Consider the following 72,089-nt stretch of genomic DNA (forward strand, 5'->3'; position numbering starts at 1 on the left):
ATGCGGTAATATTGTATGCAATCAATCCTTAACCGTGTGTGGTAATTTCATGATTTAATAGCATCTTTGTGTTGTGATCTACATCCACAATTCAGTTTTAGTGAAATGATTGTAAACAAATTTCAGGTATGGAATTCAACCCACATATGCTGTAATACTGGGCATTTAGCAGCTTCGACACAAGGTGAATTTTCACTCCATAGCCTGGAAGATTCGATGTATGTGCCAGCTAGAAGCAGACTAAAAAAATCCCCTCTACCTTTTCATAATTCTACCCAGTAAACCATATGGTATGTTTTGTGTTGCCTTCAAACCTATCTTCAAGATAAAGAATGGAGACAGCACTTTGTGTCGTAGTTATCTTTAATAGTTCCATCTAATAAAATAGCTTCTCCAGCTTCTACATCTGTGAAGCGAGAAAATGGTTTAATCTGGTGACTATTTAAAGCATTTTCCTTTCCCAGTTCTGAATTTCTGCATCTGCAGTTTTTTTCTTCTCCATTTTCATATCAATTTATAGAGTGTCGCAAAGCCAGGAGAAAGAGCTCTTTGACTTGATCATCTGAGCTGAATTTGAACCAAGGGTCCAGAGGCGAAAGCACACTGTTCAATTACAGGTCTTTTGACTGCACAATCTGTTTTGCAGCATTAGAAGGAACAACATTTGGAAATTATTTCAGACGTTGACTCAGACAAATTAATTGATCTAAAATAACAATGTAGTGCAGAGGAACATTAACGTTCTTGCAACAAATTTGAAAATATTCATCCAAAAAAAATCAGGCTTTTGGAATCAGAATTGGTTGTATGATTTTTTAAATGCAGGATATTACTCTTGAGGAAACATCATCTAACTTCCCTGGAAGTTTGATAACAGTCTGGATAGTGCACTAATGAGGACATGTAGAATGTCTTGCATGAGGTCAGCACACAGGATGTGCTATGTTCTCAAATGATACAAAGCAAACTGGTTTTATGACAGGGCAGAGATTAGAGCAAATGTCAAAACAACTGTGCATATAAGCTGCAGTAAAATTGGGGGCTCCTACGCTTGCCAACCTACCACATCAGTCAGGGCACGTCACGATTAATGCTATCAGCTCCAAGGAATGAGCACAAAAGTGCTATACATCTCTCTTGTAATGCTATTAGCAATGGCTTTTAAGCAGTAATAATTTAGAGGATACATCTGTTATGATTAATGGAAGCTGGAACACACTTGGAAGCAAGGTAATTCTACGTATCTAGCCTAACCTTGAAGTCCATTAATCATACATAATATTAAACAAATTCAGTATTGTTACTATGCAACACTTCAGACAATGTTATTTCAATGATGCAAAGCAACGGCATCATCTTTCTGATGAGGTATGGCATGTTGTCCATTATCATTGCTTAATCGAATTGAAGGAAATTATCAGTGGCATCACATAATAGATCATAGTCTTGGTTAACTGCATGCTTATTCCAGAACATTATGAAGTATACTAATCTTTCAGTTACCCTCTCTCAATAAGTTTTCAAATAATCCTATGATGTATTACCTTAGGTAGCAAATGTAAATAAATCAAGAGGCATTTTTGTTTCACTGCTAAATCATGTGTACATATTGTGGATAAGCAGATATTTTCTTAAGAGACTTTAATGGTTGCAGGGTAATTAACATATTGCTCCTAATCCAAGTTCCCATGTAATGTGGATGAATTATTACGATTTTTACAACATCCTCCTTCATTTCACCTTGAACTATTTAAGGATGATTATCAGCTCAGCTTCTTCCGCCTACTCATACACATGCATTCCATCGGTTAGATGAGTTGAGGAATCACGTGGCATTAGCTTTCTTTATATTATTAATCAAAGCATGAGGTTAAAAAAAAGTTTAATGATCTAAAGTTAAAGCGCACTAATGACACATTACCACGGAATAATTATTTATAGAGTCAGAGTCACACAGTGTAGAAACAGGCCCTTTGGCGCAACGTCCACACCAACCAACATGTCCCAGCTACACTAGTCCCACCTGCCTGCGCTTGGTCCATATCCCTCTTAATTTGTCCTATCCATGTATCCGTCTAACTGTTTCTTAAATGTTGGGATATTCAGTGTTATGCTTAACTTTGGCATTTTCTACCCTTAATTCGTTTATACTCTCCAACTTTATTTGATTCACCGCCAGTGCCTTAAGAGATGGAAAATAACTCTGGTGGCATCTTAGTTGGATCTGTCTTAGTCATCCGCATACTATCCTCATCCTGCAACATATCCAGATTACTTCACCACTTGAACTGCGCAGTGAGAACGAATAAAGGAACTGATGAAGAATAGATAGGACTCAGAAATGTTAACCCTTGGAGAATTGTACCCCAGGTATTCATGAAGATAAAGACTTGGATGACTTCAGAAAAAAAATGGGCAAGTAATATTCGGACCCTCTGCATTGTGCACTTCTACCTTATTCTTATTCAGGTTTAACAACACCCACACAAACATCACATATAAAATTTGTTTTTGCAAATCAATTGAATGCGTAGACGTATCTTGGAATCTGAATAATAACTTTTATTCCTAATCAGTTCCAGCCAGCCTGTACCACTGATAGCAAAGACCTAGAAAGTAGCCCAGGTGATTCTATTTTTCCAAAGTCTTCAGATTCAGGAAGTGGCACTCTTTGCTGAGGTGAGGAGATGCAAGAAGGGTCAGGAGAACTTGCAGACGTTTACTGGTTGTGATCAGTTACTCCTGTGCTTTGAGATATACACCAGTGTAATTCTGCCCTGTTCCCGTTGTCCTCCAGTGAGAAGATTTATGAAGCCGTGCTGACAGGTTCGTTAGTCATCTGCTTAATACCTCGATGAGTAGCTGGTTGACTGGTTCAGTAAATTATCCCTATATTAGTCAAGAAGCAGCAAAGATGTATTGGTGACTAGAGTGCCACTTGGAGCATTGTATCTGCGCTGCAGAATGAACACCACAGCTCTGCATGCAACTGGTTTATGGCTGACCTCAAACTGCCGAGGCACTTGTTTTCAGATATTGCCTGGATAAGTAGATATACTTGAAGGTGGTACAATGATAAGAGCATTTAACCTCGCACCAGTGCCTACTTATCTCCCTGACATGCCCTTCCTCACCTTGTATTACTTCAATTCCTTGAATTATTGCATTTGGAGAGCTTTGAAATCAATCACTGTTATTGATTTTAATGAGTTAGCATTTGCTGTGGCTGACAATTTATAGATGGTCTCATTTCCAGATCCCTTGTGAAAGTGGGTTTGGAAGAATCTTTTGCCATGTTATCTCTTTCAGAACTTTTACTGCTTAAATTTTGTAAGTGCACAACATGCAGTCTGCGTTAGGGGATACCTTTAAAGTGTAAACATAAATATTGGCTGTGATACAAAAATAAATTACAAATAGAAAATAGAAAAAGTTACAATATTTTACCAATGCAAGTAACCTGCACATCTTTGGAATGTGGGAGGAAACCGAAGATCTCAAAGAAAACCCACGCAGGTCATGGGGAGAACACCCAAACTCCGTACAGACAGCACCCGTAGTCAGGATCGAAACCATTTCTCCTGCCCTGCATTCGATGCAACTCTACCACTGTGCCTCACCCGAGACTGCGAGCCCTTGATGGTGATTCCGCAGTGGTTGCAGTGGGAGCGATCCCAGGCAAGGGATCAGCTCCGATGTTAAGTCTGCGCCCCGCGATAGGGCTCAAAGTCAATCCGAGGAGGCTTCCAGCTCCATCGATGGTAGGCCGCAGAGCCCGGAGAACGTGATCCGAAAAATGATCACATCCCGATCACCCCCACCCCCCCCTCCCCCCTCCCCCCACATAAAACAAACCGAAGAACATTAAAACAAAACTTTTAACAAACTAAAAAATAACAAAAAGAGTGAAAAGCCGAAAAGACTGCCGGAAGGGCAGCCATTGCCCCGGCGCCCCTGGTGGTCTATAGAGTCCTTTGAGTGAAATATTTGGAGGAATATGATTCTGGAGAAGCATTAAGAACTGGGAAAGGGAGTGGAATGGCAATCTGGAGTCATGACTATAAAGGCCTTTGAAACCTCTGACAGCTAAGTGAAGGGGTGTGGTAAGCTCACATGAGGGATACTGGTGATGAGGGGCTCAAGGCAGTTGAGGTTATCATGAGAGAGATAGTGGTGTGAATCGTAAGGTCATAAGTGATAGGAGCAGAATGAGGCAATTCGGTCCATCAAGTCTACTCCGCCATTCAATCATGGCTGATCTATCACTCCCCCCAACACCATTTTCCTGCCTTCTCCCCTTAACCCTTGACACCCGTACTAAGCAAGAACCTATCTATCTCTGCCTAAAAATATCCATTGAATCCATTGACTTGGTCTCCACAGCCCTCTGTGGCAAAGAATTCCACAGATTCACCACGAGAGAAAGGTATTGATGGAGTTTGGGAATTACTATCAAAAAGGGTCTGGATTATCTCTTATATACAGTATCACCATCAAGAGTGGAGAACTAATGGCAGCAATGGAGCTTGGAGTTTGGTGCTACTGGAGAGCAGTGATGTAGAGTATGGTACAACTGGAGATCAGACAGTATGATAGATACTGTGTCATACAGTATGATATGACTGTATCAGACTATATGATAGAGTCATAAGTCTGGCTCTATGACTCAGTCAAAAAACTTACTGAATTTCTTCTGAAGGATGGTTTTGATATCACAGAGACGGTGAGAAGTGAAGATGTACTTCGCTGCTGACTGATGTGATGTTTAGGAAACCACATGCAAAACATACACATGCACATGCAAAAAAAATAATCAATTTTACACCAGAAGTCACAAACCAGGAATCAGCAGCAGGAATTATTTTCTTTTACTCCCTTTGAATTCAAAAATAACATAACATCTCTGTGTTGTTCAGTTCCATTAATTGGAAAATACTTTTAGCAAGATACATATTTTACATATTTTAAGACATATTTGTTGAAGAATATTTGCATTTTAGTTAAAAGACAAGACACAGAATGCTGGAGTAACTCAGCGGGACAGGCAGCATCTCTGGAGAGAAGCAATGGGTGACGTTTCAGGTCGAGACCCTTCTTCAGACTGATGTCAGGGGAGGAGGCAGGACAAAGATCGAATGTAGTCAGAGACAACGGTAAGACTAGTGGGAGAACTGGGAAGAGGAAGGGGATGGAGAGAGAAAGCAAGGACTATCTGAAGTTAAGTTAAAAAACTTTAGTGAAAAGACTTGAAAATGGAAACTGAAACTTTCTCTCATATCCTGCACAGTTTCACAATTTCTCTAATGGGTTGCACAGAACAAACCTCTGTACCGCCGACTCCGTGTGTGTGCCTATCTTTAGTTTTTGTTGACTGGATCCAATGGTAATTTGCATTACAATGTCAAATCTGAATGGTGATACTCAGCACAAATAAGATCGTACATTGCGATGATCTAGATTGCGTTTATGGTTTGTTATTATAGGGTGACCATGAACTGTCAGCAGACATAAATCAAATGGCAAATTAGTTTGACTTCATCTGACTCAGCACCAATTTCATAACGCTTAAAACAAGGTTTCCTATTGACATTTACAGGTACAAAATCCGATCTAAAAACACAATCAAGAGTAAAAGTGGATTTTTTTTGTTCAGAAACTGAAAGCAGTTTAGTGGCACAAAGGCCAAACAAGGAAATAGTCAAACAAGTCCAACCATACAAATATTTCAGGGCTGCAAACTGGAATACAAGTTTAGGAATTGGATACTTCTTGGGTAGGACTGATGTCACATGTTTAAACTGTAATGTTTCATTCTTAATGTTTTAATATGTTAATTTTTATTCTTAATTGTTACTGTATGTCGTGTTGTTACTTGCGAGCGGAGCACCGAGGCAAATTCCTTGTATGTGTAAATACATGGCCAATAAACGTATTCATTCATGTCAAGAACAGCATGTATTTTCAAAGATACGTTGTCCTTCCAGTGCTCTTCCGCCCACCTTATTTTTCACTGGTCCATGTTGTAATATATTAATATAAATGAAAATGATTTGAAAGCAGAGGAAAAGTCCCTTCAGTCAAATAGCCTGGTGCATATATATAACGTATAATTCTCTTCCCACCCATCTATGTGGAGTTCTCAGGTAACTCATGAGGCCAATGTAAAAACTGCTGACCTTTCCACAAATGGCAGGAGCTATCTAATGGGGAGAGTATTTATAGAACATAGAACAGTACTGCACAGGAACTTTTGGCCCCCTTGGCCCACAATATCCAAGCCAAACATGATGTCAAGTTTTGCTGTCCGCACATGATCCATATCCACCCATTTCCTGCATATTCATGCACCTATCCTAAAGCCTCTTAAATGCCAGTATCATGTCTGCCTTTGGCAGCTCTTTTCAGGCACCCACCATTCTCTGTGTCGGCACATCGCTATATAACTAAAAGTCTTCATCTTGTTTGTGCCCACGATGTGTCTCTGTGTCAATCTAGTTTTCCTATCTTCTTCCAAACGCTGGGCCGCAGTCTTCCCATTTTCACACATCCTACTGACCCGTGGTGGTGATAAACATCTTCCCATCGCATTTCCACCTATATTTTCGAAGTTATTAACCATTGAAATTTTAAAAACAGCCAAAATTGCCTTCTCACAGACAGCTTCCAGCCTCACAGTGATGATGTCACAAGGCCTCTCACTGTGCACCAATCACAATGGGCTCTCAAGCTGGCTGCCGACTGCTACAATGACATCCCTGTCTATTGCCCCTGGATAACTGAAATTTAGGTGAGAGTATAAGATTAGTCAGTATTCTGGCAGTTGGCTTGTCATATAGCAATTTTATCCATGAAATAAGATTTTCTCCCAATTGGAATGTTTGCAATACTGTAAAAAGATATTTCCATTCTACTTGGTCAAATGCTTTTTCTGCGTCTAATGAAATAATTGATAAGTCTTCTTTTATCGTTCTATGTGGGTACATTATATTAAACAGGCGTCTCAAATTGTTGAACGAGTGTCTCTTGGGTATAAACCCAGTTTGATCAGAATGTATTAATTTATTAACATATTTAGTTAATCTTCTTGCCAGGGTTTTAGCTAATATTTTCTGATCTGTATTTAACAGGGCAATTGCTCAGTATGATCCCGGGTCTTCCAGATCTTTATCTTTTTTGGGTATAAGTGTGATAGTTGATTCGGCTAAGGTTTGTGGTAATGTCTGTCCTTTAAATGCGTGTATATAAAGGTTATGTAAACGCGGGGAGATTACTCCTCCAGTTTTCTTCAGAGGGTCATCTTGCATTATAGCTTACATGGATTCCCTTGTTTCAGATGGGGCAACACAATAAATCAACCTTCTGGATGTTTGGTGGGTGATCTCAATTTCAAAACCCCGCTGGCATATCACAAGAAAAATTGCCATATGAAGAAAAAGCGAAAAGAGTGCAGGTTCAGTGAAAGTTCAGTAGGGCATAGCCCTGATAATCAAACAGAGCTATGTCAATTATTTCTTATCTACTTACCCCTTAAGTCCGTTTTTAGCTCTTGCGCATATTTAAATGCATATTCTGGGTCGATAAAGAAACGCTCCGATCCTCCGTATGTGACCCTTAATTTGGCAGGATACATTATTCCATATCTCAGGCTTGGGATGTCTCTGAGAATAACACGTGTCTTGGTGAAAAGAGCTCGCTTCTTGACAACCTCTGCTGGATAGTCTCTAAAGATTCTTATATTTTCTCCTTCAAACATCAGGGTAGGGCGTTGCCAATGGTAATGAGGTTGCTGTACTAATATCTGAAGGGGCTGCTCCTCAACTTCTGATTCCTCTCCACACAATAATCAGGTTCACTTCAGATTTCATGCTATATTACAAAAGTTATTCACGATTAATGTTTTTTAAAAAGCCAAAACTAGGAGCTTCCAGTGATGATGTCGCAATGCCACTCACACTACACCGCTCACAATGGGCTCTCAAGCTGCCGACTGCCACAATGACATCTCATTGGGATGTTGCCAATGGTAACGAGGTTGCTGCCCCACGATCCTGGTGATTGGCCACAAGGCAGGTAGTGAGGAGGACCGATCGGAGAGGGGGGGAACTCTCATCACACCCCCGCAAATGAACCTGAACGGACACCACGCCGCTAAGACAAGACGCAGAACGGACATGATGTCAAAAAGCCACCGAACGGACATGACGTCTCCGGGGATGGGATTTGTCCTAGACCTTGTCAGCGATTGATCCAGATCCCCGCATCCATCACATCACTGGTCGGGGGGAGACGGGATGGTGGTGTGAGCTTTCTTACAGTCGTCTTTCTTACAGTTTTTCATACCTATAATCATTTCGGCTTCATGTGCGTTCGGCGTCAGATTGCTTTTCGGCTTAAAATCTGATGAGGAACAAACATGACGTTGAAAAATGTCTGTGGCAATTTCAGCAGCTTGGAGTCACTGCCACCATTTTACAAATGCAAGCTCAAACTCTCCCTCACTCTCCCGTCTCCCCCTGGCCAATGATGTGATGGATGCAGGTGTCTGGACCAATCGCTGACCTTTGTCGGTGACTCACAAGGTGTCAGACCAATCTCGTCTCCTAAGACGCCATATTCGTTTGACGGCTTTTCAACGTCATGTCTGTTCAGTGTCTTGTCTTTGTGGCGTGGGATCCGTTCGGGTTCGTATCCTTTCAGTGTGATGCAATTTTGGCTTTGTGTCCTTTCGGCGTGATGTACTTTCGGTATCTTTGCTTTTTGGCGTGATGTATTTTCGGTATCTTGACTTCCAGTTCTTGGCTTCGGCATCTCATCCTTCGACGTCCCATCTGGGTACCGTGTAGGATAGTATTAATGTGTGGGGATCGCTGGTCGGTGCGAACTCAGTGGGCCGAAGGGCCTGTTACCGCGCTGTATCTCTAAACTAAACTAAACTAAACTAAACTAAACTAAACTAAACTAAACTAAACTAAACTAAACTAAACTAAACTAAACTAAACTAAACTAAACTAAACTAAACTAAACTAAACTAAACTAAACTAAACTAAACTAAACAAAACAATGTGCTGGATTTACTCAAATAGTCAGGCATCATCTCTGGGGGGAATGGATGGGTGACGGTTAGGATCTGGAGCCTTTTGCAGACCAAAGAAAATCCCAACCCAAAATGTTGTTGTCCATTCCCTCCAATTGCCTGACCCACTGAGTTCCTCCAGCATTTTGAGTTTTACTCAATATTCTAACATCGGCATACTCTTGTGTCTTCATGATTCTAGCAAACCTTGTTGCAAGAACTATACCTTGATGGACGTGGCTACGTGAACATAAAGGCCACAGGAGCAGGACTGTCTTCACTGTATTTATTTACCTTTCCTGGACATCAGTGGAGCTGCACACTAAATCTCGTTGCACTGACGTGCAATGACAATAAAAGATATATTATTATTATTATTATTACATGTTACATTGTAAAACTAGATTACAAAATGGATTCATTTCAGCATCACCACTTATCGAGCTAAAATCAACAAAGTAACAGTGACTTCCAGACATAAAGCGTTTCCGATATCAATGTAAATTTCAAAAAACGTTATAAAACCTAATAGATTCAAAGCTAAAAAAGGAGACAATGGACATATCTGTTGTATTTAACATTACTTTACGTACACTATTTACTCTGTTAGCTTCATGTGAGATAGGAGTTTCATTGCACCCTGGTTTATATGAAAATAAATTAATTTGACATTGAATGTAAAGAAGTGTGTCAACGGAGGAAATTTAGCAACTTAGAACTGAGACAGCTGAAACCAATCCAACCTCTCCCCACTCACTATGATTGCTGGGCCAACTGGGAACTGACGTTCAGACTTTGGTGATGGTCCAAGAGTAAAGCTGAAGCACGGAGGAAGCAGACAATCGCAGACATATTGCTTTTACGCATCCTGGTAGTGCAGGCATTTAATATTAGTCTACTTCCCATTGTTCAGTTCCCAGTGGACACAAACAAAATACTAACAGTGCAAAGTCATATCTTTCATCTTTTTTAATCAATGACATTTAGGGGGAGAAACAAAAGAACAATTAAGGAGGAAATAGGATGAACTGGATTCAAAGAAGTTGCAAAAGTAAAAAGAGGAAATCAAAAATGTGGATTAAAAAAGAGAAAATTATAAGAATTGGGAAGTCAGAAAAAGAATCATAATGATCTAGCGGAAAAGGTGAATATTGTAATTTGACTATGCTTAAGGGCATTTCCATTGCCTTTAATTAATTAATGTTAGACTGTTTTACAAAGTGTATAAATATTCTCCACACAAGGGTTATAGAGTTCATGGCCACATCCATCAAGGTCATGAATAGTGGCTTTGCTCTCCTGGGAAGCTCGGAGAAAAAAGATCTACCTGGTTTGGTTTGATGAAAGACACAAAAAGCTGGAGTTACTCAGCGAGCCAGACAGCATCTCTGGAGGAGAGGAATAGGTGAAGGTTTACTTAAGAAGGGGCTTCAGTCTGAAGAAGGGTCTCGACCCAAAACGTCACCTATTCCTTTTCTCCAGAGAGGCTGTCTAACCCGCTGAGTTACTCCAGCTTTTTGTGTCTATTTTCGGTTTAAGCCAACATCTTCAGTTCCTTTCTACACATACCTGGTTTGGTCGCTAGCATAGTTGAATGCTGCTATGTTGTTCAATAAATGTAGAAATTAATCTCTATTGATCACGTTGGAATAAGAAATCAGCAACGTTCTAGAGGTGGTGATCATTGGGAATCATATGTTCTAAATTTTGCTCCTGAGCAATGTGCATTATGAAACTATTTAATGAGATTCCCATCGTTTATGTTGGCTGAGATTTTGTGAACATGATTTCCCTACTGTGTGCGATGGAAGATAAGACCACAGTGGCAGAAGCTGGCCAAGTCCTTTGAGCCTGTTTCAGTAATCAGTGAAATCATGGCTGACCTGTAACCTCCATCCACTTCTAACTCCATCCACAAACTTAATTATTTAATACTCTCTGGCAAGTAATTAATACTCTCTGGCAAGTATTTAATACTCTCTGGCAAGTAATTAATAATCTCTGGCAAGTAATTAATACCCTCTGGCAAGTAATAACCTGTGGACCTCCATTTAAAATAGTTAACTGAGCCAGAATCTACCAAATTTTGAAGAAAAGACCCTCATTTTTATAATCCTTTCAATAATGAAATGTTTCCACATGGACCCTCTGAACAGCCTTACTCTGATTTGAAAGTTTACGAGAGACCCCACTAGCAGATAAGGTTTCTCTCCATCCACTCTATCAACTAATTTCCAAATTATAAAACCTCAATAAAATCATCCTTTACTATTTCAAGATCATGTAACAATATAGCATGGAAACAGGTCCTTTGGCCAACTAAGTTGCCAATATCCCATCCAATATTGCTTATCCATGTACCTGTCATACTTGTACTTGCCTTGAGGATTCTCTTGAACTTCTACAGGTGCACAGTAGAGAGCATATTGACTGGTTGCATTGTGGCCTGGATTGACAACCTGAACGCCCAGGAGCGGAAAAGACTGCAAAAAGTTATGAACACTGCCCAGTCCATCACTGGTTCTGACCTCCCCACCATCGAAGGGGTTTATCGGAATCGCTGCCTATGAGAGTCAGCCAGCATCATCAGAGACCTATACCATCCTGGCCACACACTCATCTCATCACTTCTAACGGGAAGAAGGTACAGGAGCCTGAAAACTGTAACGTCCAGGTTCAGGAACAGCTTCTTCCCGACAGCCATAAGGCTGTTAAACACTACAACCTCATATAAACTCTGAAGTACAATTGACTATTATTATTATTATTATTCCACTATTATTGTTTGTTTTTTGAGTATGTGTGTATGTGTATTTATATATGTAAACATATGTGAGAATGTGTATATCCGCACACTGAATTTTTTTTTCTCTCTCTCGTTTATCATATTATTTACAGCGTAGTATGTTTACATATTCTGCTGTGCTGCAGCAAGTAAGAATGTCATTGTTCTATCTGGGACATATGACAATAAAACACTCTTGACTTGATTCTTGGCCACTTCCACTGGCAGCTCATTCCATAAACATTCTACCCTCTTCGGGTCTTTCTTAAATCTTTCTTCTCTCACCTTACATCAATGTTCTCCATTTCTGGACCTCCCTATCATGGGAAACGGATTGTAGTTGTTCATTTACCTATGCCCCTCGTGAGTTTATAAACCTCTAATAATGTCACCCGGCAGCCTCCTACATTCCAGGGTATTAAAGGCCCAGCCTATCCAGCCTCTCCTTGTAAATTAAACCTCCCAGATACACCCCCGTAAATCCTCTTTGCACTGTTTCCACTTTGATAACATCCTTCCTACAGTAGGGATCCCAAAAATATACATATTACTCCAAACATGACCTACTGGAAGCAATGTTTTGTACACCTGTAAGATGATGTCCCAACTCCTGTACTCAATGCACTGACCAATGAAGGCAAACATGCCAAACGCCTTTCCTGACAACAGGCCTGGTTCGCTGCCATGGCAACAAGACAACCGTGATGCCATGATCGTGGAATTATGCACCTGCACCCTCACACCTCTGTTCTACAATAACTAGAATGGGTTTACATAACCTTTCTACATAAGTTGACCTTCTAAGCATTATCAACGTTCTGCAGAAGCTGGACTGAACCCTCTTCTAGGCAGGTGATATGTGGTGATCATTTTATACACGACATTTTGCAAAGGACCACATGATCTTTGACTACCATATTTTAACACCAACATTTAAATAGTGAGATTGTTGTATTGAAACATCTGAGGAGAGCTATCAGATAAGAAGTTAAAGATAAATACAAAATGCTGGAGTAACAGCGGATGAGGCAGCATCTCTGGAGAGAAGGAATGGGTGACCTTTCGAGTTGAGACCCTTCTTCAGACTGAAGTATCGACCCGAAACGTCCCCCATTCCCTCTCTCCAGAGATGCTGCCTCACCCGCTGAGTTACTCCAGAATTTTGTGTCTACCTTCGATTTAAACCAGCATCTGCAGTTCTTTCTTACACAGCTAAGAAGTTAACTAGCACAAAGAAAGTGATAATAGGAAAGATGACCAAAAGGTTGGTTAAATAATTGGTTTTAAGAGTATCCTAAAGCAGGAAAGGGAAGAATAGAGGAACGGGAAGGTAGAACGGGGAAATCCTACAGTGAAGTGATAACACAGTCTAGAGTAGGCGCAAAGAGCTGCAGATGTTGGTTTACCAAAAAGACACACATTGTTACAGTAACTCAGCAGGTCTAGCAGCATTTCTGGAGGACATGGATTGGTGACGCTTCGGGTCGGGAAGAAGGATACCAACCCAAAACATCACCTTTCCACGTCCCCTCAGAGGTGCTTCCTGACTCAAAACCGGAGTGACCAAGGCCCGTCAATAGTGGAAATATTGCAAACTGATCTATAAGCTTATTTGGGGTGGCAGAGGTTGCAGAGATGGTGTTGGGGCAGGTGGAAGGTTCCAAACTTGAAACTTGGCTGCCAATGTGACTTTGGTTTGATGAATGTAGGAGTTCTGCACTGAGTTTATGTGCAGCAGATGGTGGGAAGTTGGCCAGCAGTTAAGTCTAGACTGTGCAAAGATATGGGCAAGTTTAGTTTAGTTTACTTTAGTTTAGAGATACAGCGCAGAAACAGGCCCTTCGGCCCACAGGGTCTGCGCCGACCAGCAACCCCTGCACATTAACACAATTCCATAAACACTAGGGACAATTTACATTTATACCAAGCCAATTTTCCTATGTACCTGGACGTCTTTGGAGTGTGGGAGGAAACAGAAGATCTCAGAGAAAACCCACGCAGTTCACGGGGAGAATGTACAAACTCCGTACAGACAGCACCCATAGTCTGGATTGAACCCGGGTCTCTGGCACTGCAAGCAGTGTAAGGCAGCAACTCTTCCGCTGCACCACCATGCCTGCCCTTTCCCCAGCAAATGAGATGAGGCTACGGCGCAACTGGTGGATGTTACAGAATTAGTAGGCAAGTTATTGGTGGAGCTAATATGTGCTGGAAAAATCAGCACTGTTTCAACTCCAAATTTATATCTGGATCCAGTCTCTTCATTTCCACAGGATGGTTTAATTGGCAGTCCACATTCTGAAAGAGATATACCTTTTCTGAACACCTCCACTCAGTCCGCCTAAACCTACCTGATCTCCCAGTTGCTATACACTTTAACTCCCCCTCCCATTCCCACACTGACCTTTCTGTCCTGGGCCTCCTCCACTGCCAGAGTGAGGCCCAATGCAAATTGGAGGAACAGCACCTCATATTTCACTTGAGTACCTTACACCCCAGCTGTATGACCATTGACTTCTCTAACTTCAAGTTAACCCTTGCTTTCCCTCTCTCTCCATCTCTCCCCCTTCCTAGTTCTCCAACCAGCCTGACAGTCCCCCTGATTAAATTGTATTTCTGTATGCCTCGTGGTCACCTTCTCCTAGCCAACAATGATCTATTCTACATTTTCCTTGATATTCATCTCCTTTTTAGTGTCTCGTTTTCACATCTTACCCTTTAATATCTCTGTATCTCCCTCTTCCCTGACTCTCAGCCTAGTGGGTGTAGGATAGTGTTAATGTGCGGGGATCGCTGGTCGGCGCGGACCCAGTGGGCCGAAGGGCCTGTTTCCACGCTGTATCTCTAAACTAAACTAAACTAGATGTGAAACTTTTGTTAATCTGGTTCTCTTAAAATAAATTTGCATGAACAACAAATATTTCTGCTTGAAGTAAACCAAGTATTTAGGATGCTAAAACTAGCAACAGTGGCTGACGGGAGACCTGCAGGGGTTGAAGGGAGATCTTACGGAAGGCATATAACATTATGAGAGCCTATAGATCGGGTGGACAGTCTGAACCTTTTATCCCAGACTGGAAATGTCAAAGATCTGAGATCAAGGCTATCAGGTGAGAGAGGAAAAGTTTGAAGGAGATTTTTGGATGTTTGCGCTGAGGGTGGTGGGAGCCTGGAACGTGCTGCCAAGATGTGATGGTGGGGGCAGCTGTGACTGTGGCATTTAAGATTCTTTGGATAGGGCACATGAATATGCAAGTAAAGGAGGGATATGAATCATGTACAGAGTTTAACTTGTTCGGCATGGACATTGTGGGCTAAAGGCCATGTTCCTGTATTGTACTGTTCTATGTTCCATGTTTTAGCAACTTTAAAAGTGATGTTATTGCAAGAAGCTAATCATTGTCATTCTTTGACTGATGTTGTATCAATATCTATTTCCACCCATGGCATAAACTGGAGGAGTCTATACACTATAGCAATGCAGTTTCAGAAAGAACTCCCTCTTATTAGATTGCTGAGTTCCAAAAAAAAAATCTTCGCTTCCTTAGAATTGCTTTTGAGACTCACAGGAGTGTGGCTTGTGTCAATACAGATTAAAAGTAAAACAAACATTGCAGGTGGAAAACGTCCATAGAAACTGGTCCTTCAGCCCATAATGCCCACCTGAAATGAGACCCCACGGTTTCTTCAGCTGCCTCTCTGATTCTACCAGTTTGAGCATTTAATTAGAATCATAACTTATTTCATTAACATGGTCGTTATAGCATGATTAACGGCCCTGAACGCTTGTGGTAAGATTAATTTGCATTCATGCTGCAAATCCAGGAATTTCATGACAAACAATTAATTTCATTCTGCTCATGCCAACAGCAATGGTAGTAAATTTTGTTTATTTTGTCATAGCTAGAGGCAGAATGGGAAGAGCAAGAACTCATGCTCAGTCTCTACTTCACTTGGTAACCCGTTGCATTTTTGCAAAATGTAAAGATGACATTGCTAATTTTTAATTACGCATCCAGCAATTTTTTCGCCTTTTGCATCCAGCAGGGCTCTAGAAATCGTGGATGCATTGGTGATAATTTTCTAATGTTCTATAGACTCAGGATCAGTTCCTGAGGTTTGGAGGGTAGCTAATGTCATCCCACATTTTAAGAAAGGCAGGAATTATAGACCAGTTAGCCTGACATCGGTGGTGGGGAAGATGCTGGAGTCAATTATAAAATATGAGATAGCCGAACATTTGGATAGCAGTAACAGGATCGGTCCGAGTCAGCATGGAATTACGAAGGGGAAATCATGCTTGACTAATCTTCAAGAGTTTTTTGAAGATGTAACTAGAAAAATGGACAAGGGAGAGCCAGTGTATGTAGTGTACCTGGACTTTCAGAAAGCATTTGATAAGGTCCCACATAGGAGATTATTGGGCAAAATTAGGGCACATGGTATTGGGGTTAGAGTGCTGACATGGATAGCGAAGTGGTTGGCAGACAGGAAACAAAGAGTAGGGATTAGCGGGTCCCTTTCAGAATGGAAGGCAGTGACTAGTGGGGTACCGCAAGGCTTGGTGCTAGGACCGCAGCTATTTACAATATATTTCACTGATTTGGATGAAAGGATTCTAAGTTACATTAGCAAATTTGCAGATGACAAAAAGCTGGGTGGCCGTGTGAACTGTGAGGAGGATGCTATGAGAATGCGGGATGACTTGGACAGGTTGGGGGAGTGGGCAGATGCATGGCGGATGAAGTTTAATGCGGATAAATGTGAGGTTATCCACTTTGGTAGCAAAAACAGGAAGGCAGATTACTATCGAAATGGCGTCAAGTTGGGAAAAGGGGAAGTACAACGGCGCGACTCATCCGTTGCAGTGGCCCCTACAGCCTGTCTGTCTTTTTTTAAATTTTTTATCTAGTTAAATGTAGTTGTTTGTGTTTTTTAATACTGGTTTTAAATGTGTATATGTGGGGGACGGGGGGGGGGGGGGGGGGGGGGGGGGAGGGGGAAACTGTTTAAAATCTCTTCCCTGTCCGGGAGACCCGACCTTTTCCCTGTCGGGTCTCCGTTGTCGTTGGGGCCTAGCACCATGGAGCGGCCTCCAACCGGAATGACCCGGGGGCTCGGGAGACTGCGGAGCTGCGGACTACTCACCATCGTGGGGCTGGCCGGCATCAGAGCGTGGGGAGCGGTGGTGACTCGCTGCTGCAACTCGACTCCTGGGGCTCGGAGGCTCCAGCAACGCAGCCGCAGGTCCGGTGGACTGGGACATCGGGAGCTCGCGGGTCCGGGTGGAGAGACCGCTTCCCGGAGCTCCCGCAATGCGACTCCTCCAGCCCGTGTCGCGGGGTTGGAACGACCCGGAGCGGGGCCGTACATCGCCCGGCGCGGCTTCATGGCCGTGGGAGATTACAGCGCCCGCCGGGGGCTCCAACACTGTGACTTTTAGGCCGGGAGCGGGGCCGTAAATCGCCCGGCACGGCCTAAAATGACCATGGGACTTATCATCGCCCGCCTGGGGCTTGGACATCGGAAGAGAAATGGAGAACAGGGGAGAGAAAAGACTTTGCCTTCCATCACAGTGGGTTCACTGTGATGGATGTTTGTGTGAATTAAATTGTGTGTATGTCTGTAGGAAATTGTCTTTGTTTGTATGTCTGTGGAAACGGAATTTCCTTTGAGCCTCACTGAGGCTCAAATTACAATAAATATTGTATTGTATTGGATCTGGGGGTCCTTGTACATCAGTCTATGAAAGTAAGCATGCAGGTACAGCAGGCAGTAAATAAAGCGAATGGCATTTTGGCCTATATAACAAGAGGAATCGAATGTAGGAGCAAAGAGGTCCTTCTGCAGTTGTACAGAGCACTAGTGAGACCACACCTGGAGTATTGTGTGCAGTTTTTGTCCCCTAATTTGAGGAAGGACATTCTTGGGATGGCGGGACTATCATATGCTGAGAGAATGGAGCAGCTGGGCTTGTACACTCTGGAGTTTAGAAGGATGAGAGGAGATCTCATTGAAACATATAAGATTGTTAAGGGCTTGGACACACTAGAGGCAGGAAACATGTTCCCGATGTTGGGGGAGTTCAGAACCAGGGGCCACGGTTTAAGAATAAGGAGTAAGCCATTTAGAGATGAGGAAACACTTTTTCTCACAGAGAGTGATGAATGTGGAATTCTCTGCCTCAGAGTTCTCTGGATGCTTTCAAGAGAGAGCTAGATAGGGCTCTTTAAATAACAGAGTCAGGGGATATGGCAGGAACGGGGTACTGATTGGGGATGATCAGCCATGATCACATTGAATGGCGGTGCTGGCTCGAAGGGCCGAATTGCCTACTCCTGCACCCATTGTCTATTGTCTATTGTCTATACTATCATCCCCTCCAAGCTGGTTACCAAACTCTCAGAACGGAGTCTCTGCGCATCCCTCTGCAATTGGATCCTCGACTTCCTCATTCACAGACCACAGTCTGTCCGTATTGGTGGAAATGTGTCAGCCTCAATAACAATCACCACGGGAGCACCTCAAGGCTGCGTGCTCAGCCCCCTGCTGTAATCATTCTATCCTCATGACTGTGTAGCCGGACATAGTGCGAACTCCATCATCAAGTTCGCCGACGACACCACTGATGGGGACGAGTCAGAGTATAGAAGTGAGATTGACCGACTGACCAAATGGTGCCAGCACAATAACCTGGCTTGCAACACCAGCAAAACCAAGGAACTGATTGTGGACTTCGGAAGGGGTAGGATAGGGACCCACAGTTGCATTTATATCAACGGGTCAATTGTGGAAAGGGTCAAAACGTCAAATTTCTGGGCGTGCATATTTCCTAGGATCTCTCCTGGTCCCAGAACACTGATGCATTCATAAAGAAAGCACATCAGCGCCTCTATTTCCTGAGAAGATTATGGAGAGTCGGTATGTCAAGGAGGACTCTCTCAAACTTCTACAGGTGCACAGTAGAGAGCATGCTGACCGGTTGCATCTTGGCTTGGTTCGACAACTTGAGCGTCCAGGAGCAGAAAAGGCTGCAAAATGTCGTAACCACTGCCCAGTCCATCATCGGTTCTGACCTCCCTACCATTGAGGGGATCTGTCGCAGTCACTGCCTCAAAATGGCTGCCAGCATCATCAAGGTCCCACACCATCCTGGCCACTCACTCATCTCTCCACTGCCATCGGGTAGAAGGTACAGGAGCCATAAATCTGCAACATCCAGATGCAGGAACAGCTTCTTCCCCACAGCCATCAGACTATTAAACAAAACTTCAAACAAACTATGAACTATAACAACCCATGTGCGGACGTGGCGCCGACAGACAAGAGGCCGAAGCAAAGAAGTCGAAGCCAAAGATCCAAATGGAAACGAGGCCAAAATGCCAATAAACCGAAAGAGTCCGAAGACGAAATGCCTACTAACTGAAAGGATGGGACGCCAAAATGCAAACTAACCGAAAGGGCGGGACCCCTAAAAGCCAACGAACCGATAAGCTGCGTCGCATAAAGCAAACTTACCGAATGGCCGCTCTGTCGAATCGCCACCTACCCGAAAGGCGGCGTCGCCTACAGGCCAAAGGACCGACTGCCACTCAACAGAAAAGTCCAATAACGGACATGACGTTGCCGGGGGGTGGGACTTGTCAGCGATTGGTCCAGACCCCCGCGTCCATCACATCACTGTGAAGGCATGAACATTGTCCCAAACCTCCGCACCACCCGACCCGCAGCCCACGGAGGATGGCCGTGGGAGAGTGGGGGCTGCACGCCTTCAGCCGCTTTCAACTTGGTGCTTGGGTTTAGATTGCCCAGTCACCTATGGCTTGTGTGGGAAAATGAACCCCACGCTCCCATCTCCCCCTTCTCTCTCCCCTCTTCTCTCTCTCCCCCTCTCTTGCTCCCTTATCTCTCTCCCTTCTCTCCCCTCTTCTCTCTCCTCCTCTCTCTACCCTCTTCTCCCCCTCCTCCTCTCTCTCCACTCTTTTCTCTCTCCTCCTCTCTCTTCCCCTCCTCTCTCTTCCCCTCCTCTCCCCCCTCTCTCTCCCTGCTCTCTCCCTCCTTTCTCTCTCTCCCCCATTCTCTCCCCCCCCCTCCCTTCTCTCTCTCCACTTCTCTCTCCCTTCTCTCTCTCCTGCGTCTCCACCCGCGGGTGCGTCCCACAGTCACTGACCGCGATGCACCGCCATTGGACCCCAACCTCCACACCAGGGTGATTGCGCCCCACCTCCCTCCGACCCCCAGACTTTGATACCCACACCGGGTGATTCACCGTGGCTGTGTTTTATTTATTACCTTCTCGGTGCTTGCAGAATGCATCCAAGCTCCATTGCACAAAACAGGCAGCATCTCTAGAGAGAAGGAATGGGTGACGTTTCGTGCCGAGACCATTCTTCTGAGTGCGTCTGAAAGATTTCATCGGCTTCTTGTATTGCACGCCCAGAAGAGATACTTAACTTTCGGGAACTGTTAATTAACCATGTTCCCAAATGTAAGAACGATTTATACATATAATACATGATATACATTTGTACATGGTTAATTAACTGGTGTATATCATGTATTACATGTATAAATCGTTCTTACATTCGGGAACATGGTTAATTAACTGGTGGCATTATTTCCCTGTCCTAACGGCCTTTGTTTTAGCCGGTGACTACATCCATTCCATCCCTCCCTCGCAAAGATGCGGGATTTCAATGTGAGCGAACTTGTTTGAATAGATGCAAGCGGCATGTACAGCGTCTCTTCTGGGCGCACAATACACAAAGCCGATGAAATGAGACAACTGTTACACCAAAGATAGACACAAAATGCTGGAGTAACACAGCTGAACAGGCAGCATCTCTGGAGAGAATCAATGGGTGGCGTTTCGGGTCGAGACCTTTCAGACGCACTCTGAAGAATGGTCTTGGCACAAAATGTCACCCGTTCCTTCTCTCCAGAGATGCTGCCTGTTTTGTGCGTGGGAGCTTGGGTGCATTCCGCAAGCACCGAGACGGTAATAAATAAAACGTCTGCCCCCTCGGCCGGGGTGAATCATCCGGTGTGGGTGTCAAAGTCTGAGGGTCGGAGGGATGGGGTTAAATCACCCTGGTGTGGAGGTTGGGGTCCGGTGGCGGTGCATCGCGGTCAGTGACTGTGGGACGCTCCCACGGGTGGAGACGGAGGAGGGAGAGAAGGAGGAGAGATGGGGGGTGAGGGAGAGAAGAGGAGAGAGAGAAGGATGAGAGGGGGGGGGTCACCCTGGTGTGAAGGTTGTGGTCTGATGGCGGCCGAAGGTGCGCATTCCTTGGGACAGCCCCCACTCTCCCACAGCCACCCTCCGCGGGCTGCGGGTCGGGTGGAGCGGAGGTTTGGGACAATGCTCATGCCTTCAAAGTGATGTGATGGACGCGGGGATCTGGACCAATCATTGACAAGTCCCGCCCCCCGGCAACGTCATGTCCGTTATTGGACTTTTCTGTTGAGTGGCAGTCGGTCCTTTGGCCTGTAGGCGACGCCGCCTTTCGGGTAGGTGGCGTTTCGACAGAGCGGCCATTCGGTAATTTTGCTTTTAGACGACGCAGCTTTTCGGTTTGTTGGTTTTTAGGCATACCGCCCTTTCGGTTAGTTTGTACTTAGGCGTCCCATCCTTTCAGTCAGTAGGCGTTTCATCTTCGGACTCTTTCGGTTTATTGCCGTTTCGGCCTCATTTCCATTCGGTTCTTTGACTTTGACTTCTTTGCTTCGGCTTCTTGTCTTTTGGTGCCACGTCCGGGTACCATAACAACCTATTGCACTTTATCTGTTTACTGTTGTGTGTATATATATATTCTATGGTATATGGACACACTGATCTGATCTGTTTTGATGACTACAATATCCTGTTGTGCTGCAGGGAGCAAGAATTTCATTGTCCTATCTGGGACACATGACAATAAACTCTCTTTACTCTTGACTTGACTTGACTTGACTTGAAGGTCATCAAACCCGGCCCCTACTCACCCTGTGGATCAGGAATCAGAGGGAAGGTGGAGGGAGATGGCGGCAGACGCTGGACAAAGGGCCCGGTGAGAAGAACCGGTCTTACCTTCCATGCCCAACGAGGGCTGAAGAGGGCCAGGTGTGGAGAGGGACTGGATAGAGGGTTGACCAGAATGGAGGCGACGGCTGCAACGGGCCTTCGTGGCCAAGCTGCGTCTGTGACTGCAAAATGGCCCCAAAATGGCACCTCTTGGACTCCATAGGCTAGTCTGTATTTCACTGTTCCCTGGTACTCGTGACAATAAAGAAATAATAACAACGACTCACCTTTATTATTTTTGCAATTTCCTATTTTCTTTCTGTCACAAGCCAATTTGCTTTCCTTTGTTATTTAAACACTCCATTTCATCAATTTTTTGTTAGATGTCTGCTTTATAAAAAGAAAAATACATTTGCCTCATTCACTTATTTATATTGCTTCACATTAATTTGCAGTTAAATGAGATATTTGATAAGTTTGTAAGACCATAACAAGATGGCTCACAAGGGACAAAAGTCATCCTGTCTGATAGTTAAGGCTCAAAATGATTAATTAATGGAAATGTGAGTTCCTGCAGATGAGTGGAAGCAATTTGAAAGCCTGTACTGAATGCGAGAGTTATCTTTAGATAGTTACAAATATCCTCTGTTATAGGAGGATTCACCCTCTGTAGAAGTTGCAAATTCACTGTGAATCCAATTTTATACTTTTACCTGCACTTAAAAAACACTTTGCTGTCTTCGATGGATTCTTATGTTTCCAGAGAAATACAGAAAGGTTCAGCCAGAATATTACCCAAACTGTCATTCAGCTCCTGAGCTATTGCTCTATTTATTTCATGAGTCATTTCTTGGATACATCTCTTCGGTTTTATTCTCGCTGGCAAGATGAGTGAGAGTCTTTCGGTTTGACCTTGCCATCTGTTTCAATTTTCTCACTTGTAAGACATTAGAAATTAATTGGTACCTGCAGTGGCGGGGAGCAAAATGGAAAGCTTGAAAAGAGAATCAAAGACAGATAGTAAATTAATATTATTCTTTATTTTAAATTAATATCAATCATGGTTTTAAACTTGTGTTACTGGGATTATTCTAATTTAGAGTGATGAATTGAAGAAAATTATGTCTGAGCAATGGTTCATCTACCCCTCTTAGAACCGCATCCTCAATCGAATAGAACATTGGATGAGGTATTCAGTTGAAGGCAATTGTGTAAGATTAATGTGAGATGAGTATGAATTGGTTGGTGCAGATGAGGCGGACTGGAGATATGCTTCCATGCTGTATCTCTATGTAAATAAAGCATGTAAATAATCATTAGGATTATTGCAGCAGTCTCCATAGAGTCATAGAGTGATACAACATGGAAACAGGCCCTTCGGCCCAACTTGCCTACACCGGCCAAAAATCTCCCAGCTACACTAGTCCCACCTGCCTGCATTTTAGCCCATATCCCTCCAAACCTGTCCTATCCATGTACCTGTCTAACTGTTTCTTAAATGTGGGATAGCCCAGCCTCAACTACCTCCTCTGGAAGCTTGTTCCATACACCCACCACCCTTTGTGTGGAAATGTTACCCCTCAGATTCCTATTAAATCTTTTTCCCTTCACCTTAAACCTATGTCCTCTGGTCCTCGATTCACCCTCTCTGGGCAAGAGACTCTGTGCATCTACCCAATCTATTCCTCTCATGATTTTATACACCTCAATAAGATCGCCCCTCATCCTCTTGCGCTTCAAGGAATAGAGTCCCAGCCTATCCAACCTCTCCCTATATTTCTGACCCTCTAGCCCTGGCAAACATCCTTGTAAATCTTCTCTGTACCCTTTCCAACATGACAACATCTTTCCTATAAAATGGTGCCCAGAGCTGAACACAATGCTCTAAATGTTCCATATTTTTATTGTTTCCTGAGCAATCTAGTCCTATGAAGAGTAAAACAATAATGAAATTCAGGGACTACTTATGAGTTACAGTTGGTACTGCTCCCCTACAGTTTCAGCATTCTCAGGTTGATCCTGACCATGGGTGCTTTCCGTGTGGGGTTTGCATGCTCTCACTGTGATAGCATGGGTCCCTGTTAGATTGATTGCCTACTGATGGGTATGTAAGAGTGTATATGTTGCAGGACTATGCAGTAATAAACAGGGTGTCCAGGGAATAGGACTGATCGCATTGCTCTGATGGAAGCAATCATTGATGCAATGAGCCGCTTTGCTGTCTGTGTTACTTAATTTTCGTTCAGACTTCGGTCTGAATGACAATAAAGGAAACCCTGTAACCCTGTATATAAGTTAACGTTTCATGTTAAGATTTTTTGTGCCTCTGACATTATATGTGGGGAACCTAGTTGTGCAATGGACTAAAGGTGCTCATCAGTATGCATGCAATTTCTGACATTTTTCAGTCATTCAATGCCTTCTCCTCACCACCCATATCTCACAGCCCAACCTGCCATCCCCACACTCAGTCAACAGATCATATCACACATTGCCCATGAAACTTCACCAACCACCCCTATGTCCCTATGAAGGACAACACTTCCCCGACCGCCAATCCTTACCAGTCATCTCCATCTCCCACCCCCTGATGCCTGGCCAAGGATCACCCACCCCCACCTCTCCAATCCCCAAGCAAAATTCACACACTCCCACATGGACAACTCAAAGTCCCAGTCCTCCATCCTCACCACCGATCCCCCGCAGCCCATCAAATAGTTCTGATCTCTCCATTTGCCAGGCAGACCCACAATCCCAGGGTTCCTTTCTCTGCCACTGTCAAAACTGCCCAGCGCCAACATGAACCATTTGCAGTCATTTTGCTTGAGGGGCATGTGGGGAATTACCTTTGGCCTGATATCCCCAGCAATGGGCCCTCAAGCAAAACATCTGGTGTGCCACTGTGATTCCACTGTCAAATAGGATTTTGAAGCCACTAACAAAATCCAGGCACAGGAGTTTTGGTGATGTTCGTGCCAATTACATTGATGGATCCTAGCTCTAGGAATATGCAATATATTTCACGTCAGATGTCTATTGCCATTACCAGATGTCCAAGACAGATATGGCTCAGCTGCATCAATCACTCAAGTCTTCAAAGGGTATTCCTGCTGAAGTTAAACAAACGTTTCCACTTAGTCAGCTCTTTGGCTTCTGTGAATGAGATTTCCCATCTAACACCAAAACAATGAAAGTTAACCACACAGAACATGAAGCCCTCTATCAAGTTTTCGCTGGCTTTTAAGTACTATCATCTAAAATTCATCCTGTTGCCTTGTGCACAACCATAAATCGTAGCCTCTTCTTTTAGTTGTGTGCCCATTTATTTCTTGAATCAATACAGAGCCCTCAACAATGCCCTCCGGTAAACCATGTCACTGTGTAAAACCTAACATAAACTTAAAATTGCAGCAATCTTCCTCTTCACCATCTCTGTGTCAACTTTCAACGAATTAGTCTTCATCACCAATTCTCCAGAGTTTGTACATTCTCCCTGTGACTTTCTCCCAGGTTTTCCTCGGATTGCTCCTACATTCCATAGATAAACAGGTTTCTAGGTTAATTGGCTTTGGTAAAATTGTAAATTGTCCCAAGTGTGTAGGATATTATTAGTGTACAGGGTGATCGCTGGTCGGCATGGACACAGTAGGCCAAAGAGACTGTTTCTGCACTGTATTTCTAAAGTCTAAAGTCAACCGTGAAACATCAATGGCAGTAAATCAATAGCTTTGTTTACAATCAGCCTGAATTTCTTCATCAGAAATCGAATGAAGACCAGGTCTTCAGATGAGCCAGTGGCCATTGTGAATTGTTGGGTCAGACGATCCTTGTAATGACTTCCAAACATGCGTGGTCTTCACTACATGTTTTATTATAGACACTGGTATAAAACACACACCGTGCCCTAGCTGTCCGTGGTCTGTCACTGGAGCTAGAGAGCGAGAGGGACGTGGGGAGGCTACAGTTATACTGAAGATAATAGGGAGTGGTTAGTAGAGGTGAGGTCACTATGTTAAAGGAGCATGCACTGATCTACATCCTTCCCCTCGGAAACAAAGAATTATGGCAGTGACAGTGCGACCACGACTCATACGCTAGAAACACCCTCCGCGCGTACACCGGCAAGAAACAGTTAACACATTCACGCAAACTCCCCATAACGTACAGGCGGCTTAACCAACCGGCCGGAGCAGGTGCGCAGCCCAACCTCCCCTCCCTCCGCAGGAAGAGCAGGGACGAGAGCCGGGGCGGCGACAGGGGAACGGGCAGGAGAGCTTGGGGGAGAGGGAGGACGAGGAGAGCGGGGAGGTGAAGCGGGAGAAACGGGAGCGGGCGAGGAAGGCGAAGGCACTTCTGATTTTGCCTTATCCACCTCATATAAACCTTGCACATGTCCAGCTTGCAGCAGCCCTTGTGACCAAACCTCTCTGCTCCTCACGTTCTCCATTTTTGTCTCCAAAACTCCAGCGACATATCTGCATTGTTCATTGGCAAATGATAGCAAATTAAATTACTTTGTTTTAAGGAATGCACCTTCACTTCATGTGCAAGAAAGATATAGACTTGAAATACTGATAAGAACCATGGCTTGGCCCTTCTGCTGCCATTATTTTGCGGGCCTTCTGGCTTCTTTAGTTGTACTTCCTTTGGTTGTATTTTGGTGGCAGCTTTCATGTCCATTTAATGTCCCATCCCAATTGTTATCAAATGCAAAACAAACATTAAATAATTCCATGCCCTCCTCTCATCAAGTTTCTCAAATCAATAATTCTGTCATGCTTAAAAAAGAACTGCAGATGCTGGAAAATTTGAAGGTAGACAGAAATGCTGGAGGAACTCAGCGGGTGAGGCAGAGTCTGGAGAGAAGGAATGGGCGACGTTTCGTGTCGAGACCCTTCTTCAGCCTGATGTGGGGGGGGCGGGAAACAGAAAGGAAGAGGAGGGAAATTCTGTCACATTCATTTAATCTCCAGACATTCCAATAAACAATTCCACCATAATTCCAGTGGCATATCTCTTATTTAAAATCTAATTGTATCACTTAATTCACTTTTTAGCCTAATCGATTTCTTCTCAGATGTAATTAATTCCAACAAGTAATGTGATTTTCTTTACTTTTTTATATCAGTTATGCGGCTTCACATAATCACTCAGAATTGGCGACCTTATTTCATTGTTAGTTATATTCTCATAAATTACCGTTGTGATACTCTCACTTGCAGATTATTTGTCTACATACACTTTGCTTTATCAATTGTTTTCAGAGATATCTTGACATATTGCCTTTTAACACTGATACTTGGGACAGCGTTCTGGCATTTCAGAAAGAACATGTCGTTTAGTCAAAATTATTCATTTAATTTTCTCACTTGTCATAAATTTCATGTTCCTTAATGAACTTCCATTTCCTGGCTCGTTCCTCGGTCTTCACCTTTCCATTAAAAAAAGTGTAGAACTTACAAACATATTACATTTGGCCCAATCCATGCATGGTCTCTCACTTTCTCTATGTTGCTCATTGAGAACAGGCAAGACTCATAGACTCATAGAGTCATACAGCACAGAAACAAGCCCTTTGGTCCAGCTTGACATGCTCGCAATTGACCTGCTCGTATTTGACCCATATCCCTCGAAACATTTCCTGGTCATATACCTATCTAAATGTCTTTTAAATGTTATAAATGTTTAAATGTTAAATGTACCTGTCTCAACTAGCTTCTCTGGCAGCTTGTTCCATATACAACCCACTGTGTGAAAACGTTGCCTCGCAGATTCCTATTAAAGCAGGTTCCTATTAAACAAAAATCAAGTCCATGGAATTTTCTTCCTTAAACTTTGAGCATTTCCGCATCTTCTGCTCCTCAAAACCAATTTTGGTCTAATCTTCTTAAATGTTCCTCTTTGGTTTTGTAACACTTTTTCTCATGTGAGATTAAAATGTCTTCAGATTGTTTTTTGGTTTTCAGACCGCCATGGAACTGGGCAGCATAGATAGATGTCCCATGTCCCATTGAGTCAGCACCAAACATCAACCCCCATTTTGTTCCCCTCATATTTCCTCCAGCTACCTCGAGAAAACATCAGTCTCCCACACACACACGAGGGACAAATTACAGTGGTCAGGTAAACTACTCAATGCCTTTGAGAAGTCAGAGGAAACCAGAATATTGGGGGAATCTCACGCAGTCACTGGGAGAATGTGCAAATTCTGTGCAGTTAGCACCCGAGGTCAGGTTTGAACCAGGTTCACTAGAGATAGTAGGAACTCTACCAGCTGCATCACTCCAATCATTCATTTTAAAGAAGTAACATTATCTTCACTGCTTAGCTTCCAAACTCATTTTAACAATCACTTTACCCATGCATGTCATGCACAGGAAGAACTCACGATCACCAATGTGAATTGTTTAGTACACGAAGATTAATTGACAGAGAAAATAATTGACACAGTGACATATTTACCAATTTGAGGGCTTGAGTTTTGGCATCTCCAATAGTTTTTACTACAGAAGTCTGGACTTGCTGTTTATATACTTGCATGGTTCAGCACACACATGCCACAAATAATTGCCAACAATTCGACGTTTATTAAATTAACAGCACAATAAAAATAAACCAGAATCCATGCTTGCTGCAATAACTGCAGCTCCACAACAAGGAAAAGCTTTCATGGATATAAATAAATCCATGGAAATATCCTAAGGAAAAGAAAGCTTTATTGAAGAAAATGTTGGAAAAAATGAATTAAATAGTTCTTTTTATGCCCAGAAGCAATTCAGAAAAGATCTGGGAAATTGCTGATCACCATAATAAAACATGAATTATCTCACGCAATACTGTTGCAGATTATAGCCAACAGGCTCTTTCTCCATCTGTGGTGAACATGATCTTTCACAGCCTTTAGCCATCAATAAATGAAGATACTGAATGAAAGGATTTAAAAAATGTCCAAATAACACTTCATGTCAAAAAAATGAACTTGGGTATTGAATAAAACCAAATTTTCTGGTCAGAAACTGTTCACGAGTCAATGATCACCACTATTTTGCCCCACTGATAACAAAACCAGTATTGAGTATTTGAGTATTTATTATTGAGTATTGCATTATTCAAATGCAAACTCAGCTGCTCTTACGATCGAGTGGCCGACAGTCCCTGAAGAAGTGGGAGATTGCACTCAATCAAGTGATTGCAATCTTTAATTCCTGAGGTGTATTGATCAGGGCAGCAGAGGAGAAACTGTGTTTGCAATCATTGCTGCTTTTAAACACTTTTGCAGATAATTTGTCTATGCATCTTCAACATGGTTGAAATAAATGTCTTCAAACTATTAGTCTTACTTGAGGCTGGATAATTCTGCACTTACACCCTACAGTTCCAAATTCAGAGTCACATAATTGGGTTTTAATGCTTATTTATGGCCCATAATTTCAACAACCTTTGTTGATCCTTCCTTATTGAAACACAAATTCAGGTTATTGCTTCCTCTTCATGACTCAATGATCTAAGGTCAGAAAGACCTTAAAATGATCCCACTAAATCTCTGTTAATGTAGTAATATCCTATTACAGTTACTGTCTGTTCATGCATTTTCAGATTCAGGTAATTCATTGTAGCTTCAGTGAAATTGCAGATGAAACATAAAAACACTGATATATCTCTTCTTCTTAGGCCCCCTTCGGTCATGGCTGACCATAGGTGTCTCCAGGGTTCTAGTCCCAAAATGGAGGACGCCTGTGCGTGACTTTGTTTAATGTAGGGAGACAGATGCACAGACAGCCACCCCACGGTCCTTGACAAATCTGGATCAGGATCCAATGGCATGGAGTCCAAGACGACCAGAGACCCTTTTCTGCTGCAGCCTTCATCCGCCTTCCCAGCCGTTGTGACACTCCACTAAGGTCAGCCATCGTCCTCAGCCTGTTCCACCATTGAGGTCTTGGTTGGATTGCTCTTTGTTAGAGACCTCCCCCTCGACCTTACCACCATGGGTGTCCCTACAAGGAGCATAGCTCCAGACAGCATCGCTCACAGGATCTGAGGACCACACAAGCTTCTCCACCACGACAAGGGGACAATCCATGGAGAAGTAAAAACACTGATATACTTCCAAAGTTAAGTAATGAATATATTATTATTCATTCACGGGAAATCTGTTGCTCATCAGCAGGGAATGTTACTGTGAGTCACTATAGAGTAAGAGTCAGAGTCATGCAGCATGAAAACAGGTCCTTTGAACCAACTCCTCCATGCCAGCCGAGATATCCCATCTTAGCTAGTATATGCCTGCATTTGCCCCATATCCTTCAAATCCTTTCCTGCCCATGGACCTCGCAAAATGTATTTTAAATGTTGCTATTGTACCTGCCTCAACTACTTCCTCTGTCAGCTCTTTCCAAATACCCATCACTGCATGGGTGTAAATATTGTCACTCAGGTTCATATTAAATCCTTTCCACTCTCACCTAAACCTGTGCCCTCTACTTATTGATTCCTGGGGAAAAGACTCTGTGCATTCACCCCATCTATTCACCTCTATAAAATCACCCCTCAGCCTCCTGCGCTCTAAAGGAATCCATTTCTAGCTTGCACACCCTCTCCCCAAACTAATGCTGTTGAGTCCTGTAATATCATTGTAAATCTTCTCTGTGTTCTTTCCAATGTAATGGCAACTTTCTTTCAGCAGGTTGACCACCCTGAACCCAATACTCCAGGTGCAGCCTCCAATATCTTGCACCACTTCTATACTCAATTCTTTGACTGATAGCCAGTGTGCCAAAAGCCTTCTTCATTACACTATATGCCTTTGATGCAAACTACGTACTTTTCCTCCTGTATCTCTGTGTTCTACAACACTGCCAAGGGATCTAACATTAACTGTGAAGGTCCTTTCCTGGTTTGACTTAAGGGCCTGTCCCACTTGGGCATCAATTGCGCGTCACGCAGGTGGCGCGCAAAGATTTTGTGAATCCCAAAATCCTGGGGCGCCGTGTGTGTCCGCGCGTCACTGCCTACATCATCACGTCTCATCACGCGCCATGCGCGCGTAATGCATGCCATGCGCACGTCACGATGCGCGAGTGACGCGTAAATTATGTTGCATCGTGCGTCGTGACGTGTAAATGATGTCGCATAAAAGACGCGCAAGTAATGCCCAAGTGGGACACGCCCTTTACCTGAATGCAACATCTTACAATTATCTGAATTAAACTACATTAGCCAATCTTCAGCCCACTCATCCAACTGATTAAGGTCCGTTTGTAATTCTTGATAACCGTCTTTGCTGTCCGAGAAACAACCTTCCACCACCACCCTCTGCTTCCTCTATAAAACAAATTCTGTAACCAGTTAGCTAGCTCTCCCTCTGGCTCCCATGCGATCTAACCTTCCAGAGTAGCCCACCATCACACTTTATCAAAGTCCATATAGATTATATGTATGGTCATGCCCTCATTAACCTTGTTGTTTACTTCTTCAACAAATAGAATCAAATTCCTGAGACACTATCTCCAAGTACATCTTATCCTTCAAAATGCTCTCCAGTAACTTTCCTACCACAGATGTGAGGCTTACTGATCTATACTTGCCAGATTTTTCTTTGCAGCCCTTCTTAACTAGAGGCGCAACATTATCCACCCTCATTCTTCCAGCACCTCATCCATGTCTAATTATGATTCCAAAATCACAATCAGGACTCCTGCAATTTATTCATGAGCTTCCCACAGTGCACATATCCATTTAAGCCTGACAATTTATCTACCTTCATACTTCTTAGAACAGCTAACTGTAATATGTACAAGACAATATATAGAAAATTGACTGTAATATATACAAGACAATATATAGAAAATTGGTTGGCAAAAAAGGAAACAAAGAGTAGAGATTAACGGGTCCCTTTCAAAATGGCAGGCAATGACTAGAGGGGTACCGCAAGGCTCGATGTTGGGACCGCAGCTATTTACAATATACATTAATGGTTTAGATGAAGGGATTAAAGTAACATTAGCAAATTTGCAGATGACACAAAGCTGGGTGGCAGTGTGAATTGTGAGGAGGATGCTATGAGGATGCAAGGTGACTTGGACAGGTTGGGTGAGTGGGCAGATGCATGGCAGATGCAGTTTAATGTGGATAAATGTGAGGTTATCCACTTTGGTGGCAAAAACAGGAGGCAGATTATTATCTGAATGGTGTCAATTTGGGAAAAGGGGAAGTACAACGAGATCTGGCCGGTCCTTGTTCATCAGTCACTGAATATAAGCATGCAGGTAGAGCAGGCAGTGAATAAAACGAATGGCATGGTGGCCTTCATAACAAAAGGTGTTGAGTATAGGAGCAAAGAGGTCCTTCTGCAGTTGTACAGGCCCCAGTGAGACCACACCTGGAGTATTGTGTGCAGTGTTTGTCTCCAATTGCTGGGCTTGTATAGTCTGTATAGTCTGGAATTTAGAAGGATGAGACGTAATCTTATTGAAACATATAAAATTATTAAGGGCTTGGATACACTAGATGCAGGAAACATGTTCCTGATGTTGGGGGAGTCCAGAACCAGGGTCCACAGGTTAAGAATAAGGGGTAAGCCATTTGGAACAGAGATGTGGAAAAAAAAAATTCACACAGAGGGTTGTGAATCTGTGGAATTCTCTGCCTCAGAAGGCAGTGGAGGACAATACTCTGGATGCTTTCAAGAGAGAGTTAGATATAACTCTTAAAGATAGCGGAGTGAGGGGATATGGGGAGAAGGCAGGAACAGGGTACTGAATGTGGATGATCAGCCATGATCACTGTGAATAGTGGTGCTGGCTTGAAGGGCCGAATTGGCCTACTCATGCACCTATTGTCTATTGTCTATATGATTCTTGGGACAAGAAGATAGACGCAAAATGCTGGAGTAACTCAGTGGGACAGGCAGCATCTCTGGAGAGAAGGAAAGGGTGACGTTTCGGGTCGAGACATCACAGTTATCTTCAGTAAAATCTATTACAGATTTTTGTATGCGGGCATTGTTTCCGGAGGCAGCAGATATTGTCCAACACTGACTGCAATTGAGCTGTGGTGCTTGGCTTGTTTCTTGTTCAAAGGGTGATGGCTATCCCACTATGCTACCTGACCCACTGAGTTCCTCCAGTACTTTGTGTCTTCTTCTGTAAACCAGCATCTGGAGTTCTTAGTTTCTCCTCTATGCTACCCAGATCACTGTTCCAGGATTTTGACTCCGTGATACTCTTTCTTTCTTCTGTCTGTGTTAGAACTGACCTTTACTGCCCATCATTATATTGGCTCAGTTTTAACATCTAACCTAGGCAAAGAAGGTTAATGTGCTGCTACTGTCACAATTAAACCACTCAGACACACCCTGTCTAATCTCTATATCTCTATATTCTCTTTGTTCTGCACATGCTTCCCTCACCCTCTCTCCTATTAAGTAAGTAAGTAAGTAAGTAAGTTTATTGGCCAAGTATTCACATACAAGGAATTTGCTTTGGTGCTCCGCCCACAAGTAACAACATGACATACACTGACAGTTATGAATGACTCAGAAAACACTAAACATTAATAATAATAAAACATTAATGATAAAACACCATTGATCAAGCATGCGAACTGTAGTGTATTTTGGGTACTTGGAACTGACTCAAAAGAACTCTCAGATACAGGAGTAAACTAGCAAGCTTCTTTATTCCAGGACGCCACCATGAGTCTCCCCTAGCGCATGCATCCCCTCGCACAAGACATAACATATGCTAATTACATTATATACATTACACTGCTCCCCCTTTTACTTGGAGGCAGGTAACACCATTTACATTATATACATTACACTGCTCCCCCTTTAGCTTGGAGGCGAATAATACCATTTCTACTACATTAAATATAATTGATTAACACACAGTTGCAAAATTATTTTATTACAGTCATCTGACATTACATCCTCATAACTGTAAACTGTATCTAAACTTAGCACTTATAATGGTTCATTCCACTCATCTTTCTAATCAGTAGCTCTACCTGTATCTCTGCCTCTTCCCTTTTTAAATATCCTAATCTAATTTGCAGATTTCTTCCTGTTCTTGATATTCTGTTAAAGTTAACATTTCCTCTATTTCTGTTCATTATTTGTAGGTGGGATCTGACACATGACTGCAGGTTTTCGTTTTTCAGTCGCTCAATTTCCTGGCGCTGCATATTTATCGGCTCTTGTTGTATAATGACATTCTGCAATGCATAAACGTTTGTCCATTGCTCAGTGAAGGAAGCTCCATGCTGGATTATACTGAAGTGTCCTAATCGCAATCAGTCCTGCATACTTTTGTCTCGACCGACAAGCCTCTCTTCTTTAGACTTTTCTGTTAACTGCTTTTTGCTCATCGTCACACATTTATTTAACCGTTCTTTGCAACGTTTAAGCCTTTTCTGCTGTTCGTCTATTTGTCTTCTTATATCACCTTTCTGGTTATTCATCAAGAAGTAGGACCTATATTGTCCTTGCAATACAGCAGTGGCTTTGATTTGCGCTCTGTATATTTCTCTTACTACATAAGCACGGTAGTGATACTGCACTACAACTGCTGTATAAATCGGTTTGAGGAAGTCTTTCCTATATCGCTTAAGTCTTTTGTATCGTTTCAGCCTTTTCTGTTGTACGTCTTTTGTCTCCTTAGGTCTTTCCTATACCAACTCATACGGAGTACTGACTGCATTTTACAGTAGCTCTATTTTGCTTAACCACCATACTCTTGTAGGCAGTTTGAATGGTAATAGTTGCATCCCTCATTGACTGATATTGCACAAACTGGGATTGCCCTATTTTGCATGCTTTGTACCATCTCTGGATCGAAATGACTGCTTGTCGCATAGCTCTGTACCGTACCCTTAATCGGTAACCACGGTATGCAGTTTGCAGAGTGACTACAGCCGCCTTTTGCATCAAGAAATGCTTTCTTGTAATGCACATTCTAATGAATGACTTAATACAGCGTGCTGCCTTGGTTTTCTCTACCAATACACTGGCTTTGATCCCACGGTATAAGGCCTGAATACACACCACTGCTTCTCTCAAACTCTTATACTGTCTCACTTGGACATCTCTTATCTGGCATGCTCTGTATCGTTGCTGTACAGCAATGGCAGACCAGCGTAGTTTCTTAAAATACTGACGCTGTTTATACAACTGATAATAAGTCTGTATGACCTTGACAGATTTACGCATGCCCCGCAGTTGCCTTCGAACAAGCATTCCACGGTAGGCTGCCTGAAGCAGTACAACGCTTCTGCGTACCTTCATGTAAGTTTCGCGATCACTTTCCATTTGAAGGTGTGCCCTATAATGGGTTTGTACTATTATAGCTGCCAATCTCATTGCCTTGTATTGACGGTATACTCTGTGCCTTCTAAATGCGGCTTGTATTACCGTTGCTGCCTTCTGTTGGTTCCGGATTTCTCTCCGTACCTTCATACCCCTGAATGCAGCTTGAATAGCTAGGGTTGCCCTTTGGATGGCAATTTCTCTTTGCCTTTGACTTCTGCCACTTTGCATTTGCCCTTTGTCCCTTAGCACTTGACCTGTGTCATTTTGCACTTGACTTGTGTCCCTTTGCACTTGACCTGTGTCATTTTGCACTTGACCTTTGTCCTTTTGCGCTTGACCTTTGTCCTTTTGCACTTGACCTTTGTCCTTTTGCACTTGACCATTGTCCTTTTGCACATAACCTTTGTCCTTTTGCACTTGACTTGTCCCTTTGCACTTGACTTGTGTCCCTTTGCACTTGACTTGTGTCCCTTTGCACTTGACTTGGGTCCCTTTGCACTTGACTTGTGTCCCTTTGCACTTGACTTGTGTCCCTTTGCACTTGACCTTTGTCCTTTTGCGCTTGACCTTTGTCCTTTTGCACTTGACCTTTGTCCTTTTGCACTTGACCTTTGTCATTTTGCACTTGACCTTTGTCCTTTTGCACTTGACCATTGTCCTTTTGCACATAACCTTTGTCCTTTTGCACTTGACCTTTGTCCTTTTGCACTTGACCTTTGTCCTTTTGCACTTGACCTTTGTCCTTTTGCATTTGACCTTTGTCCTTTTGCACTTGACCTTTGTCCTTTTGCATTTGACCTTTGTCCTTTTGCACTTGACCTTTGTCCTTTTGCACTTCACCTTGGCCCTTTGAGAGACTCTCTGCCCTCTTTAGTTCAGGGTCCTTGCCTCTGGATACCCTTGGAGGTTTTGGAGAGAAATGAGCCATTAAAGCCTCCTTACACTCCTCATACATTTTATCTGTGGGCGCTGCTGGCAGCAGTAACATACGCACGGTCTGATAATCCTCTCTTCCTAAGCCTAATATGAACCATGCTCTCTTCTTCTCCTCTGCAGCAATATCATTGGAAATGATACAAGCCTCCAAGACTTTGGTCCATTTCTCAAAATTACACCGAGAATCTAACTGGGGCACGTTTCCTACAATTTGAAAAGCCATGCTACCTGTTGCTATTCAGGTGCACTATCTTCTTTTCTCTCACTGTGTATTCTGCACTAGACTTAATCCTTCTACACACTAAGAATGATCCAGCCCACTGACTATTACTAATTCTTATAATAATAGATTTATACTATTAACCAACATTTCATGTTAATAGACATTTAGAACATTTTAACCATATTCCTGCTATGCACACAGATTTACTATTAATAACAGTGACCAATGCATTACATCCAAACAGTCCCGCTTTTACTGTGAAGGAATACTGAACAACGCATTACATTCTACAGTCCTGCTTTTACTTTGAAGAATTTCACCGGTCCAGCTTGTCGGCCTATGGACTCCGGTGCCTTCTCGACCTCTCGAGCTGTCCCCACCGGTACTTTTGCTGCTGGCCTCGCCAGACCTCCACTTTTGCTGCTTTTGCTGGCTCCTCCGGCTTCACCGTTACTTTTGCTGCCGCTGGCTTGCTGCCAAGTCGACTACTGCTGCTCTGCTCACTTGGCTGCCCGCTGTCTCCACAGCCCTCATGACCGGGCTAACTCTACTCCCAACCGGGCTGAAGTGCTTGAGTGCTGTCCTGCTTCTCTCGTGTGGACCCACTCTTTGCTCGGGGCTGGACTTCCTCTCACGTCCGGGCTTTCTCCCTCGGCCAGTCCGCTTCTCTTGCGCGGCCGGACCCTCTTTTCTGCTTACGGTCGGGCTGAATCTGCTCCCGACCGGGCTTTCTCTGCTCACGGCCATCTCTTGCGACCGGGCTTTCTCGCACGACCGGACCGCTTCTCTCTCGGCCAGTTTTTTTTCACTCTGCCGGTCCGCTTCTCTCGCGTCCGGCTTTCTCCCTCGACCGGGATGACTCTTCTCCCAGCCGGACTTTTTTTTTTTTACTCTGCTGGTCCGCTTCTCACGCGGCCGGCTTTCTCCCTCGACTGGGCTGACTCTTCTCCCAGCCGGGCTGACTCCGTTTCGTCGGTGGCTTCACTGGACCTGTCCGAGACCTACCCGGTACTAGGCCCTCACTCAACGTCGTTGGCAGCTCCTGGGCCTGGCTGTGGGCTACACAGCCCTGGAAAACGTCCGAAGTCGGTGGCGGCTACTGGGCCTCTTCTGCCCCTTTGCCTTGGCTACACAGCCCTGGAAAATGTTCCAGGTAAGTTGACACCGTCGCTGTCCTGCTGGTTAGGCTTCCAGCATTCGGCTGCTTTCTTCGGTGACACTTACTTACTGCCCCACTTGTTTTCCTTGCTTCCTGTTCCGACCTTGCTTTTCTTTGGCGCCAATCCAAAACCGTTTGGCGCCAAATCTTTTGGCTTGATGCCGTTCCACTTTGTTTCCAAACACAACCTTATTTTTTTTCTGACAGTCCTTTTTCTTTCCTTTTCTGTTCTTTTATCCTCTTCGTGCTGTTGTTGTGTGTTTTAGTGTAACAATTCACCTAAAACTTATACAAAGACTATTCAGCTTGAGGTATTTGACAAAAAGAAAACAACTCAGTCTAAAATGAGTAACAATCCGAAGGACGACATCTTGCCACGTAGACACAACATAGAGATAGCCTTACTAAACTCGCCGACTTGTACAACTGATGTTTTAAATGCAGTCCCCGGCATAGAGGGATCTGCAGGCCTCTCTTGTCCAGCTCGCAAACAACTGCGACACAACGCCGTATCTACAGTTTAAACTGTTAAACAATCCTGTGTGTTGCAAAACAGTCTTATGGGTGAGTTCACAAACTCTATCCCATCTTCGTCGCCAATTGTAGTGTATTTTGGGTACTTGGAACTGACTCAAAAGAACTCTCAGATACAGGAGTAAACTCACAAGCTTCTTTATTGTAGGACGCCACCATGAGTCTCCCCTAGCGCATGCGTCCCCTCGCACAAGACATAACATATGCTAATTACATTATATACATTACAACAAAATACCAGATCAAAGGGAGGCTACAGATTTTTGGCTGCTGAGTAGAGCAATTACTCGTGGATAAAAACTATTTTTATGTCGGCTGTGGCAGCTTTGACAATCCGGAGTCATCTTCCAGAGGAAAGTGATTCAAAGAGTTTGTGGCCAGGGTGAGAGGGGTCAGAGATGATCTTGCCTGCTCACTTCCTGGCCCTTGCTGTGTACAGTTCATCAATGGAGGGAAGGTTGCAGCCAATAATCTTCTCTGCTGATCGGACGATTCGCTGCAGCCTCCAGATGTCGTGCTTGGTGGCTGAGCCAAACCAGATGAAGAACTAACTTAAGAACATTAATATTAAGAACATTTATATTGATAGAATGTTAATATCTTAATATCTTAACATTAAGAACATCTCTCTCTCTATCAGTTCTCACAAAAGGCTTTCGAACCAAACCATTAACCATTGGTCCTTCCAGATGTTGCCTGATGTGCCAAATGCTTCTTTGATATCAGTCTGTTAGGTAGAATCTAGAGAGTTAAGAGTGTCTAATTGTTATATGTATCAACACCACAACATTGAAATTCTTACTTGCTGCAGGCTTTGCAGGCACATAAAATACAAATCAATATTCAAAAATGAATAATACAATAAATAATCAGTAATATTAGGTAACAAAGACCATAATAATACAAACCGAATTACATAATGCCACCTAAAGAAGCCCTAAGTAGAATGTTGTTGAGGTAAATTTGTGGTTAGAGTTAAGCCCCTGTCCCACTTCGGCGACCTAATTGGCGAGTTCTGGCGAATTTGCCCTCGACTCGTACTCGCAGCATGGTCGCCACGAGGTCGTAGGAGGTTTTCGTAACTCTCCTTCATGCTCGAGAATGGTCTCCACGTACTCGAGGCCTCAGCTATGTCGCAGCGTTTTTTCAACCTGATAAAAAATGTCTGCGAGTAAAAAAAGGTCGCCAAGGAAAAAATTGATACTTTTTTACACGTAGGTAGGTCGTAGTAGGTCGTGATGCTAGTCGTAGGTAGTCGTAGGTAGTCGTAGGTACTCGAAGGTAGTCGAAGGTAACTGGCCCTTGAGAAAAAAAAGTGAGTAGAAAAAAAAGGTAATGTAAACACCAGCACGTGACCTCTGTCACTCCAGGGTGTGTTCATTCTTAGCTGGAGAGTTTTTGGGAGCAGACACTTGTGCAGAGATGGGACCTAAAAGACAGCAGCTTAGGGGCAGGGCACAACCCTCCAAAAAACCTGCCATGCAGGTGTGCCCACCCAGGAGGAGGAGAGGCAGGAGGAGATGCCGCAGAAGAGGAAGCCCTGCATAAGAGCTCCCTGGAGCAGGAGACCAGGGAGGTAGGCAATGTCCCCACCACCACCCCTTCTGCTGTGTCTGACAAAGCATCAGAGGCAGATGCCCCATTGATGAGGGAGGGCTGGAGGACGGTTATGCCCTATACCTTTAACAGGCAGCAGGAGGGAGACCTTGTTGAATGGTACCAGCAGAATACCATCCTGTACAATAAAGGTACAGAGGAGTACAGGTACAGGGAAAAGAAGCACCTGATTCCAGTGTCTTTCTCATATAGGTGTCCTTTTATTTCAGCAGGGGGCCCACATTTGTCTTCAGCTCATTAAACAGCTCAGCTGGTATTCTTGTGAAGTTTCTAAAAGCAGACAAATCCTCCTCATGCAGCACATTTATCAGGTTCACCTACTGTCCAAGCCTGAATCTTTTTTGAAAGAGAGGCTTCACCCACTGAGACCGCTTCTTGTGCTTCCTCTTCACCCTTGTTCTTTCCCTTCTGCCTTTATGCTGCAGAAGCAAAAGGGCTGCTGCATACAGCACAAGTACTATTTTCACTGCCCTCCTCATCACTCGTTCCTTCCTTGCACACATGGTTCGGAATTATTTTTTAAAAAACCTGTGAGGCTTTTTATAGTGAAAACCAAATGCAAACATGACATCATTTTATCATGTGATAATTTTGCACTCATAGCTAGTCGTAGTTGGTCTTTGGTGTGGTCGACTGAGGGGGGTCGTCCTCTCTCTCCACTATTCGTGGTCCAATTTGCCAGAGACCATCCTCGAGTAAAACGTACATAGTCGAAGCTATTCTTCAAAATAGTCAAAGGAGGCCGAAGGAGGTCGTAGACATAGTCGTAGGAGGTCATAGACATAGTCGTAGGAGGTCGTAGGAGGTCATAGGAGGTCTTCTACTTCGGCGAGTCAACACGATCTGGACATTTTTTTCAACTCGCCTAAGGTCTTCTAAACTCGCGGATTAGGTCGCCCTAGTAGGACAGGCCCTGTATGAATTGTGGTGCAAGAACCTGATAGTCAATGGAAAGCAGCTGATCATCAAGGTCCTGTACCTTCTTCCCGATGACAAAAGACAAAGGACATTTATTATCACATACACCAATTGGTGAAATGAAATTTGAGTTGCCATTTGCAGCACACCAATAAAAATTAAAAAAAACATTAAATAATTTAACATTGAACATAAAAGCATCCCCACACAATGGTTCCCACTGTTAGGGAAGACAACAAATTCTGGTCTTCTTCCCCTTGTTCACTCATAGTCGGGCCTATTGAGACCTCCACAGTCGTCGCGACGGCGGCCCGATGTTACTGGCCCTCTTGCCGGATGATGGCGCTCCGGCGTCGGTAGGACACTCTCAGCGGCTTGGAGTGCCTGGAACGGCTGCTTCCTCCCCAGAGACCGCGGCTCCCGAAGTCCACCAGCCGCGCTGGTCGGAGATCCAACACTGGCGATCTCGTCAAAAGATCCCAGTCTCCGCGATATTTAAACCCAGCGCTGCCCGCAGCTGGACGCTCCGCGACCACAGTAGGAGGAGTCGCCGGTCTCAGCACTCCGGAGCTTACCACATGGCGACCCAGGCAAGGCATTGCTTGCTCTGCGATGGTGCTTCAGCGCTGTGCCACCACCGAATCTGAGGTTCTGGCCGGTCTCCAGCTGGAAACTCCGCTCCAGTCCCGTTGGTAGGCCGTGAGGAAGGGGCGAAGATGCGGCTCAGAGGAAAGCCGCATCTCCGACCAGGTAGGGACTGAGAAATACATTTTCCCCCTTCCCTTCCCCCCCCCCCCCCCCAAACCCACATAAAAAGACTAGACCTCCAAAACAAAGAGTTTCAACACACTAAAAATGTTTTAAAAGGGTGAAAGGGTGGTAGCAGTGAGATGAGAGTGTGACCAGGGCGGTGTGGATCTTTGATGATATTAACTGCCTTATTGAAGCAACACTTCTGGGCAATGTCTGGGCAATGTCTACTTCGTTATGCAGCCTCCTTCATTCTTGGGTGTTCAAGTTACCGCACCAGGCCACGATGCAACCAGTACAACTGTACACCTGTAAAATATCAATAGACGATTCTGCAACATGCCAAATCTCCTCAATCTTCTGAGAAAGTAGATGCATTCAAGAGTTTTCTTTGCGATTGCATCAATATGCTGGGCCCAGGAAAAATCTTCAGAGATACGCATGCCTAGGAACTTGCACCACCGTCCCATTGATGAAGACTGGGTCATGGATCATTGTTGCAGCACCAGTCAACCAGATTACTATCATTGATCAGACTTTGCTGGCTTTACCTTGCACTAAACGTTATACCCTTATCATGTATCTCTACATTGTAAATGGCTCGATTGTAAAGGGGCTGTCCCACTGCGGCGACCTAATCCGCGAGTTCAGACGAGTATGCCCTCGACTCATACTCGCAGCATGGTCGACACGAGGTCCTAGGAGGTCTTTGTAACTCTCCTTCATGCTCGAGAGTAGTCCCTGAGTACTTGAGGCCTCAGCTAGGTCACGGCGTATTTTTCAACATGTTGAAAAATGCCCGAGAGTAAAAAAAGGTGGCCATGGAAAAAATCAATAATTTTTGCTCGTAGGTTTAGTCAAAGTAGGTCGTAGTAGGTCGGCATGTTAGTCATAGGTAGTCGAAGATAGTCGAAGGTAGTCATAGATAGTCTTCAACATAGTCAAAGGGAGGTCGAAGGAGATTGAAGGAGGTTGTCTTCACTCTCTACTATTCGGTGTCCAATTTTCCCGAAGCTAGTCGAAGCTAGTCTTCAACATAGTCGAAGGAGGTCGAAGGAGGTCCTCTACATAGTCGAACGATGTCTTCAACATGACATTTTTTTCAAACTCTCCTAAACTCTTCTACACTCGCGGATTAGATCGCCGCAGTGGGTCAGCCCCTTAATCATGCATTGTCTTTTGGCTGACTGGTTAGCACACAACAAAAGCTTTTCACTGTACCTCACTACACGTGACAAACTAAACTAAACTAATCTGAACTGTTTCGTGCAATTTATGCGCAAGTGTGGTTTGTTTTTTTACCTTATATGTGAGAATATTTATAAGACGCCTGGATCTTCAGCGGCTAATAAGAATGTAGTCATTGAAAAGACCAACAAGAAAGAATAATGAAATAAAAATAGCAAATTTAGAGCATTACCTAAATTCAGGGGAAACCCTAAAGTCCGTGGTGGCCAATACTGGGATTGATGGATCCTGCAGGCTTTTTAGTGTTGTTGCCTGCAAAAGCATATAACAGAGTCAGTGTGATCAACAGAACATCATTTATTGATGGCAGTAAACAATTTCACCGCAGTGCCCCAGACAAAGTAAGGAAAGTCGCATCGTATCATGCACTGAGTTTAGTTTAGTTTAGAGATTCAGTGCAGAAACATGCCCTTTGGCTCATCGAGTCTACACCAACCAGCGATCCCCATAACAATGCAGAATTTGATTTTAGTTTAGTTTAGATACATAGCACAGAAACAGGCCCTGCGGCTCTCCAGTTCTGTGCCAACCAGCGATTCCCACACATTAACACTGTGCTACACATACTAGGGACAATTTTACAATTGTACCAAGCCATTTAACCCACAAACATGGACAGCTTTGGAGTGTGGGATAGCACCTGTAGTCAGGATCGAATCTGGGTCTCCGACGCTGTAAGTCAAGTCAAGTCAAGTTTATTCGTCACATACGCATACGAGATGTGCAGTGCAATGAAAAGTGGCAATGCTTGCGGATTGTGCAAAAAAAACTACAAAACAGAATGGAACAGGATCAGTAATTAAATATTTGTGGGGAAAAAAAGAATAAATAGCAATTTTAAAAAGACACCACGCAGCAGTAAATTGGTAGGGTATGTTAGTCCCTGGTGAGATGGGAGTTTACAGTCCTAATGGCCACTGGGAAGAAACTCCTTCTCATCCTCTCTGTTTTCACAGCATGACAGCGCAGGCGTTTCCCTGACCGTAGCAGCTGAAACAGTCTGTTGCTGGGGTGGAAGGGGTCCCCCATAATGTTGCTGGCTCTGGATCTTCCCCTTCTGATGTGTAGTTGCTGCAGGGGATGAGTGTATTTCCCATAGTGCATTTGGCAAATGCACTACTCTCTGCACAGCCTTCCTGTCCTGGGCAGAGCAGTTCCAAAACCTGATTGTGATGTTTCCGGACAAGATGCTTTCCACAGCCGCTGAGTAGAAGCACTGGAGGATCCTCAGAGACACTCTGAATTCAGAGTGACAGTCGTTTTGTCAAGGAGGACTCTCTCTAACTTCTACAGGTGCACAGTAGAGAACATGCTGACCAGTTGCATCGTGGCTTGGTTCGGCAACTTGAGCGCCCTGGAGAGGAAGAGATTACAAAAAGTAGTAAACACTGCCCAGTCCATCATCGGCTCTGACCTTCCTTCCATCGAGGGAATTTATCACAGTCGCTGCCTCAAAAAGGCTGGCAGTATCATCAAAGACTCACACCATCCTGGCCACACACTTATCTCCCTGCTACCTTCAGTCGAAGGTACAGGAGCCTGAAGACTGCAACAACCAGGTTCAGGTATAGCTACTTCTCCACAGACATCAAGCTATTAAACCTGGCTTGGGCAAAACTCTGATTATTAATAACCCATTATCTGTTATTTGCACTTTATCAGTTTATTTATTCATCTGTGTATATATTTATATTATGGTATATGGACACACTGATCTGCTTTGTAGTAAATGCCTACTATGTTCTGTGTTCTGAAGCAAAGCAAGAATTTCATTGTCCTATCAGGGACACATGACAATAAACTCATTTGACTTGACTTGACTTGACTTGACTTGAATTTCCTCAATTGCCTGAGGTGGTAAAGATGTTGCCTTGCCTTACTCACCAGAGTAGCAGCGTGTGATGTCCATGTCAGATCCTCTGAGATGTGGACTCCCAGGTATTTAAAGCAGCTCACCCTATCCACAGTATCCCCATTAATCTTCAGTGGTGTGTACGTCCTCGGATGTTGTGCCCTCCTAAAGTCCACGATCAGCTCCTTAGTTTTTTTGACATTCAAGAGGAGGCTGTTGTCCTGACACCAGAATGCCAGAGCAGACAACTCTTCCCGGTAGATCTTCTCATTATTTTCGGTGATCAGGCCCACCACCACAGGCAGCAACTCTACTGCTGCATCACTGTGCCACCCCTAAAAATATTCTTATATTTAATACAATTTCCCTTTAAACTCATGCAAACTATTTATTTGTATTCATGAACATAGGAGAATCAATTAATAAGTGGCATTTTGGCATTTATGGTCACAATTTTAACTATACATTCATCAGTCATGTAATCTGTTGATCACTGAACACCAGGCTGCACATGTGTCTCTGAAGCGTTGTTATTTTGTTTCATCTGGTCTCATTAACAATTCAATATAATTGTCTTCATAACCTACTACTTATTCTTTAAATACTCAATTTCCATTGCCACCAAACCATTCACATAACCTTAAATCATGGCTACTAACTAACAACCTCTACAGTGATTACAATTATACATTTAATTTTGTACATTATTGGATATCCTGAATTGAGTCCAAACAATAATTTCTTTGGTTACCTTCTCAGATTCTCCATTTTCTCATGGTATGAGCCTCTACATTCATACCATCTACCATGTAGTCCAGTTCAACCTGTGGGACATGCTCATCCTTCATGGAAAGTCTGCTTTGGCGGACCAGGCGGAAGAGATCTTTATGAACCAACGGCTGGAAAGGCGACGCAGCAACGCACTGTGGAATCTGAAGAGCTAGTCAGAGACGACATGGCCATCCACTGCAGCCAAGAAGTCTCCAGCCATCATGATTTTTCATACCACTGGACTCTGACTTCTGCGGCCGAGAGGGTGGTGTTGTTACAGTGCAACAGCTTCTCCACCTTAAACCCATTCACGCACAGGGTTTTGTGCAGTTCTGAACTCATGAACCACGTCAGAACTCACCAGAATTGAGACTGCACAATCCGCCATCGTCGTTACCAATGGGCCACCGCCACATTCATTCCAATTTGCAAATTTTTCCCTCACTGACTCTGTTTCTTGGTTGAACTCCCAAACTCACGTACTCTGACTTCCCTTTCCAGATTGTCTCCGCTCCTTTCAATTTTGTAATGCCGCTCTTTACTGTTGCACTCTGGCTACCGCGTGTGAGGCATTAGCATGTCCATTCCCACTGTAAAATCCCTCTTTCACAGAGAACTTTCAGAGATTTGAACTGCCTACACTTTGCAATCCAGTCCAGTCTTAAAGCATCCAACTCAAAATAGGATTCATTCAGATTTCCAATAATGCTGCAAATAGAAATACAAGAACAGAGGAACAGGGGCAATTGGCCATCTGACCCTTTGAAACTGCTGAACTATTCACCAAGTTCGTAACTGAACTTTAATTTTCATGAATTATCCAAGACTTATTTGACTCTCTTTTGGATGATTCAATGACTGATCATCTCCAACCAAGTTGACAAGAGCAATCCAAAGATTCACAGGCTCTGAGTGAAGGAATTTTTCTTCACCAAAAGTTCTTCTTTCAAGACTGTTACCACTGATTTGTGAGTCCTGAGCCAGTGAAAACATTCCCTCAGTTTCAATCCTGTTGAACCCTGAAATAATTTTTAAAAAGTTTAAATGAAATCTCATTCATATACTAGACTAAGTGGGACCCGTTGGGTCCCAGCTTCACATGGGAGGACTGGTCCCCCAACGCAATATTCCAGCTCTCCACTAATTCCAATATACACATACACACACACACACACTCACCACTGTTGTAGGACATATCACTGATGGGGATGAGTCAGAGTATAGAAGAGAGATCGAGCAACTGTCCATATGGTGCCAGCGCAATAACTTGGCCCTCAACACCAGCAAAACCAAGGAACTGCGTGTGGACTTTGGAAGGAGTAGGAGGGGGACCCACAGCCCCAATTTATATCAATGGGTCGATGGTTGAAAGGATCAAGAGCTTCACATTCCTGGGCATGCACATCTCTGAAGATCTTTCCTGGTCCGACAACACTAATGCAATTATCAAGTAAGCTCATCAGCGCCTCTACTTCCTGAGAAGATTACGGAGAGTCGGTTTGTCAAGGAAGACTCTCTCTAACTTCTACAGGTGCACAGTCGAGAGCATGCTGACCGGTTGCATCGTGGCTTGGTTCGGCAATTTGAGCGCCCTGGAGAGGAAAAGACTACAAAAAGTAGTAAACACTGCCCAGTCCATCATCGGCTGTGACCTTCCTTCCATCGAGGGGATTTATCACAGTCGCTGCCTCAAAAAGGCTGGCAGTATCATCAAAGACCCACACCATCCTGGCCACACACTCATCTCCCTGCTACCTTCAGGTAGAAGGTACAGGAGCCTGAAGACTGCAACAACCAGGTTCAGGAATAGCTACTTCCCCCAGCCATCAGGCTATTAAACCTGGCTCGGACAAAAACCTGATTATTAATAACCCATTTTCTGTTATTTGCACTTTATCAGTTTATTTATTCATGTGTGTATATATTTATATTATGGTATATGGACACACTTATCTGTTTTGTAGTAAATGCCTACTATGTTCTGTGTGCTGAAGCAAAGCAAGAATTTCATTGTCCTATACAGGGACACATGACAATAAATTCACTTGAACTTCAATTGAACTTGAACTTGAACACACACACACACACACACACACACACACACACACACACACACACACACACACACACACACACACACACACACACACACACACACACACACACACACACGCACACACACACACACGCACGCACTCACACACACACACCCTCCACACTCACACACACAAATACACTCACACACATATACACTCACACACACACACACACACACACACACACACACACACACACACACACACACACACACACACACACACACACACACACACACACACACACACACACACACACACACACTCACTGACTCACTCACACACTCACTGACTCACTCACACACTTACACACTCACTCACAGATTAACTCACACTCACACTCACACTCACACTCACTCACACTCACACAGCCACACACACCCACACACCCACACACCCACACACCCACACACACACACACACACACACACACACACACACACACACACACACACACACACACACACACACACACACACACTCACACACACACTGACTCACACACCATGTATATGACAGTAAACTTCCTTGAATCTAATCACACGGCTGAGTGCGGCCTCTCCACTGTGGGGCTTCCGCAGTCCGTGGCACTTCCGCAATGAGCGTGACCTCTGCAATTATGCAATCAGCATGACGTGTCCACTAAGCGGAAGTCACAAAATGAGCGGGACATTTGGACTAAACACAGTCGGACCTAATAAAGCATTTATTTCTTCCAAACACAGTCAGACCTAATAAAGCATTTATTCCTTCCAAACACACTCGGACTTAATAAAGCATTTATTCCTGCCAAACACAGTCGGACCTAATAAAGTATTGCACTTTCAAGCACAGGCAGGGCAGCAGGCCAAGCAACTCATGGCATTGTCATTAATGGCTAACAAATCATTTATTGCAAGTACATTGCAGACTCACAGTTCAGTTGATTCACAGCTTAGAATGACAGTCGTGGCCTCTCCCTTGCGATCTTGCAGAGTGACTGACTCACGTCCAGGCATCCGGGATTTAATAGTCCTGCCCCCCCCCCCCCCCCCCACCCACCCCGGAAGGGGCGTTATCTTAATTGCAGTGATTGACAGGCGAGAGGACCAATCAGCTGATCTCAAGGTTATTTAAACACTCATAACATTTTTATTTTTCATCGATGGGAATAATCCTCGGGGCTGGCTCAGTGGAGGACTATGAGTAAGATGGCCAAAAATCACAGCGATACAGGGTAGCGTTTTTTTTTCTCTAAAATCAATATACAGCACAGACAGAAAGTGGTCAAGATGAGACTTTTAATTATATAGATATGTTGAAGTACTCCAACACTTTGTGTTTCTTTTTCTAAACCAGCATCTGCAGTTCCTTGTGTCTCAATGTTATATCCATTCTGGCAGCTATACGTATGCTCCCATTTGTGCTGTGTCATCAAAGCAAGATCTAAAAAGGTTTCAAATTATCCATCTTTACCATTGCCTTTCGCCTGTTCAAGTACCTCTTCTGGCCCCTGTTTTCTCATCTCCAGCTTATAGTCCTCAAAAAATCTCTGACGGCTCTGAATTCTAAACATCTCTTCAGGATATTCACTACATGCAAAAAAATCACCCACGGTTTGAAGTGCCAGTAGACTCACCAACATCTCACATGACTCCTATCCATCCACCAGCAGAGATATCACCTTCCTCTTCTCGCAGTTGTCTGCTTCCCTCTTCTCTATGGACTCCACTGAGATCTCGATAAAATTATTATAAAGCATTCAGAAACCCTTACACCCTTCTCCTGATTTCTCTTGTGCTGATCAACATATCACCCTTACTCAATGCTCTACATTGGCATTAACCGATTCTCTTTTTATGGCATAAATCCATTGGACTTGATGCCATAAAGTGACCGCATTGATTGTAATCGTGTATTGTCTTTCTGCTAACTGGTTAGCATGCAACAAAAAGCTTTTCACTGTACCACGCTACACGTGACAATAAACTATACTGAACTGTAACTGAACTGAAGTGAACTGCAGGTTCTTTAGTCTACTTCTTACAAAGGCAAACAATAGAGATGATATATCAATGGAAAATCCTTTATTGAAGGCATAAACACCAAAGTAAAGATACTGGTCAAACATTGTATCAAAGGCCCTGGTGTTCTAGTTCACTTCTTAAAGATATAGTTGCACATATATGGCAGCAGTTTCGGTTTGTACACAATTTCATTAGTCAATTCACTCACAGTCCGAACTTGTGATTTTCCACGATGCGAAGCCCTGTCATCTCCACACGCATTAGAAAATGTACATTGTAAAATATTGTGTTCATTTATTTACTTGTTCGTAACATAACGTTTCAGGTTGAGATTTGTGAATTTTGCCAGGACGAGTTTCCGTTACCCAAATAACTATAGCATTGAGGACCCGAGTCATTTCTCTCACTTTGCAAACTTTTAAAAAATACTGCTGTAATATGTTAGACAACTCACTGAAAGTTTCCTTGTGAAGTTAAATGTCATCTCACACTGCTTCTTTCACAATATCAGGCCACAGTGCAGTTCTGTTGCACACCTACCTGTTGATCATGTGTATCGTCCTTTACTTGCCCTCAACTGCAAGCATTGCCTAACTTATGCTCGCTTGCTTGATAGCTTTGTCACCATCAACAATGGCAGGCCTAGCCAGATGCTCTTCAAACTATAAGCACTGAATGTAAAGCATGGAATGACACCTGCGGCTCCAATAATTCCTGCAGGTATTTCTTTAAGCAGTGCATATGCAGCTTAAACATCAAAATTAATGGCCCACAACAACTTAGCCACTTGAAGTGACCAAAACTTAATTGGAGATCCAATTATATAATACTTCCGCAACTGGCTTGTTGATTGTTCTGCACAATGATTTATTGTGTGAGTTCAGAGTTAATAGACCAAATTCAAGAGACATATTCAAGAGTACACTGACTTAACTTTTAATGGGCTAAACACTTAAATTACACATACATGCTTAATGATCGGACTAGTGAACACAAAATGAAAACATTATGTCTCCTTCATATAACAATAGGAAGTAAAAATCAGTCATACTCTGTTCCTTGCACAAGATGACATTTGCCAAGGCATTTAGCATGAAGCTGTGAGTGTTAGTCAATCCATCATTCACCATTTCCCATTACTGAGAGGTGGCACTAAACAAAGCTGGTCGAGTGCTGGATTATGTGCCAAAACAAGGCAAACTTTTACTGAAAATGTGATGATCTAGAAATGATAGTCATGTATTCCCTCAAAAAGATGTGATTTAAACTATACTTTGGATGAAATGGCCATGTGGTGTCTCTTGAGAGACCTGACCAAGCACTCCCTGGCCAGGTTCTGATGTGAGACCGGCAACAAAGCTGCATCATGTAATGTTCCTTCTCCAGCATTGTGAGAATTAACGCCACTTTATTGGGCATGACTACCCTACGACTAATACGTTTTAGTTTAGTTTAGTTTAGTTTAGAGACACGGCGCGGAAACAGGCCCTTTGGCCCACAGAGTCCGCGCCGACCAGCGATCCTCGCACATTAACATGTATCCTACACACATGAGTGACAATTTACATTTGTACTGAGACAATTCACCTACAAAGCTTTGGAGTGTGGGAGGAAACCGAAGATTTCTGAGAGAACCCACACAGATCACAGGGAGAACGTACTAATTCCCTACGGATAGCACCCGTAGTCGGGATGGAACCCGGGTCACTGGCGCTGCAAGTGCTGCGCCACTGTGTTGGAATGGGGGTCCATTAAGTTCCAGTTCAAGTCCTGCTTTCTAGCTGATGTAGAGGGGAGGAAAGGAGAACTGGAATGGGACCTCATTATGGTAATTTCTTTCCGCCCTCTATATTTCAGCCATCCACACTCTTCACCAGCATGGGCTGAGATCTCCATCTCCACCAAGCTTGCTATTCCTCTCCTCCCCACACATCATTTAAACATCTGCTTGTGAAGACCAGCTTTGAGAAACATAACTTTAAGGATGAGTCAGAAATATTTCTCCGTTGATAGGATGATTGATGGCCAGGAAGGATGGTTCGGGGCAGGACACTGGATCCATTCAGAATTGCATGGATTTCATGAAGGAAAGTTGATAGGGTTGACAACCTGATGCGATGAAACCAAATTGACTGTAGGACCTTCTTCGTCTCAACTCATGTTCTTGTTAAAGTTCACGTTTTGTAGAATTTTGTTGCCTTCGTCTCATCCAGTGACTTTGGCCATTTATAACCTCATCTCAATTTGACTTCCTGCAGGTCTCATCCTCCTGCTGTAATGAGCCTGTCCCACTTAGGCGATTATTTGGGCGACTACAGGCGACTGCCGCAAAACAAGTTGAACATTTTTCGGCGACAGTGGCGACAATTTCTGCTGTCGTAGGTTGTTGTAGGTTGACGTAGGTTGATGTAGGTGTTGTCGTAGGTTGTCGCCAGGTGTCGTAGGTGAATTCCATTAACACTTGTCCCTGGCAGTCGCCTAAAGAGTTGCCTAAGTGGGACATGCCCATAAGTATAGATGATTTGGTAATTGGTCTAATTCATCATCTCCGTACACATGATAACACCATAGTCTGAGTCGAGGACGTGTGAGGAACAACACCAGCACTAGTCTGCTACTGTCTGAACCAAGTGGAAGGTCGACCCAATTCTGTTATCCAAGTGTTTTATAGGAAGCACCTGAGTGAGCAATCGATGTGCTGAAATATTGATCACCTGACTGTATTTGGAGGCCTGGACAACTGACATTTGTAAAAAGTGAACTGGCAGATCTTAAAACAATCATGGCGTTTAAAATGTATCTTATTTCTGTAATCAATTTGAATTTTAGGTGATTTTCCCCAGAGCCACAACACTCACCCGACCCACCTCGTCCATAGACTTTGCTGCTTTCCATAGATCAGGTGCAAATGAGGTTCTGCGTTTGCCTGTTTGCAGCAAAAACACGGTTGCTCTGATGTTAGCTATTCCCATGTTTCAACCATGTCTGTGCATGTTATCACACTTACCCCCAAACACACGTGCAGAGACAGTCACCATGTACATGTGCACACACACATGCATGCATACACCTACACACCCATACCCACACACAATCACATGCACACACACTTTATAGAGCCACACACACTATCTATGCCCACACGCGTACACTCCCATACACATAAACACCCACACTCATCCCCACACACAGCCCAAAAACTGTGTGTAACATCCAGGTTCAGGAACAGTTTCTTCCCGACAACCATCAGGCTATTAAACACGGAAACCACCAAATAAGTTCTGAACTACATAGACTTGGGGGCATTGGTTTTGTCTTTTTACACTATTATTATTTGTTTGGTTGCTTTTATGTGTATGTGTTTATATACACTAACACACATGTATATATATATAGAGAGAGTATATATATATAGTATACATGTATATATATATAGAGAGAGTACAGAGGAGATTTACTAGAATGTTGCCTGGGTTTCAGCAACTAAGTTACAGAGAAAGGTTGAACAAGTTAGGGCTTTATTCTTTGGAGCGCAGAAGGTTAAGGGGGGACTTGATAGAGGTTTTTAAAATGATGAGAGGGATAGACAGAGTTGACGTGGAAAAGCTTTTCCCACTGAGAGTAGGGAAGATTCAAACAAGGGGACATGACTTGAGAATTAAGGGACTGAAGTTTAGTGGTAACATGAGGGGGAACTTCTTTACTCAGAGAGTGGTAGCTGTGTGGAATGAGCTTCCAGTGAAGGTGGTGGAGGCAGGTTCGTTTTTATCATTTAAAAATAAATTGGATAGTTATATGGATGGGAAAGGAATGGAGGGTTATGGTCTGAGCACAGGTATATGGGACTAGGGGAGATTATGTGTTCGGCACGGACTAGAAGGGTCGAGATGGCCTGTTTCCGTGCTGTAATTGTTATATGGTTATATTATATGGTTATATATATATCTGCATACACATACATACACATGTATATATACTGTATATATATTTATGATTCTTGACTTACTCAGAAGTGCACAAACTTTCTGTCGATCCCTTGCTTCCTCCCCCCACTTTCAATCTCAGGATAACTAGACTGTACCAGCAGGGAGAATTCTCCATCAAACAAGCAGCGAGTATAATTGAGTGTTGGGGGAATTGAGGTTACAAGTGCACCTTACTGCAAGCAGTGTCGGAGGTTTGTTCACTTCTCTTTATGTTTTATTTCTCTGGCAATCGTACAAGCAGGGAGTCTGAAAATTTACAAGTCATAGAATCTGCTGCTAATTTGCCACCTTTGAACGTTCCCATTTCTTGCTGACCCTCACATCTCTCTGTACCATTCAAGGGCATGCAACAGGAAGGCAGGAAACACCATGAGGAAGATCGTGCCAGCCGCTACATCCCATAACCCACCCCCTACCCCCCACCCCACCTCTCCATAACTTACACTGAATGAAGCCTGTCTGTACTGTAGAAAGACTCTAAATGTTGCAGAAACCCAGTGGCTGAGGCAGCATTTCTGAAGAACATGGATAGGTGTTGTTTCGGGTCAGGGGCTAAGGGGCAGGGTAGTTTTTTGTCAATAATCTGGTTGTTTCAGGATGGTGATACATGGTTAAAACCCATGTCGAGTATCACAGGGAACCATGGTTAAGTAGGCCAATCGGCACTACCAATTAACAGACGCTGAGTCTTGTTGTATTTTTCGTAATACCCGACTGATGATGCAGAAAAGGAGGGAATGCATAGATAAGCAATTGCCCCCTCAATGCAGTGAAAAGCATCTGTCCATGCTGTCCCAGGGTCTGGTTCCCAAGAAACACAGTTTGGTAACTGGTGATTAAGTCTTATTTTATTGAATTTGCGTGACCTGATGTCTGTCACTGAATTTTGGGTTACCTGGTAGGTAAGTAGCTGATATTCAAATATTTCTCTGGATACACCATTACCAAATTGTATTAGTCAGATTGTCACTCTGTAGTCTATCATGCTGGTGATTTATCCCAGAGCAGTATGACTTTAGGCCATAGAACGCACCCCACATTTCCAGGTAGTTTATGCCCAGTGTCTGTGATAATGATGCCTCCTGTGCCTTTCATCTACCGCCACAGATGGAGATGGAAATTGGTAGTACCCCAACCAAGCGCACTAGCATCAGTTTGTAGCACCACTAAGGGTTTGCTGATAACGATAGGGTTGGAACAATGCCGAATGTTATCCCTCCACCATTTTAATTCCATAAGCTTTGATTGGTGGCTTATTGGTCTGTCTAAATGACCAGTATTAACTTTGAGTGTTTGTATTTTTGCCCTTTGTAGATTTTTGGTAATACAAAGGTCCAAATTGTGTGGCTGGAAAGGCAGACACAATATGCCAATTACCCTTGCTACCAATCTGATAGACGGTTCACTGATGTCAGTGGGGTTGTTGCAGGCCTCAGTTAAGACTGTAGCCTTGTCCTTTGGTAAAGTCACCGACATGTGAGCTGTCAATAGTGAACCCCAAATAATCCATTATGTTGGTAGTCGTTAGTTTAGATTTAACTGGATGGATGATAACCCCAGTTTTCACCCAATTGTATGCTGGCTGTTACAGCTAGTTAGGCCAACTCCAAAGTTATGCCCACAATTAGTATGATCATATGATTATGTATTTGGTAGAGCTCTATACTGCCAGAGCTGCCCCATCCAGTTGAATTTTTTTAAATAACGCTTGTGATCAGTCCGTGTAGGCACTGAATAATAAGCATCTTTTAGGTCGATGCTAGCCATGGAGTAGCCTTTGGAAATCAGTTCTTTAGCAGTTACCAGTTCCCATTTTGTACTGAATATGTAGTAAAATGTATTCAATTTGGTCAATTCGATGATGATGCGATGTCACCGTCTATTTTGTTTTTGGTAAAGATATAAGACACAAATTCCAGCCAATTGTGTTGGGTTTACCCATTACCCCTTTTGCACAATTCAATGGTATATCCCTGGATAATGCTTTGGATATAAGTGTCTGTAGTTGATAAACACCATGTATCCAAACAAGTGTAATCTCCCACCAATGTGTGTATTATCCACTCTTCCTATAATTTGTAAGGGACCAGACCAACCTACCTCCATTGTTACCAGTGGAAGTTTGCTTCTTCTGTGTGGTCTTGATGGAGGTTGAGGCGCCGGTGTTTGGGTTTGTTTTTGGGTTGGGGGTTTGCGCATCTTCCAGGAAGGGCGGTCTGGGCTATGGTCTAAAAGACCGCTGTCCTGTATGCCCGGCCTTTGAGCTTTCACCAGCTTCTCTTGTTCTGCTGGTGGGTGCATAGGGGTGCTGTCTTTGGCTGTAGGAGATCCTTAATGTTGTCGCCTTTATGAGCCCCTGGGCTTTCCTAAGTCCTGCTCCGACATGTTTCCAGATGCTATTTCCACGACTGGAACATTCAGGGATACGCAGTTTCCTGGTCCCAAGTATTTTTGCAGTAGTGTCCATCGTGGTCTGGCTGTATGTATTTGGACACCATGACCAGTAGATTTTGCCTTCCTGCACCCCCTGCACACTTGTAGTTTTGTTCGTCAAAACCCCTCTTCAGGGTCAGCCCAGAATTGAACCCCCAGTACTCCCCTCTAACAAGGGAGATGCACTGTGCAGCCCTACGTAAGGTGCTGCTGTGGGTGTTTTTTATGTCCCCACAGTGACTAGACTCCATCTGCCGGAGTCTGTCATGTTGGAGCTCTGCTCCATAAGCCGCTCCAACCGGCTCCAGCGCACAAAGTCGCTGGCCACTTGCGGCTGCTCAAATTCGGACTCATCAGTCAACGACTCTTTTGGTTTTCTTCTTGCCTTCCCGCCCAGACGCAGTGTTTAATCTGGCCGGTGCGGGGGCAAAGTCAGGCACAGCTGTACCCTTACGGGTGATTCCTGTGCCGCCGGCCGCTGCTGGCATCCGCAACTCCGCGGTCTTCCCCCGCCAACTTTGACGCAGCTCTGGTCGACTTCTTTGCCTTGTGCATGTTTCCCCCACCTGTAGAACAGTATGGGAACAATAAAGACCGCAGTATCACTTACCTGCAGGTCCAGGCTTAAAACTTGCCGTTATGGGGGAACGTCCTTCCACCCCTCCTCCTGCCGTTTTGGCTTGTGAAAGCCAACGGCTCCGTTCTGTATAGTCTCCCGCCCAGCCATGGTGTTTAATCTGGCCGGTGCGGGAGCAAAGTCGGGCACAGCTGTTCTCTTACGGGTGATTCCTGTGCCGCCTGCCGTTGTTTGCACAGCTCTCCATGTTTCCCCACCTGTGAAATAGTATGGGAAGAATAAAGACCGCAGTTTCACTTACCTGCAGGTCCAGGTTTAAACTGTAACTACGGGGGAACGTCGATCCACCCCGCCTCCTGCCGTTTCGACTTGTCAAAGTCGACGGCCCCATTATGAATAGTCTCCCACCCGGCCGTGGTGTTCTGGCCGGCGCGGGACCAAAAGTCTGCACAGCTGATCCCACTTACGGGGCTTGTGCCTTCAGCTGCTGCTGGTTCCCGCAACTTTGCGGTCCTCCCCAGCCAGCTTCACTCGCAGCACTTGTGGACACTATTTTGTCCAGCTTCCCCCCCTGTGTAAAAACAGCGCGGGGAACAAAAAACTACCGCAGAGTAAGTCACTTACCTGCAGGTCGCGGTTTCAAACTTACCACTGCAGGGGGAATGCTCCACCCCGCCTGTCGTTTCGCAAGCGTGAAAGCGATATGACACTCATGCGTCCTGGCGGGGTTCTTCACGTAGTCACTCACGTGACTCCGAAGTAAAATTGTAATCATTTATTACAAGAAAAATATGTACAATAAAAAACAATACCAACAATCACACCACCATAGTACAAACAAAATAAATATTTTCGAAACATCGTCACATCGTTACAGAAACATTGTTACTTTTCGGAACATCGGTACAGAAGCATAGTTATGGTCGTGCGATCCCACCCCAGCAATGGAACTGTGGATGAGTCTTTGAATTTGTGCTGGAGTAGGGATGAAAAACACAGCACAACTTTTGTATCCATTTCATTTTCAGTGAGCTACTGGAGAAATGTACACTAATTCGTTTTTGGATCACAGTGTACCACCACATTATCGAAGACTTGCTTTCCTAAAATTAAAGCCCTGTCCCACGGTACGAGTTCATTCCAAGAGCACTCCCGAGTTTAAAAAATAATCAAACTCGTGGTAAGCACGGAGAATGAATGTAGCGGGTACATCGAAGCTCGGGGATGTCTCTTAGCAGCTCCTACCACTAAAGGCAGGTACTCGGGAAGACTCGCTAACGGCAGGTAAGCACGGGAATACTCGTGAAGATTTTTCAACATGTTGAAAAATGTCCACGAGAGCCCCGAGTATCGACGAGTGGCCATTACCGTAAATCTCCGAGTGGTCACATGTGCTGTCGGTACCTACAGCACCCATAGTCAGGATCGAACCCAGGTCTCTAGCGCTCTACCGCTACGCCACTGTGTCGCCCCTTTATTTACTGAATATATATTGAATTAGTGAGTTTGGTATTCCAAGAAACGCAAGGAATCATGGGATTTGTCAAAGGTCACTCGCGATAAACACTCCCGGCAACCGTGCCGCCGCATGCACACAGACCTGCGCCTCATCCGTGGCCAGGATCGAACCCGGGTCCCCGGCGCCACCAGCACTGTCGAACCGCCACTGGACCATCCCAGTCCCCTCCCGGGTGCACCACCCTGTCCAGGGAGGGCAGGAGACGTCCGGGGCGATCCCGGACTGATGTGATTCATACGGGAGTAGAGGCCCAGGCCCACAGCCTGCGCAGAGAAGAAGCGTCAACTCCAGCCCAATTCCGCCCATCCCACCGGGCCAACCGACAGCACGGACCGACGGGACACCGGCCCGCCGCAGCGGCGGCCTAGGCCCACAACTAGCACGGAGAAGAAGCATCAACTCCATTGCTGCGGGCAGGCGTACCACCAGTCCATTGCCACCCCCTCTCCGCACTGGCTGCGAGCCTGGGCCACCACTGCAAGGGGCCGGCGCCCCACCAGTCCAGAGCTGCCGGTCAACCTGGCAGGACAGGTAGAGCCGAGCTGGAACCTCTCTGTGCCTGCTGTAAGCCTGGGCCGCCACGCAGCCCGACTCCCGCCTGCCCAGGACCACCCTGGACATAACCGGCCAACCCCGGACAGGGACGGGACACTCAGGAGGGAACGGGGATGGTCCAGCAACAACTCAACAGCACCTGCAGTGCCGGAGACCCGGGCCTGATACCGACCATGGACAAAACGCAGGTCTGCACCCATGCAGCACCACAGCCGCTGAGAGTGTTTATTGCAAGCGACCCATGACCTGGGCATGCACAGTCGGAATACCGAACTCGCTTATTCACAGATAGTTTTTTAAATGTACATTTACATTTGACATTCTAAGTAAAACACAAAACACATTCTACAATTTTTCATTAAAGCACACGTCATTACTGGAGCATGAAGCAGCTATAAATTTGATATGATGCCATTATTTATTTTAAAGCAAAATATTGCAGGTTCCCGGAAAATGAAATAATAATATTGGAATCTAGAGAGCGAGAAATGGAATTAACATTTCAGCCTGACTTCAGGTTAAATCTGCTTCTTGCTCCACATTTGTCTTGCTATGTATTTCCAGCAATTCCTGCATTTATCCCATTTGAATTTAAATTTGGTACATTGTTAATAACTTTCCTTTTACAACGCAATAACTACCCTCAGTCTGAGAATTGCAGGTCGGTTTAAAAACTTGATCTGAATGTCTCTTGCGAAATCAACTGCTTATGTTTATAAAGAGTTTCTGTGAAAGGCTAATAAGCAAGAGTTGTAATTAACTGCTCACGTTGGCTGAAATCCAAAATGAATAATTTCAATTAATATCCTAACTAATTTCAATAAAAATTTGACCAAATTTTTTTCTGGATTACCGTTCACTAAACAGCCACAACAAAATGTTTACCAAATACTCAATTGTTCGAAGAGGAGGAGGATTTTCATCTGACTTCTGGCCCCTGGTTTTAAAATTCCCACCTTGTTCTCCTGTGCACCCATAGCTTTACACCTCACCACATCAATAAGTGCTTTCATTTACAGTAATATGCTTATGACTGTAATATGCTTATGATACGCCCAAAATGTACAATAATATGCTTATGACAGACACAAAATGCTGGATTAACTCAGCGGGACAGGCAGCTTCTCTGGATAGAAGGAATGAGTGATGTTTCGGGTTGAGACCCTTCTTCAGACTAAGGGGATTACTGTAGCAGCAAGGATATAGGACAAGACCCAATCAGACTTTGTGATTAAAGTGTTCTGTACAGCAATGCAACTGACAAAATGCTTTAAGAGCCTGTCCCACGTGGGCTATTTTTTAGGCGACTAGGCTGTCACCACATGGTTGCCGGGGTGTCGCTTGTATGGCCGTGAGTAGTCTCCTCAGTCGTCCAAAGAGTCGTAGCGTCTTTCTGGTCACCGCTGGATTTTCAACATGTTGAAAAAATTTCAGAGATAGTCAGCGACAGTGAGTTTGACACCAATGAGCGTAGCTTGACGTCTCCTGATGTAGGTGCTGTCGCATTTGTCCCCAGGTTAACGTAGGTTGTCGCCGGTGCTGACTTTGTTTTTTTTTGTTTTTAAAGTAATGATTCTATTTCAAATTTTATGTCGAAGGGGGGTCCAGTCACCAGTTTTTCGGCGACCTGCTACGACTATGATGGTCGCCGCAGTTGCCTATCCCACTTAGGCAACTCTTTAAGCGACTGCCGGGGACTAGTTTTAATGGAATTCACCTACGTCAACCTAAGTCAACCTACGACATCAAAAACTGTCGCCACTGTCGCCGAAAATGTTTAAACCTGTTGTAAATGTTGCGGCAATCGCCCAAAAAATTGCCTATTAGTGGGACAGGCCTTTATGCTCCATGTATCTTGTTCATTACGCCATGTATCCAGTTCAACACTTGGAGACTCTGGGGTCTGATCTACACTTTAGAGGTCTGAACTAATAGATCAACACATGTCACTTAAACTGAGTTAGATTTCAAATCAGAAACAGTATGTAGAGAAGCAGTTAGCTTCAGCAGCACCAACTCAGGCAGAACCTGTAGCAGCCACCCCAACAGCCACAGAAGCAGCAATATACAGAAGACAGGCACAAAATGCTGGAGTAACTCAACGGGTCAGGCAGCATCTCTGGAGAGAAGGAATGGGTGACGTTTCTGGTCGTAACCCTTCTTCAGACACAGTCAGAGGAAAGAGAGATGCTGCCTGTCCAGCTGAGTTATTCCAGCATTTTGTGTCCTCCTTCAGTTTAAACCAGCATCTGCAGTTCCTTCCTACACGACATGCTTATGATCTTGTCCGATTATTTGAAAATCCTAATGATCCAGTATTTATTTTTTCCTTCGTTCAAGAGTAAGAATTTAATTGTTCACTGGTCAACCAGAGGTACACCTTCAGCAACAGACTGGTTCCACCAAGATGCAGCAGAGAACACCACAGGAGATCATTTTTCCCTGTGGCTATCAAACTGTACAACTACTCCCCCTTCTGTCGTGGGGTAGACTGACACCCCCCCTTGCAGTGGCTCAGTCTCTGCAAGATGGCGGAGGGAGAGGTCATGACTCTGTCTGAGCTGTGAATCAACTGAACACACTGAATGTCTACTGAACTGTGAGTGTGGTGAGGAATAACCGTGAGTCAACTGCTCGCCCACCAGCCGTGAGTGAGCTGCCAGCACATCAGGCTTGAGTGACTGAGCTGTCACACCAATAAACCATTTGGCCCACAATGTCCATGCTAGCCCTCTGGAAACCAGTCCCTTCAGCCCACAATACCCATACTAGCGCTCCAGAAAGCCCCCTCCCCCACACTGGCCACCAATATTGGAATTGGTGGAGAGGTGGAATATTGCATTGGGGGGACCAGCCCTCCCATGTGAACATGGGACCCAATGGGTCCCACTTAGTCTAGTATACTAATAAACTTGTTGGAGCGTTACTTGGAGTGTTCTTTATCAGCTCTACATGGTGTCAGAAGTGTGATGTATCCCAGGGCCTGACCAATCCAACTCAAGCTGTGCCATTTCCTTGTGAGAATTTGTCAGAACCTGACATTGCCAGCCTAAACATACATTCTCTATCCGAGATTATATGTAAACTACGCAATTCCGGTCACATTCCAAATCAACAACTCCAGTGCTGTGGCGAAGATCGACAATGGGGCTCGTTGTAATGTTATGTATCTGGCTGAGTTTTCCTGGGTCAAGAACACTGAAACTGTCGTAAACACAAATGCCTTGTTAATCCCCATTCGGAGGGGGAGAGGTTCACCCAGTTGGCAGGGTTGACTTGCAGTGCCACATTGCGACATGTGTGCACAAGCTGAACTTTTTCCATTGTCCCACGAAAGGTAACAACCCTACTTGGTATTGATGCCTGTCAGGATCTGGGTTTGGTAAGTTTTGAAGAAGAGGTGCACCAATTTTCCTTTGCCCAAGATAACACCGACCAGATTCTCTCTCGTACATGGTTGATTCTAATGGAGGGACTTATGGGCGAAACCATCAACACCTTCTACCAGTGAAGGAGATGCAGCCTATGATCCCTTAGCCAGATGTTCCTGGACTGTGTCACCGTATGACTGATACACTCTCTCCCCCAATTCCGTTTGTGTTGGCTGCACACAGCATGTATCCTGCCGTCTCGCCACCACCGTCAGTCTCCCCTCACCCGTCTCATGGGTCTCCGGTGCTCCAACAGCCTCCGATCTCACAGTTCTCGCTGGTGAAGGATGGAGATGCGAGCCTGTACCGCAGGCGCGTGGGTTGCATTTGCAAACCTCTCCTTAGATACTGGGACTATGCTTAACCTGCTCCAGTGCTGATTTTATTAGACAGCAGTTAAACTTGATTGATTGTACTCACATATATATATTCGTAGTTATGTTATTTTCTTAAGAGGAAAGAGGTAGATCCACTCTACCAAATACTAACACACATATGTTACACACCACTCGGATCTATATCCCAGTCCGGGTTTTACCTTACAGTCATCGTATATTACTAACACTTTCAGCCACTAGTCCGTTAGTCGGGATGTAGTCACAGTGGTGACTACTTTCAGTGTGACTTTACGATATGCTAATAAACTTGTTGGACTATTATTTGCAGTGTTCTTTATTAGCTCTACACAAACTTTGGGGCTTGCAGGTTAGGACAGGAGATGTCTGGCAGGACAAATGGGCAAGGAGGTTTGTAGACTTCCACCATTTACACTGAACCTCTGTGAGGTGCCAGTGGATATGTCGCAATGTTTTTAAAGTTTCCATAATATCCTTGAATCTTGATTACCTGGTAATCTTTTATTTAGTTTAGTTTAGAGATGCAGCACGAAACAGGCCCTTTGGCCCACCGAGTCTGCACCGACCAGCGATCCCTGCACATTAACACTAACCTTCACAAACTGGAGACAATTTTTACACATACACCAAGCTAATCAACCTACAAACCTGTACGTCTTTGGAGTGTGGGAGGAAACCGAAGAACGCAGAGAAAACCCACGCAGGTCACAGCGAGAACATACAAACTCCGTATATTCGAGCACCCGTAGCCAGTATCACACCCAGGTCTCTTGCGCTATAAGGCAGTAGCTCTACCGCTATGGAAAAGAACAATATATAATAATGTCTAACTGCTTTTTATTTCATCTAACAAAGACAATTTAAAAAAAATTATAGTAATATTTAGAAAAATTTCCAATCATGAGATTCCCCTCCCGGTTGATTATCTGAAAGATAGACATGGAAACATGCCCTTCGTCCCACTAATTCCAGGCAAACCATCAATCACCCATTCACTCTAATTCTATGTTATCCCACTTTCTCGTTCACTCCCTACAAACTCCCCAAAGGCAATTTACAGAAGCCAAATAAATTTACGCATCTCTGCAATGTGCAAGGAAACTGGAGCACCCAGAGGAAACCTACGCAGTTACATGCAGTTACATGCAGCATGTGACCTCTGTGAAAATCTGCATTTTATAGATCAAACAGGGGTTAATCATAGCACAATGCTGCAGAACATGTCTGTAAAGTTACTGTGGAAGAAATGTATCTCTAACTACCAGTACGTATGTGTGCTGGACACTCATTGAAACTTACAGGATAATGAAAGGCATAGATAGAATAACCATATAACCATATAACAATTACAGCACGGAAACAGGCCATCTCGGCCCTTCAAGTCCGTGCCGAACACATATTTTCCCCTAGTCCCATCTACCTTCACTCAGACCATAACCCTCCATTCCTTTCCCGTCCATATACCTATCCAATTTATTTTTAAATGATAAAATCGAACCTGCCTCCACCACTTCCACTGGAAGCTCATTCCACACAGCTACCACTCTCTGAGTAAAGAAGTTCCCCCTCATGTTACCCCTAAACTTCTGTCCCTTAATTCTCAAGTCATGTCCTCTTGTTTGAATCTTCCCTACTCTCAATGGGAAAAGCTTATCCATGTCAACTCTGTCTATCCCTCTCATCATTTTAAAGACCTCTATCAAGTCCCCCCTTAACCTTCTGCGCTCCAAAGAATAAAGACCTAACTTGTTCAACCTCTCTCTGTAACTTAGTTGCTGAAACCCAGGCAACAAGAATGGATGTGGAAAGGATGTTTGCACTGGTGGGAGAGTCTAGGACCAGAGGTCAGACCCTCACAATTAAAGAGTGCTCATTTCGAAAGGAGGTGAGGAGAAACTTCTTTTGTCAGAGGGTAGTTAATCTGTGGAACTCATTGCCACAGAGGGCTGTGGAGGCCGTCAGTGGATATTTTTAAGGCAGAGATAGACAAATTCTTGATTAGAATGGGTGTCAAGGGTTATAGGGAGAAGGCAGGAAAATGGGATTAGGATGCAGAGATCAACCATGATTGAATGGCAGAGTGGACGATGGGCTGAATGGCCTAATTCTACTCCTATACCTTGTGAGCTTGTGAACTTGTGAACTCTTGTCTGCCAAGTGTACTGACCTTGTGGTGATATTCTCATGTACATTTGATGCTTGAGCATAGAACTGCATTTGGATTCTCTTTAAGCATCCATGATTGGAGTTTTGATCTGTTGAGATTAATGAAAACATTGAAAAGGAAGAGGTTATAAAGAAGTAAGACTAGAAGGTGAATAATTGGAGCTTATGTCTCTTGAAAAAAAGCTGCAATTAAACAGAGATAGACACAAAATGCTGGAGTAACTCAGCGGGACAGGCAGCACCTCTGGAGAGAAGGAATGGGTGATGTTTCGGGTCGAGACTCTTCTTCAGACCATTCCTTCTCTCCAGAGATGCTGCCTGTCCCGCTGAGTTACTGCAGCATTTTTTGTCTATCTTCAGTTTAAACCAGCATCTGCAGTTTCTTCCTACACCATTAAACAGCGTATGGCATGAAGGTGTTCATTTTTGTTTGCAAATGGATAAAAATCACAATAAAGATACATCGGTCCATTTCTACTCATACCATTTTGATCAGGTTTTCGCAGATATATCATCAGCAAATACAAATAGTTGGCCTCTCACATTAATAAGATTCCAATGCTATTTTAGTTAATGGTAGATTGGTGAATTTCTGGACTGTGAGGACTAGTGCTTACAGTCATGTTCAGTATCCTGGAAAGAAAGAGAATGGTCTTATATTTTAGAAGGTCACTGTTATAATCTCAAAACAGGAAGTGCTATCCATCAGTTATTTCCCTTTGAAACGTTGGCTTTGCTTCTTCTTGCGTGCACAGCCTAAAGTTGCCAGTCAACTAGTTCTATTTGATCTATTTGTTTGTGCACGTCGGGTTGATTGCATTAGTCAAAACAGGGTGGACCACGTGAAGGTTGGAATCTCCCACCCCTTGTCTTTGCTGGAATGCTTGAAATGCAGTAACCAATCTTCACACAGCAATTTTCCACAAGAACAGAGACAATTCCTTGTGAGGACCAAGAACAGTGGTGGTAATATGTTATTTCTCTGACATTCTCCTGCTTTGGCAGTATTTATTGTTGCATCTCCTGTTGCATTTATCCTTTTATCAGCTGCTTCTCTGCATCTCTCTCTCCTGTAAACTTGCTAACCCCACATCAATGTGATGTAACTGCTCAGGGTAATGATCACCTTCCTTGCCACAAACATTCATGGAAGCTCCCATGCAGTTGTTTGCTGTGAGAAAAGCTGCACAATTCAGGGCGGCACGGTGGTGCAGCGGTAGAGCTGCTGCCTTACAGCGCCTGAGACCCAGGTTCAATCCTAACTATGGGTGCTCTCTGTATGGAGTTTGTACGTTCTCCCCGTGACCTGCGTGGGTTTTCTCCGAGATCTTCGGATTCCTCCCACATTCCAAAGATGTACAGGTTTGTAGGTTAATTGACTTGGTGTAAATGTAAAATTGTCCCTAGTGTGTGAAGGCTTCCTGCTGGGCCGTGGCTCTGGAGGCCTTTCATGAAGCCTGGGTCAGTGCCACGGATCATAGAATCATAGAAAGTAGGTGCGAGAGTAGACCACCAGGTCCGTCGAGCCCGCACCGCCATTCACTCATGGCTGAACACTAAACAGACACACTTACCCACAAACAGTAGACACAAGACACAGAACACAAGACACTACCCCCCCCTTTATACCGCTATCACCCCTCTCCACCCCAAGAACCGCGTGATCTCCTGGGGGAGGCAAAAAAACGGATAAAAACCCAGGTCCAATTCGGGAAAAAAATCCGGGAAATTCCTCTCCGACCCCAATCCAGGCGATCGACACTTGTCCAGGAGATCACTCAGGTCTTACTATACTAACCATACCTAGGTCCATATCCCTGCCCTCTCCCCGTAGCCCCTTATCCCCTTGGCAGCTAAAAAACCATCTATTTTTGACTTAAATATATTTAACGTTTCTGCTTCCACTGCTCCCTGGGGCAGTGAATTCCACAAACTAACCACCCTCTGGGTGAAGAAGTTCTTCCTCATCTCAGTTTTAAAAGAGCCCCCCCTCACTCTGCAACTATGTCCCCTGGAGTGGACCCGGCGGCATTAGTGGAGAGATCGGTGCGGCGACAACAGATGAGGAAGGACCACGTGGAAGTGAGGACGTCGCTGCCGAGGGAAGAACAATGGAGTGCCCGGCGTGGGGGGACTGGCATTGGTGCGGGGGGTGGAACAAAGGGGGAACTGGTGCAAGGGGTGGAGGAATTTGTAAATTTGTAAGCTCCCTTTATGTGGCGACTATTTGCATACCTCGGCTACGCAAGCAAAGAATTTCACTGTGACTTATCACATGTGACAATAAAGTATTCATTCATTCATTAGGCTAATGTTAGTGTGCGGGGATCACTGTTCGGTGTGGACTCGGCAGGCCAAATGGCCTGTTTCCGCCCTGTATCTGTAAACTAAACTAAACTAAACTTTGCCAAAACCCATATGCTAACAAGCCTCTGTGAAATGCTTGCCAGAGGGAAGTGAGTTGAGCCTTTACTGAGATCAGGAAATGTTACTTTGAAGACTGGCTTCCTCTAAAGCGGTTACTTTCCTTACCCCCAGGAACATTTTGCTAAAGAAGTAACATTCAAAAGATTGGTAAAATAAATTGAAAATCCCCTTAGTTCCACTGAAATGCTTAAATGGTGTATTAATTGCAATCTGCCCATGTTAAGAATCCTGCTGATTCTGTCAAAGAATTTATTCAAGCGGTAAAATCAGATGCTTGTCTGTAATGGTGCTGCTGTCCTCTTCTATGTTGTTTCCTTGTTGAACCCTGCCCATTTCTCTCACACGATCCATTCAAGGAATATAACAATACAACTAGGACCTCTCTGGAATTTCCTTCTCCTGGGGCCAAAATAAATCTGCAACGCAAACACAGTGACAGGTGAAGTGCTTTCATCCAGGACACTACAGCCAAATGACCTTTGTTGCTCATTGTAGCTGCAAGAATAAATTACCAAGTAAAATCGCAGTATTTTGTTCACAATGTCAATTTTGCTCCATTTCTTGTTGCAGGGGGAAGTGATAAGTAGGGACACACAACTCTCTGGGAATAAGGTCTGCTGATTTCTGGGCTGCACATGACTCACCTAGACTGATTGCTTTCCTAATGGAGTGCGAGAAATCACATGAAGCGATTGAAAGGAGTATTAAAGATGCTCTGGACTGGGAACAACAAAGGCCACGTGGAGCTCTTTGCACAAGTCTGAAAGTTAGAAATGGCAGGGCTTTCGTTTTAAGTCTTGTTTTTCTGTCAGTGGCCCCATAGCAGAAGTATCCACATCGCGGGGCTGGAAACTGGAAGTATCCTGAGCTAATTCTGCTACCACCATCTGTTTAAAAAGTATGTTTTGGAGATTTTGGCTTCACCACCGCTGAGGCTCCCCCGCTGCTGCCGCTTCACCGTGGCGGTCTAAGGTGCATGTCTAGTACACAAAGAGCTGCAGACTAAAAGGTCACAAAGTGCTGGGGTAATCTTTATTGTTGCGAGGTGCTGTTCCTCCAATTTACGTTGGGCCTCCCTCTGAAAGTGGAGGAGGCCCAGGACAGAAAGGTCAGTGTGGGAATGAGAGGGGGAGTTAAAGTGTTTAGCAACCGGGAGATCAGGTAGGTTTAGGCAGACTGAGCGGAGGTGTTCAGTGAAATGATCGCCGAGCCTGCACTTGCTCTCGCTGATATACAGTAGTCCCCACTTGGAACAACTGGTAGAGCTACTGACTCACAACGCCAGAGACCAACTTTTTATCCTCACCTTGGCTGCTATCTGTGTGGAGTTTACAGATTCTTCTTGTGACCACGGGGATTTCCTCTGGGTGCCCCGGTTTCCTCCCACATCCCAAAGAGGTACAGGTTTTTAAGTTAATTGGCTTCTGTAAAATTGCCCCTAGTGTAAAGGGAGTGGATGCGAAAGTCGGATAACATAGAACTGGAGTGAACAGGTGATTGATGGTCGGCGTGGACTCAGTGGTCCATAGGACCTGTTTCCATGCGAGAGAGAGAGAGAGACTTACATCACATGCAACGGCAGGTGAAGTGAAAGACAGTTGGATCTGTGTGGACTGTTGACAGCATCAAACTAATCTCTAGGAACATGCCGGCCACAGTACCATCCTGAGTGCCAAAGGCATCTCTCTGAGCTGTGGGCAAGATCATTTGTGGATTCCTGTCAGGTTCCTGGCCCAGCACTGCACAGCAACTGGGCAAGAGCAGACCTGTGGCCGGTTGCCTGAACATCAGAAACGTCACCACTGCATCACCATGTATAATGCCACAATGACCCTTTGATTAATGTTGATTATATTCACAATTTTGTTCCTGGAAATGCATCGTAAGTGTTAACCAAGACAACATTACACATACATGAACATGCATCGGATGCAACGGTGAGGAAGATGGCTTCTGCAGATTAACTGGTCCCATGGGACAAATAAGTCCTCCAATGTTTATGGATTTACTTTTATTGCTGAACTTGCAAAAAACCACTTGAATCTGACAAAACATATATTAACTTTTATGGCTATCTACAGTTTATTTATGACTTCATGTATGATTTCAATCGAACCGTACAAATAATCTGAAAAGCAGTTATGAATTTATGACAGTCCCCTGAATAAAATCCCAAATGCAATATCCTAATTTCTCAATTCAAGAATATTTATTGCAATTAACTCTTTGAAAATAAATCTGAACAGATCTTCTGTGGCGATGCTAACAATAAGCAAGAGCATGGCAGTTCTAGGAGTACAGGAGCATTGTTCCATGCTAACCTATTACAAAAACGTCACACATTCCTTCTATCCAGAGATGCTGACTGTCCTGCTGAGATACTCCAGCATTTTGTGTCTATCTTCTATTGCCAATTGTTTCTTTTAAGTTAAGGGCCTGGCCCACTTAGGCGATTTTTTCGGTATCTGCCGGCGACTGTCACAGTCGTAGCAGGTCACGGAAAAAGCGGCGACTGGACTCCCCCACGACACTGGCGACCCATTAGGACGTCCACCTACGACCACCTATGACCACACAGGCGACAACCTACGACAACCAAAGTCAACCTACGTCCACCCGCGACAAGCTATGACAAGCAACGACCCTGTCGGCGACAACTGAAGGCAACTGAAGACAATTCAGTCGCCGGTACCTGTCACCGGTTGACGTAGGTAGTCGGCAATGGAATTCACCAGTCAGCACCCAGCGACAACCGATGTCACCTGGTGACAACCTGCGCCATCCTGGCGACAACCTATGACAGCACCTACGATAGGAAAAGACAAGCTACGTCAAGCCCACAGTCGGCCAAAAATTTGAACATTTCAAAATCCAGCGGCGACCAGAAAAACGTTACGAATCTTTAGGCGACTTGAGGAGACGACTCACGACCATACGGACGTCACCCCGTGACCATGTGGTGATAGCCTAGTCGCATGTAGTCACCGAAAAAAATGGTCCAAGTGGAACAGGGGCTTTGAAAAAATTGCCCAAGTGGGACAGCTGTTCATCCAAGCTGAGATGGTCAACTAAAAAATAGCTATATTCAAAGTGGTTTCAAATAACATTCGCTCCATTTTGGACTGGCAGTTCAATTCAATTCAATTTATTGTCATTTGGACCCCTTGAGGTCCAAACGAAATGTCGTTTCTGCAGCCATACATTACAAAACAAAAAGACCCGAGACACAACACAGTTTACACAAACATCCATCACATCGTTGTGATGGAAGGCAAAAAAAATTATCTCTCTACTGCACTCTCCCCCCCATGTCAGAGTCAGAGTCAAAGTCAAAGCCCCCGGCTGGCGATGGCGATTGTCCCGCGGCCATTAAAGCCACGCCGGGTGATGCAAGGTCGCGCACCGGGTCTTGGTGTTAGAGCCCCCGGCGGGCGCTCGCAAAGTCCCGCGGCCATTCCAAGCCGCGCGGGGCGATGGTGTAAGGCCCCGCTCCAGGTAATCTTCAACCCCGCAACTCGTGCGGGAGAAGTCGCCGTTGCGGAAGCCCCGAAAAGCAATCACCCAGCAGGGACTCGCGGGCTCCCGGTGCCGCCGTCCGCCAAACCCGCAGTTGCAGCCTCCAAAACTCCGGGGGTCGGGTGGCAGCAGCGCTCCACCACAGCTCCACCCGCTCCGGACTCGGCCAGCCCCATGACGGTGAGTAGTCGGCAGCTCCGCAGCTGGAACCCCAGGTCGTTCCTGTTGGAGGCCTTTCCACGTTGCAGCCCCAACGACAACGGAGACCCGACAAAGAAAAGGTCGGGTCTTCCGTGCAGTGGAAAGATTTTAAAGTTACCCCCTCCCCCCCACCCCCCCACATGCATACCCCAACAAAAAACATAACAAAAACTACATAAAAACGAGACAAAAAATAATAAAACACAGACGGACTGCAGAGGCAGCTGCTGACGAGAGTCGCGCCGCCCACGGAACGATTCATTTGGAAACCAAAAAAAAAATTTGTTTTGCATTCTTAATAAGATGTGACATCTGCAGTATGAGAACTGAAAATTAGATTTTGATTTAAAGGTTTAAGTGTCAAGAGTGTTTAATTGCCATATGCACTGACAAGGGAACAATGAAATTCTTTCTTAACGCATCCTAATACGTCTGCAAACACAGTACACAGAGACAATATCCATGATAATACCCATCTGCCAGTCACCCCAACAAACAAATGTATTCACCTATCACTTGCGCAGGAAGGAACTGCAGATGCTGGTTTTAACCGAAGATAGACACAAAATGCTGGAGTAACTCAGCGGGCTGGCAGCATCTCTGGAGGGAAGGGATGGGTGACGTGAAGAAGGGTCTCGACCCCAAACGTCATCCATTCCTTCTCTCCAGAGGTGCTGCCTGAACCGCTCAGTTACTCCAGCATTTTGTGTCTATGATCCACCCATCACTTGTTAGGCTTTGCCCCAACTCCACATCTCTTCTCCAGCATTCTCCCCCACCACCCAAGTCTAAAGAAGCGTTCTGACAGAAATTACCTGTTCTTAACAGTACATGTGATAATTATGACAAATGAGTCACAACGAATTGTAGATTGAACATAAACATTCATATTACTTTTACCTCAGCTGTTCTTTTTAAGTTTCAGCTTGGGATTTAGCAGACCAGCTAGATATAAAGACTGGATTATAAGTTGCAGACAGAGTGGGTGGGTCTTTTGGTGATCATAGGAAATGCCAAATGTCTCCAAGTTTCCCCACGGAGCTGTTTGAGCGGGTGTGCACATCGCTTGTTTACTCCTGTTAGCAATTATTCAGGAGTTCTGGATTTATGTGGGTGGCAGGCTTTGACACAAATGAGAACTAGTCTTCGGAAAAAACCTGCTCAAATGTAAATTAGAAGCAGTAATCAGTTTTGATATTAAGAGGAGAGCTTTGTAACTAAACAATACTGTCTGCAGAGCACATGCTTCAGGCCCCAGAGTAGGAGGCTGCTCACTGGCATGGTTTGCAAACCGGCATGATTTTGAGACATTCTCAGAGGCATCAGTCACACAGAAGACAATTGAAATCAGTAGCGTTTGAATCCCCCTGATGTGGCTGATCTTTGTTTTGTGTCCTTGAGCTGATTATTTGTACCTATGTGCTGTGTGCATTCCTGTGTATGTCTGTTTCTCTTTGTGATTTTAGCTACTTGCTCTGGTCTAAACACCATTTTGGTCAACGTGGGTTGTTATTAAATGTGCTTTATGTATACATTTAATATGATTTGATTTGGTCTACAGGTCTACAAGGGATCCCAAGGAAGGATCCCAACACAAAACGTCATCTACCCATGTTCTCCAGAGATGCTGTTTGACCCGCTG

The 72,089-nt window shown here is 44.3% G+C and overlaps 1 long non-coding RNA gene across 1 annotated transcript; it reads left to right on the top strand.

Moving 5' to 3' along the window:
• The first annotated feature begins 39,661 nt into the window (after positions 1 to 39,661).
• On the top strand, positions 39,662 to 46,413 carry LOC116971708. Its single transcript, XR_004411574.1, has 3 exons — positions 39,662 to 39,770; positions 41,673 to 41,675; positions 46,403 to 46,413. It is a non-coding gene; the product is annotated as an uncharacterized LOC116971708 (long non-coding RNA).
• Positions 46,414 to 72,089: the final 25,676 nt, after the last annotated feature.

Source organism: Amblyraja radiata, chromosome 4 (assembly GCF_010909765.2).
Source record: "Amblyraja radiata isolate CabotCenter1 chromosome 4, sAmbRad1.1.pri, whole genome shotgun sequence".
In the NCBI taxonomy this organism is placed as follows: Eukaryota; Metazoa; Chordata; class Chondrichthyes; order Rajiformes; family Rajidae; genus Amblyraja; species Amblyraja radiata.